Source organism: Lactuca serriola, chromosome 2, assembly GCF_051521515.1.
Source record: "Lactuca serriola cultivar US96UC23 chromosome 2, Lser_US96UC23_V15, whole genome shotgun sequence".
Lineage (NCBI taxonomy): Eukaryota > Viridiplantae > Streptophyta > Magnoliopsida > Asterales > Asteraceae > Lactuca > Lactuca serriola.
In genome coordinates this window covers 140,990,954-141,063,042 of record NC_136409.1, presented here as the reverse complement: position 1 = coordinate 141,063,042, position 72,089 = coordinate 140,990,954, and the positions used below count along the sequence as shown (strand labels likewise).

Genomic DNA, 72,089 nt, shown 5'->3' with positions numbered 1-72,089 from the left:
TATTGCTTCTTTTTTTGTCTTTGCTTTTATCATTCATCTGTGCAATATTCAAAACACTCTCATTCACATTCTTTGAAACATGCATAACATCAAAATTGTGTTTTAGGTCGAGGGAAGACCAATACTCAAGCTCAAAGAAGATTCTTCGTTTCGTCCAATTTAACTCTCTCTTTTTTCTTTCATTTTCGCGCTTTCTTTTTTTACCCCCATAATCAGGATGTTTACTTGGAATTCGATCAAAGAGACAATTTACTTGCTTTAATATAGTTGCATTATTGAATCGTCTAGGACGCGGTCTTATCTCAGGTTGACCATCAAACAATAGACTATCCCTCCAAATATGGTTTATATTTAAGAATCGTCTGTGACCAACATAAGACATCTTGTTGGTCACATAAATGGAAGATGTGTCTTCGTTACAAGTAGCGCATGCTAAATAACCTTGACCACTTCATCCAGACAGACTGCTATGTGCTGGGAAATCATTGATTGTCCATAACAACATCGCACACATATTGAATACAGTGTTGGTTGACGCATCTCTCATTTGGACTCCTTCGGCCCACAACATTTTCAACTCATCCACCAAAGGCCTCAAGTAAACATCAATGTCCTTTGCGGGTGATCTAGGGCCAAGAATCAACAAAGTTAGCATGAAAGAAGACTCTTTCATACATATCTATGGTGGTGTATTGCAGGAAGTCAATATAATCGGCCAAATACTATAATTGTTATTAAAGTTGCCGAATGGATTAAAGCCATCAACAACTAAACATTTGGCAAGCTCTAGATATCTCTTATCAAATTCTTGTCATGACTTCCCATCTACCGGATGATATATCATACCATCCGTTGATCTTCTAGTATTATGCCAAATCATATCTTTAGCCGTGAATCTGAAACTATACATCCATCAAAGTCTTGGAGTCAAAGGAAAGTACCACAACACTTTTTGTGGTACTCGCTTACCCTTTGTGGTTATGTCCACCCATCTACTCTCATTACAAATTGGGCAATTCTGCATGGAATCATTTTCCTTCCAAAACAAAGCACAATCATATTTGCAAGCATGGATGGACTCATATCCTAACCCTATCCTTCTCAAGTTTTTCTTAGCTTCATAGTGTGAAATTGGAATCTTGCTCTCCGAGAAAGCAACTCTTAGCAAGTCTACAAGTTGATCAAATGAACTATTTGTTCATTTATTGATCAATTTAATATGCAACAAATTTTCCAAAAAGTTTAAAGAAGACATCTCACAATTAGGGTATAACTCGGTATTGAGCTCTTCAAACAAAGCATCAAATTCTGGGTCCATGCCTCGTCCTTCATCATCTGTATTTTCTTCATTTGTATTTTGTTCCGCCATAACATCATCAATTACATCAAACATCTCATTAGTTTTTGGAATGTTTATTGGAGTCGAATTGTAGACTAAATTCGAAACAGGACGCTTCTCACCATGATGAATCCATATAGTATACGATTTTAGAAACCCACAGTCATGTATGTGGGCATAAACCATACTCAACAACTGTCGATACATATTCACAAACTTTATGCACGGACAACACACTTTGTCTTTAGAGTCAATATGTGTCCTAACAATCTCCATAAAGTTTTTAAGACCTTCCAAGACTTTTGGTGACGTTCGGTTTTCACGAATCCAACTCTTATCGACCGTCATTACTGTTTCATTATTAAAAATTACATTGTATACATAGTTAAATTGCATGACTTTTTGTTTGAGAAAAAACAGACGGAATGGATATAATATTCACAAGTATATAAAGAAATATCTACCTTGGAAGTAGAAATCGAACATAATTGATAGAGTATTCACAAGGGTAGGCTTCTAAACACACTTTATAGCAATGTACTTTTATTAGTTTGTTTAAAGCATTCTATTTTCACTTCTCTTTCATATTTATAGTATATATACATTTTATTTCTTTTCAATTACAGCATTGTACTTTTAATATTATTTTGTTTTTTTATTTTGTTTTATTATAGCACGTTACTTTTAATAGCAACATAGTTTTATTATTTTGTTTTATGTTATAACTATGAAATAGAAATGAAAATAAAATACATTAATACACAAGCTAAAAAAAGTATGTTTCTATTAATAACCTTTGTTGTTCAAATATTTTTTACTTAATAAACTTTATTCTCAATAAATGTACTTTATTAGTTTAAATATTTGTATACTTTGTTTTATGTTGCTATTAGTAACGTTTGTTATTACTGACAAACACTTTAACTTAAAAACTAAACACTTTATCACTTCATTCACTTAAGCTAATAAATTAAAACAAATAACACAACCATACATATTTTATATTTTATACATAAAATTTCATATCAACCTAAACAGATAACATAATCATACATATTTCACAATCATACAAAATATTTGATTTCATATAAACCTAAACAAGTAAATTAACATTGTATACATACAATTTCAATTTCATATGTACTTAAACAAATTTCAATTTCATATAATATTTTAAACACAATTTTAATTTCATACAACATTAACCAACTAAATTAACATTTTATACATATATACAACTTCAATTTCACATAAACCTAAACAAACAAACATACATATACTAAGCAAACAATACAATCATACACATACCAAACAAACAATCCCATAATCATACAAGGATTCCAATTTCATATAAACTTATACATATATACAATTTCAATTTAAAAAAAAATTAGAAATAAAAAAACTAACATGTTTCTTTCTTCTTGCTGTGATGGCCGGATTCCAATTGTCAACTTTGATGGGTATCCTCTGGTGGTGGCTGGTGATCACCAGAAATATACCAAATTAGGGAAACAACGATGAACAACAACAAAACTCCAAAAACGATGAACACTTACATGACGTAGTAGTGAAGGAGAGAAGTTGGACAGAGGTGGACTCGTCGGTGGGGAAGGCTGAAGATGGTGGAAGGCCGGTGGTGGTGAACCAAAACCGATCAACAAAAAAAAAATCCAAATTAAGGGTAAAAACCTTGACCACATAGCAATAAAGAAAGAAATCTCAATACAAGAGATGTTACCTGGTGCTAATTGTCGAAATTCGGATGCTCTAATTTGATTTTCGTCGGTGGGGAAGAGGGTATAATTTTGTGTCGTGTGCAAATGAAAGACAGATTGCAGTCTGTTAAGGTAAACCCCTATGTCGACGACAAGTTGTCGGTATAGGGTTTCAATAAACGACGCCATTTCATTTTTTGCTGAAACAAAAAAAAATTAAAAATGAAAAATTTGTGCCGACGACAAGTCGTTGGTATATGGTTTTCACTCGGATCGCCATGTGGCCTGCCGATGACATGTGTCGGTAAAGATTCAATAAAACTATGTCGTTCTGGCATACTGGACCATGGAATATAAATAAATGGAAAATAGATTTCTCGATACCTATACCGGCGACATGTGTCGGCATAATTTTTCAGAATACTGCGAAGATTTTGGTCGTTCCCGCCAGACTTGTCGCGACGACATGTCGTCAGCATAGGTAGACTTGTAGCGACGGATTTTGTCATCAGTATAGGTGTCGTCTCTATAGCTCTATTTTGTTGTAGTGTGTGGATCAATTCAACAAAATTTAAGTCGTCGTTTCGAGTTTAAATCTTGAAGACGATTTTGTTTGATGGTATTCACATTCACCATTTTCAAAAAATGGAAGAACTCAACAACCAGGGTTCATCATGGTAATGGGATGTAACATCCCAAAATTAAAGACCAAAATTTTCATTTTAAATTAAGTTATTATAAAACCAACAGTATAAGAAACCATCCATAATAACATCACATGTCAAAACCAAAGTGTCAATAATCAAACATGTTATCATAAAACAATATCATAGTGTAATCCCAAAGATCTCATGTGCGGGAAACATAGCATGATGCGCTGCGATCCATGTAACATCCTGAAATTTAGGTATATCTATTTAACCCTTTCTCTAGCAGGTTGTCAAGTTTAGTCCCTAAAAGAAAATGCATGGCTATTGAGTATGTTGGGCGTACTGAAGAGTATGATGCATGTACGTAAGCGCTTATTTTGGACACGGACTCCACTCGGTACGTTGGGCGTACCTTAAACTACGCTGGGCGTAGCGAGCCTAGACTCAAAACCCTAAATGAGACTTGTGCACTATATAAGGAATGCTATGGCCTTATCCTCAGCCACTATTTGAGAGAGTGAAACCCTAAGTGAGAGCCACCCTTCATTCTTAACCCTTGTCTATGCTTTGGAGCTTAAAAGTCCCTTGGTGTGTTAGTGAAGAAGAAGAGAGGACCATTTTGGAAGCTATTCTTGGAGTGCAAGTTTGGATCTGAGCTTTGCAAAGGTGGGAGCATCATTTGAAGGTAAAAAGCTTCAGGATTTCCTTCTTTTCTGTTTGTGTTTTGTATAGGGATGTTTTAGGGTTTTGTTCCCCAAGATGATAACTTTATGTGTTAATGAGCTCCTAGGACCCGAGATCTGTCCCATATTGGCTTATTTTGGGTTGCTATGTCATAAAAATCCAGTCTTGGTCGTTAAGAGCTGACCATGCTTGAGTTATGGGCTTCTAAAGGTTGGAAATGAAATGAATTGAGTGTTGGTGACTTCTACAGCAATGCAAAGGCTTAAAGTCACCAACTTTATGGGTTAAGTGGTTATAGAGTAGTCAAATCTAGAAGTTGGACATATGTCTTAACCGTTTAAGACCCAAAATCAAAAGGAGTATGAAACTGAGACTTATGTTGGGCGTAAATCTCAGTACGCACAGCGTAAGGGTCTGAGACCCCGATTTTGGATTGACGGTGTACGCCTCGCGTACTATTCATTGTTGACTTTTGTTGACTTTTAGGGTTTTAGTTACCATTTGGACTTTTGGGACAAGGGGGTAAAATGGTCTTTTACCCTTCTGTGGGATTGTAGGAAGGGATTTAATCAAGCCTTTGTGAGCCATTATTTATTTGAGGATATTGTTATGTGATTAGGCAGGGGCTAGATCAGTATATTCGTGTGTGAGATTATCTGAGATACCCGAGGTGAGTCTTCTCACTATACTTTACCTAGAGTGGTAATTAGAGTTATGTGATAGAGTATCTTGTATGCTTTTGCATGATGTGATTTCTGTGTGATTTATGCTATGTATGTTCAGAGTTCATAGAGTTAGGACCGGAAGGTCCACAGAGTTAGGACCAGAGGGTCCACAGAGTTATGGGATTGGAAGGTCCCACTGAGACACATTGACCAGAGGTTCATACAGAGTTATAGCCTCGAGTGGCTAATATGTATTGTATGTGGTATTTTGGGGAACTCACTAAGCATTTATGCTTACCGTGGTATGTGTTATGTGTTTTAGGTACTAGCGAAGATTGCGGGAAGGCGTCGACATGATTTGTACACAGTGGCAGAAGATTATGTTCTCTTTTTGATTCTGGGATATGTTTATTGTGATGACATTTGATAACATGAAATTTGAGAATATTATATGATTTTTATTATGTTGAAAAATGAAAAATTGTTTTGAAAACTTACGTTGTTACAATCGAGCCGACTCATTTCCTTTGAAAACGAAGTACCTGAAACCAAGAACTGTAAATTGTAAGGACGAAGCTTAGTGCTTCCCCCCATCATACCACATACCATACAATAAACATACTGTCAGGCATATCTGGGTGCCCGACCTACCCTGCTGAGCATATTTGGGTGCTCAACCTACCCTTATCAGGCATATCAGGGTACCCAACCTACCCCTGTCAAGCATATCTGGGTGCTCGACCTACCTTGCCAGGCATATCTGGGTGCCCGACCTACCCCCAAGTTTATTTCAACTAGTTACGGGGACTATTTCACCCATACCACTACCACATAATAACATAGCATAAGATACTGTCAGGCATATCTGGGTGCCCAACCTACCCTCTAGTTTATCTCAACCGGCTACGGGGTCTAACCTACCCCCTACCACTATCACATAATATCATAGCATACTATCACATAAAGCATAACAGATAGTGGCATACCAGACAATTATTACAAAGACAATCGTCTCAACTATAATGAACTACTAGTGGGCCGACATTAGTGGCTTCGACCCACTTCAACTGAAGGGTAACTCACCTCGTAAAGCTGAGTGTCGAATATCACGGAAAGGAATCTCTAACAGCTACTTCGATGACTCCCCGACTATCATTATCATAACAACACTTAGTCAAAATCCATAATACTTCAAAGGGGTAAAATGACCATTTTACCCCTTGATCTAATTTGAACCATACCTAAGGCCCAATTCCATCCTATCTTTCCTATCCCACTAAAGGCCCTCTAATGGCCCAATTTTCCAAATTGGGCCCAACTCCTCAAATGGGCCTTATCACAAGCCCAATAAAACCTCAGCCTAAAATAAATTATTTCAAGTGGCCAAATATGGCTTAAAGGCCCAATACTCTAAATGTCAGTCCTAGGCCCAATAACTATGCTCCATAGTGGGCCATGGGGTCCACTATCTAGGCCCAAACTTCTAAGGCCCAAAAGCCCAAGTTCGCCACTCTGCATGCGTACACGTAGCGTACTTGGCATGCACGCCTAACGTACGCTAGCCTTGACCAAAAGCAGGAAGTTGACCCAGTACGCGCGGTGTACCAGGGTGTACGCCTAATGTACTGGCCAACTTCCTTGGGGCTCCATTTGTGACTTAATCCATTAAGTCTTCACGTCCAGAATGTAGATCTAGGTCCTTTAAGACCTCCTAATCCATAAAGTCACAAACTTTATGTGCTTGCATGCATGGTTGGGGGTCAAAAGATGATTTTGGTTCTTAAACAAACTTTAGGACCATCAAACACTTGCATGGTTGTGACTTAACCATCAAGGTCCAATTTTTATGACTCTAAGTGCTTCTAAGAGCCCAAAAGGACAACTCTTATGGTATGAAACTATCAAGATACAAGAAACCTAAACAATGGAGTCCAAAAGTGACATAAAACACCCCAAAATCAAATCTAAGCATCCATGATCAAGTTTGAAGCTTGATACCAAAAATGAGTCAGAAATGGTGCTAATCTCCTGAATCTACAAGCTCTCTTTGAATCCTTGCTCCTTCTTCAAACTTCGTTCTCTTCCAAAACACTAAAACAACACTTAGATGCTCTCAAATGGCTTCCAAATCACAAGAGCACACAAATATGGGTTAGGGTTTTCGTGGTGGCTGACAAAAGGTGAGAGGGAGGCTGGACCAAAGGCATAAGGTCCTTTATATCAAGATCAAACCCTAAAATTTAGGGTTTTAGAATCTGCATGTGTACGATGCGCGTACTCTTGGTACGTTGGGTGTACTTGCATGGCTTCTGCATTCCAATCTATTGAGTATGCTGAGCGTACATGGCAAGGTACGCTCCACGTACGGTGCTTCCTCGGCCCAATTACAAGGCCCCAAAGGTCGAAGCCCAAACCATTAACCTTATATAGATAATAATAGTACCTTGAAAATCCAAGATGTTACATGGGAATTATCGGGCAGCAACAATGCTCACCTTACTATTGCACTTGCCACCATTTTAACAATGATCTTTGCTATTTTATGGAGGAGATGGAACTCTTTCAGCTCTTCAAGTACACCATCATTGCCACCAGGCCCCCTTTCCTTTTTGATTGTAGGCTACCTTCCATTTCTTGGTCGTGACTTACAAAAAGAGTTCCGTAACATGGCTCACATTTATTGACCCATTTTCAAGTTTCACTTGGGAAGCAAACTTCATGTCGTCTTCAATACACCTGACCTAGTAAAAGGTAGTGGTCCGTGAGCAAGATGACATATTTGCTAACTGCAATCCACCAAAATCTGCCATAGCGATCTCCTATGGAGGCCTCACTAGTAGAAAAAAAGGCTTTTCTTATTAGACAATGTCTGTCGTAAATGCTTATACAACGGATACCTTTCTTACATGCTATCAACAAGAATCGTATAATTGTTTTTACCTTTTTTTTCCTAATGAATCATAGTTTTCAATTGCCAAATCTCGTATCCTGGAACCCATTAGAATTGAAATGTCCATGGCTAAGCACAACACTACAACCCTTTTAGAGATATGATTTGACTCTTGTGAAGCGTAATCAAAACAATCATTCCAAAAATTTTGTATCTATTTACACTTAAACCGGAGACCAGGTACTATGTCAAACTATACAGCAGAACTCTAATTTCAAAAAGACCTGGTTTCAATACCTCAAACCTAGGCTCTATTAATCCAGTAAGTGAACAACTGTATATGAAAATATCGAACAATACGACTACATTACGGAGAAATCGATTGTAAATTAGAATTTTATATATAAAAAAAACTGTAGGTCAGACGAGAATGTACCTTAATTAAGATGATAGAACGGATAAACGAACTCTCTCTGCTTTTCACGCTTGCTATGTAACTGCTCTTCTTCTACTGTGAGTGTTTCGTAATATCGACGTTGTTATGAAGGTTAGGGGAATTTCTGCTACAGACAAGATGAATTTGGGAGATTTCGATTCTCAAGTAAACTTTGATTTGACAGAAATAGTGAATTGATTTTGAATGGTAGTGCGAGATTTGAGGGTATCTAAGCCTTCTAGGGAATACTTACAATAAGAATCCCCACCAGTCTTGCAATGGACGATAGTTCCCTTTTATTTCACTTTAAATCCCTTAAGATATGATAAACTAGTTGTGAAACTCGTATATTATATGGATTGATTAAAACAAAATATTAAATAGAAACGATTAAATGAGAAGTTTATTTGAATTTGAAATTTGAAATAAATAAAAATTATGAGAAAAAAAACATGCAAAAAATAAATAAATTAAAATTATTGTTTAGTTATCATACCCGTATAGTAAACAGGTTAATTATAATAAAATATTAAACACAAAGGTTTAAACTGTAAATTTATTTGAAATTGAAATTGAAATTTAAAATTTAAAATTTGAAATTAATATCATTATGATAGGTTTAATTTATGGAAACTAATTAATAATATATTAGAAATAGAAAATGAAATAAATGACAAGTGGAAAATAAATATATCTCTAACTTATGACAAAATGACATGTGGCAAATTGAATGGGAGAAGGACATGTGGCAAAATCATTTTTATTTATTAGGGTAGATTTTAAATTAAGGCAATTATTAATTAAGATGTAAATATGATGTGTTAATTAAAAAGGATAAAAAAAAATAAGAAAATGACAAATGGAAAAAAAAACATTTATTCAAAAATACCACAAAATGACAAGTGTCAAAATTCATAAAAGATTGACATGTGGCAAAAAAAACCTTCATTTATTAAAAAGGATTCATCAAAAGCAGATATATGGATTTTATTTCTCTTTCAGTCCCTTGAGATATGATAAATTCTTCAAATGAAGATATAATGTAATATGAAGTGCACACCTGAATGTCATCATGACCCAAGTTTATTCCTCTAATTTATAAGTCATATCTTTTTGTTTTTGGAGCATTTCTTTGTGTACAGTTAAATAGTTATGTGAGTTAAGTAATGGATCAATATAAGTTCGATGTAAAAATAAGATAACTTTTTATTTAGTTAACTTGGATATATATTAAAGGATTTCAAAATAATTTAGACAACTTATGGACCATCCTCCATTTTCATAGTATATTTTTTTTTTTGTTTTACCTATTTTAAATAGATAGTAATTTTATTCAGAAGATGACACTCGTAGCATTTTCCTTACCTAGTAAAGATAGTCACTGACAACCATATTTAAAATGTACAATTTTTTTTTTCTTCCTTGCATCTTTTAACAAATAACGGCTATATCGCTTGTATCAAAATTTATCACAAATACCCTATATTTAAAATTACCCATCTAAGATAATATATATATATATATATATATATATATATATATATATATATATATATATATATATATATATATATATATATATATCTTTGCATTGAATTTTAATTTTTAAAAACATTTTCTATCTTATAATTAAGTTACATTATTTATCCATAATTTCAACTTTTTCTTATAGTATTAAAGGACAAAAAACAATTTAATTTACTCTAAAATACGACATATATTTATGACAAATTTGTCATAAATCATTGATATTTTACAATATATGACATACATTTATGACAGACTTGTATGCCTGTCATAAAACTGCTATATGTCGTTATTTGTCTGTCAAGAAATGCCTTTTTCTAGTAGTGCCTAGATGTAATATTTTCTAACAACAATTCAGATTGGCATAACCTTCATAAGATATTTGCCCATGAGGTTCTAAGCAACAAGAATCTTGAGGCATGCAAATATTTTCGAAGGGTGAAGTTGGGAAAACTATAAATATATATATATATATATATATATATATATATATATATATATATATATATATATATATATATATATATAGTAAAATCGGGTCCACAATTGACATCAACAAGATTGCTTTCTCAACAGAGGCTAACGTCCTCACAAGCATGGTTTGGGAAAACACTCAGATCCAAACGCAATAGGTAGCCATTTTGGAGCAGAGTTGCAGAGGATTTCTTCAAATATCGTTGAGCTTCTGGGACAACCGAATCTCTTTGACATCTTCCTTAGTGTTGCATGACTTGAATCATTATTTATTACGAATTGATCCCCGAACTTTTTTCTAGCTTTATAGGGGCACAATGTGAGTTTTTTCGTCTAAAAGGTCACTGAACCGGTTATTAAAGGTTGAGAGGGCCTAAAAGTACAGTTCATATCCTAGTTTAGGGACCCATAAAACCCAACAAAAACTTTAGGGACTAAATAGGTAAACCTTAGAAAGTTTGTAGGGCATTTATGTCATTTCCTTTTATTTTTCGCACAAGGCCCACATTATCAACAGAACGCCCCTGATTCTTCTATTTTATTAAATTTAATTTGATAAAAGTTCTATTTTTCATCTTACTTTTGTTTAAAAAAAATGCAATTTACCTTATGAATTTTGATTTTTATATACGCAGTGTTTAAAATAGGTTTTCTTGTTGCCAAATCAGCCAAGAAAACCAAATTAAAAAAACAAGATAATATTTTTTGTAGTTGTGAAAATATTAAAGGCCTCTCTACAACTGTTTTAAATATGTACTTTTTTGTCATTTCTCATATATACGAAATTTTATTACTATTCTGTGATATATGTTCAACTAAATAGTACCATGTGTTATAAACTTGTAATCACACAACCAACAACCAACTTAGTTTCTGTAAGTATTATAATTCTCTTTTTGTATATTGATGCGCAGGAAATATTGTTTTAGCCGTATTTTAAATTTAATTTTATAAGATTAATGTAAAAGCTTCTTGTAATATTTATTTAATTAACCTTTTAGCGGTATTATGAATTTAGTTTTATAAGATTAGTGTAAAGTTTCTTGTAATATTTATATAATCAATGTTGTGGTCATGCACGTAATGTAGTCCAAGTATCCTGAAGGTATACCCTTGCTTACTTTATTTGTTCACCCGTTAACTATGGAGATACTAAATGCTGTTATGGGGGACGACATTAATACTATGTTCTTGTAATGAAACCTAATTAAAATGTTTAAACTTTTAGTCACTCATTTAATAAAACAAGTTCTTTTTCCCTTCTCCAGTTTATTTGGTAATATCTAGACATAATATATTGCACAAATAGGTTTTTGTTGAACAAATATTTTGACCAAAATTGTTTGTTATGCCTAGCTGTAAAGTCCGCGATTAAGGTCATTACTATAATTCGAATTTTGGTTCACAAGCTTGATCAAATTGACAAGGTGTAACTAAGTTTTAGTCATTGTGTTTCTTTTTTAAGCTAATAAAGCACACACTTTGGGGGACTCATATATTTTGGCACCAGATTCGTCAAATTACAACTTATGCCATATTTTTATCTAAACGCAAAAAATAGCAATGTACTTTCATTTATTTGTGTATTACAATATCCTACTCCCACTTCTTTCTGTGATATCAATGTAAGTTTTATAAATATTATAATTTCAATATTCTTTATAAATTTTCATAATTCTTGCACAAGTTTTTTTTAAAACCTTTCAATTAGGCTGAATATTTTATAAATTTTAACAGTAATAAGTTATGGATTTTGTAGGTCAAGCTTTCATCGTCGCAGAGAATTCAGTTAATTACAAAAAGGATACAAAACTATTAATTTTCGACAACATTATTTTGTCAGATTGCAACGAGTTGGTGTCTCACATAGATATGCAAAACCATCAAGTTCCAGATCTCAGAAGTCGTATTATAATATCATTCCTATCATAAATTATAAATAAATAATCCCATCCCAATAAAAATTGCCATGTCTTACGCTTTACCTTTACATGTATTATGTATTTGAATGGTTAAAAAAATGTCCAAAAGATACTATATTACAAAAATTAAATAACTTTGAACTCGGGAAATAGAAGAAGAAACAGATTAGAGTAGAATTGTAAAACTACATGTTAATACTATAAACTTTTTTAACCATTCTTTCATTCTATGCTATAAAAAAAAAACAAAGCTTATGAATAATCTGTCTTTACATTTGTATCAATAAGGTGTCTATTTCAATTTTAATCTAAATTACTTCTGTTATATATGCAGAATGAACTGATAAATGAAAGCTTCTTCTTCTTTTGCTGAAATTTGTATGAAAAAACTATAATTGAACAAAAATCCGACATCGATGTCAATCTAATGCAACATCATTGACATGTCATCTTCTCATGGTAGGATCACACGTTCATTTTTTGTTACTGTAGACATGACGCACCTTCGGTTTTACTTTCGTGGGGTTCTTTATCATTCCCATGCTCTAGTTTCTTGATATTAATTTTGAAGGTAGTCACAGGGATAATCGACTCAGTAGTGGTAGTAGCTCTTCCATTTTGTGACAGAACTGCAGTGATACATGGGAGACAAAGTGACATGCCAAACTAAAAAGCGAGACATCCTGTAAACACTGATAATAACCTGTCAAAACCGAAAAAGAAAAAGAAAAAAACTGTAAGCCAAATTAAAAGAGCAATCATATCTTAAAAATTAAGATGAAATTATAAGAAACGAGATTACATGTATAGAGTGTTGGTGATTTGTTATCATCAATGTTATTTAAGTGTAATAGGGATTACTTTGTTGACTAAAAATGATCTTGATAAATATTAAACAAGTAAGGAAGGTGTGGAGTACACACTTGATTAAGTTTGATCAAGTATTAAAGTATACTGTCATTTAGGGGCGAAGCCCCTGAATGAACGGGGGTCCGGGGGCAGCGCCCCTGAGAGCGGGGTCTAAGGGGCAGAGCCCCTGGCTTGGGTTATATTGCTGTATTAAAAATGCATCAGAAAATCCAAATTTTGAATATTTGACCCGGTTTTGACGTTGAATTAATCTTTATACAAAACCCGGATTTATGACAGTTTTTACTGTTGAGAAAAACTGTTATATGACAATTTTGACAGTTTTTTCAGATAAGGAAGGTTTATAACCAATTTTAGTCACTTTTCTGGTACTCACGAAATTACACCATCTCACTCTCTCTTTCTTTTCTCTCTGATTTTTTCTGAGTCTTATCCAATTGAGGATTTGGGAGTACCACCCCAATACTTCGATTTGAAAGTGATTATCACGATTCTCAGATTTCCAAGTGCCACTAAACCATATTTCTAACAAAAATTGAAGTAAACTGTGATCATGGCAAGTGGTGATTCTGTGAAGGAAATGACAAGTAAGTTTGAAAAACTGAACAAGTTTGAAGGGCAAGATTTTCGTAGATGGCAGAAGAAGATGAAGTTTCTCCTTACCACTCTGAAAGTGGTGTATGTTCTGAGTACACCCATGCCAATCTTACCAGAATCTGTTGAAGATGAAACTTTGGAGACAACAAGTAGAAGATCAAAGTGGGATAATGATGATTACATATGTCGTGGTCATATTCTCAATGGTATTTGTGACTCTCTTTTTGATATCTATCAAAATTTCGAATCTGCAAAAGAACTATGGGATTCTCTTGAATCCAAGTATATGGATGAAGATTCTTCTAGCAAGAAGTTTCTTGTCAGTAACTTTATGGGTTACAAGATGATTGACTCCAAGCCTGTTATGGAACAATACAATGAAATGTTAAGGATCTTGGGACAGTTTACTCAACACAATCTGAAAATGGATGAAGCCATTGTTGTGGCTGTGATCATTGACAAACTGCCCCCTTCTTGGAAAGATTTTAAACACAATCTGAAACATAACAAAGAGGAATTGACTTTAACTCAACTTGGAATCCATTTACGGATTGAATAGTCCTTAAGGACTCAAGAACTTGATAACAATCCAAAAGGAAAGAACCAAGTTGGTTCCTCTTCTGTTAACATGGTGGATGGAGAAGGATCAAAGAATCAAAAGAGGTCTAATGGAAAAAGGAAGTTTAAAGGAAAGGATGACAAGTCTTCCAACAAGAAGGCTAAAGTTGTGTGTTGGAATTGTAACAAACCGGGTCACTTCAAGAAAGATTGTCGTTTGCGTAAAGTGAACAGGGATGGTGCAGGACCAAGTGGATCCAAGGATCCAAAAAAGCAACAAGGTCAGAATTATGTTTTCATGCAGAAGTCTAACTATATTCAGAATTATATTTCTATGATTTCTGAAGCATTTTATGTGCAGGATGATAATGTTGCATGGTGGGTTGATTCGGGAGCAACAAGTCATGTTTGCAAAGATCAATATTGGTTCAAGGACTTTCAGCCAATTGACGATAGATCTGTTGTGAAAATGGGAAATGTTGTAACTGAACCAATCAAGGGCATAGGATTTGTTTTAATTACTTTTACTTCTGGGAAATGTTGGTGTTTGAACAATCACTACTAGAAAAATAGCCTTTTACGACGCGCAATTAATGACACACACTAATAGAGGACGCGCATTTGTACGTGCCCTAAATATTACTGTCAGTTTTCCAAAATTTGAAGGATAGAGGACACGCATTTTTGCGGGCCCTAAAATTCATGTCCAACAAAAAAAAATAAAAAACGGAGGGCGCTTAGTTAAAAATGGGTGTCGTGTAGAGATGTCGGTTTATATTTTTAATGAAACGCGCGTTCCCTTCTTTTGCAATTGGGGGGAAAGGAAAATCCAAAAAGTTTGAAAGGCCGCCATGTTACCCTCTACCTTATTACCCGCGTTCTTTTCTATATCTCTATCTCCCACACTCTAATACCCAAAAAAACCCTAATATCATCGCTAATCCTCTTTTCTCCTACAATAAAATCGCAATATCACCAAATCTCCGATCTTCCACAAGAAAATTTCTCCGGCCGATGTCTTTACCCACTCTCTTCCCTCACACTACTTCTCTTAGTTAAATATGAAAAACCCTTAATTGGAGAACGACGACCACTTCTACTTTTTCCTGCACCAGTCGACATAAATTGAGGATTCTCGCGCCTAACAGTCGATATTCATGCCTAGCAGTCGATATTCACACCTAGCAAAGGATTCTCCTTTCTCCCACACGGTAAAATTGTTCAATTTGGGAAACTGTTATGTGGCTTATCTTTGGTTTTGCTTTCTATCACCATTTTCACTAAGTGATCACTGTGGAATAATCAGCAACCATCTCTTCTCTCTTCATCACTTTCAGTTATTCTACATATTGTCATTGTTTCACCTTTGAACATGTTCTTATTTTTTTAATTTTAACAGAGGAGGATGGCGGTGGTTCCTACACTGAGACAAGGTAACTTTTCTTGCGAAGCTATTTTTTGTTATCTTATTTTTGTTCTTTCTTTCCGGGACTTTGACTGGTTTACAACCATACATGGAATTTTTGATGGCAAGATTTTCGTTTTGTTACTGCACATAATGTGTTCGACAAAATGCCACATTGAAGATATAGAGCTAAGCTGATTCTTCTACAACAGTCTATTGCCCTCAATCAGGTAACTTTTTTTTTAAGTCACAAGAAATCTGTCTCTAATCAAATTGAAAAGTTGGATAATCATGGTGGAATTTGTATGACAATTTATGGGTTGTGATTAGTGAAATGCATGGGAAAGGGCCAAGTAGGTTGTTACCAAAATCATCATCATCTGTAGGGCATCTTTTGGTCAAAGAGCATGTGGTTTGGTCGAGTCTCTTAACATTCCTGCTGTAGAAATGGTTGCGACTGTTGTGTCAGGAGGAATCACAAATGCATGCAGTGGGAAACCAAACAATGTAATCAATAAAGCCATGCTGCTAAGGTCTGAAAAGTGTCCAAGGATTGCTTTTCGAACATAATGAAATAGCTCCTTACTTTGAATACCAATGAAATCTTATTAAATCCAATGATTATGTGATTTTCAGGTTTTAGATGAGGTTAAATATTTAAGAAAGGGTGCTAATTCTTCCACAATTTCTTTTTATTCATCCACATAATTTTATGGTTAATTGACAAGTATGCCCTTCACTTAAAAAAAGCATATTTTAATACTTTCAGGAAATTGGATCATTTCCATTTTTATCCCATGGAGTTGGCTAAAATTCACAGTATAGACAATTTATATCTACTTTTTTTACTTTTTTCATTCATACGGTGGAGTTTTAAGCTTCAGTCCATAAATCCATTATTAAGATGAATTGTCTCTTCAAAATTAAGTTTATTCATCATGAAAAATTTCTTGGTTACCTAGGTGTTGAATATCTCTATTGCTCCAGTCTGTGTCTGATTTCTTCCTGGGGGTTGGCTGCATATCGGAATTATTAGCAATAGAGATATCTGGTTTTTATTATTTCATGTCCCATTGGGCTGGGATTGACTCAATTCTTTTCGTGTGTGTATGTGTTACCACTAATTTTATACAGATGGCTTTCATGGTATGGAATAAATTTGGAGTTCGTTGTTTGTATTCCTTGTGTGTGCAAGTGGTACAAGGCCATAAACAAATCATTAGGTTTCTCTTTCTTCAAAATCTCTTAATTTTTAATTCAGGGGCATAATTGTTAGTTAACTTTAAAATTATGTGGATAAATAAAAAACAACTGTGGAAGAATCATCAGCCTTTAAGAAATAGTTGTGTTGAGCAAACAAGTCACTACTGTAAGCTTGAAGCTTTATCTTGGTTATTCCTGCTGCCTTGTTTGCATGTGATTATGATTGCCATTTTCCAAATTCTGCCATTGACAAGTGATACATGTTATTGCAACACAGTTTTCACATGATAAACAGACTTAAGTAATGCAAATCTATTTAACATTTTTAAAATTAGGGCAATATTTTAATGTTGGTGTAGCATTGTTCTCACACAAAAGCCAAACTTGTAACAGGAAAATTGGATACACATACTTCACACTCTGATAGATGAAAGAGGTCCATGGTCAGCAAATCCATTCCCTAAAAAAATTGTTACACATTGGAAGCACCTGTGAAATATCCAAGTCAACAAAATAAACACACATTCACATAGAGATATGCATAATGGGGTTAAGTTTTAATAAATAGTTGTAGTAATGAATCCTTTTTGAGCAGGTTCTTGAATCTCATAACACAAACAAAAGGAACATATGTATGTCAACAACAAGCCCAACAAGTGTGATAAAAGCATATCGCGAGCAATTTCACAAAGATTTCCTCATTTTTCTGAATTGTCGTGCAAAGGAGATGGTGAGTGGTGGTCGTATGGGTTTGATGATACTAGGGAGAACAAGTTCTGACCCTCGTAGCAAAGAATGTTGTTACATTTGAGAGCTCTCAGCGATGGCCCTAAACGACATGGTTTTAGAGGTATAACTTGGCATTTATTCTTATGGCTATGATTTGATAAGTAGTTATTAGTAAACGGGAAAAATCATATTCTTAAATTAAGATTAGTTAATTTTAGTTATTAAAATCTCAACTTAATTGGCAAACTAAAATTATAAATGGACGTGAACATATAAAAACAAAATCTAGCAATCACAAACCAAATTAGAAACAAACAATTTAATACTGAAACATCGAAGCAATTAAATATAGCTTTATATAAGTGTATATTCTATAGTAAGTTTAAATCATAATTCTTGAAATAAGAAATGAATATATTAAGTTTCTTTGAGAAAAAAGATATAATTCTATGATATCTTTTTTTTAATTCTTTAAGAAAAAAAATCTTGTTGAGAGGTCTTCCACGCCAGTAGTTAAGACAAAATTATCATTTTAATGAAAAGCTTTGTCATCCTCCTTCAACTATTCCTACCAATGGGACTATTCCTTCTCTACCCGAAACAAAATCAGGGTTTGTAGCTCACATTACACAACAAATGAAACAATTTTTTCTTAAAGGAATTCGAAGGATTACAGATGGAAGTTTTTTGGAATCTGTAGAACTTGATGCTGAAATCAGTGAGCACAAGGCTTCTACCGGTAAGGATTTACCGGAGAGATAGAACCCAAAGGCTCCAAAAGAGGAAGTGAACAGAGGGATTTCCATGAGAGGAAAGATCATTCTTCTACTACTAGCTCAATTGAGTCAGAGGTATGTCTCCTTATATGAAAAGTTGTTAAATAAATAAATAACCAGAAGAGAGATTAGTGAGAACCCAATTTATTTTCTCAACCGCAACCGATGGCAACATAAAGGCATGGATATATGACAATTTTTATTAATAATACAATGGCTCATAACTTTTATCTGCAGGCTTCTCCTTTTATACGATTTAACAAGGAAGGAATTCTATTGGTTGTTTCAACCAGTGAAAATGGAATCAAAATTCTAGCAAATCAAGATGGGGTTAGGTTACTATGAACATTGGATAATCGTGCTTTTGATGACTCCAGAGTCGCATATGCATCTGCCATGAAGGTAAAAAGATTATACTCTTTTCCTTTTTTGCCCTTGGTTTTATAAATAATAACATATATACTAAACACTCTTATAGGGACTAACTGCAATGATGCCAACATTTGGTGCTGCTGCCAGTCCTTGAAAAATGTAAGCATCTTTCACCATTTCAGTTTTCCATATCTCAAAGGATTAAATCATCAAATGCACTTTTATGAAAAATTCTCCCATTTCATGAAACAAATAGGTTTTTAGATGAAGTATGCAACCACACTTTATTCTAGAATTAAAATATCCAACATGATAAACAAGACCATTACTATAATTTTTTCTTAATATTTAGGTTTTTGTTTAGTTATTTCCAACAAAAATGTTTCCATGATGAATCTTTTGGTAGAGACAATGTATAAGAATTACTTCATTGAGCAAATTATGATGTGATCCTTTGTTTATTTGTTTTCAAAGGTCAAGTATTGCTATCACCCAATTAAAATTTCATTCACCAATGGTGTAATTAAGGTATCAGTATCATCACTCTTACTTATTTGTCTATATCATTTTCATGAAAATGTTTATGTTGCGTATTATATATTCATATGTCAAGTTGTGCTTTCTATATAGCAAATGTTAACCTTGGTCTTTGCATTTTTTTGTTCATAGATTACAAACACCAATTTCTTTCAAACAACAGAAGATCTAGAGTTTAATTGGGTGATTGAAGGTGATGGATGTAAACTTGATTATGGAATTCTCAGTCTACCAACATTAGAGTTTAATTGGGTGATTGAAGGTGATTTTGGTTCTTGAAACGAGACTCAAAATATAATATTTTGGCATGGCTAGAAGCTTTGGAGGAAACGAGACTCAAGCAAAAGTAAACACACAGAGAGTTGTTGGCACATAGTAAGCTAGATGATGCAATTGTATATAAATGAGTTCATTTTTTTATAACATTTACTCACTTTTGGAATAATTATTTGTATTTGACATATTAGTGAAATGAATTATCTTTGTTATTTATGGTATTTTATTTTGTATTATGAGATTTTTAATGTATTATTTAATTTGAAAATTAGTAAATCTTTAAATAATATTTTTTTAACATTTAAAATTATGATACGCAAAAATGTGTGTCATCTTCATTTATGACATGGCCTTTCTTGACAGGGGCTTTCTTGATACGCATTGCATGTCATTAACACGCGCGTCGTAAGGTTATGACACGCGAATGCGTGTCATCTTCCTTTATGACAGGGCCTTCCTTGATACGCATTGCGTGTCGTAAAGGCGCGTCGTAATTGCACGTCGTAAATGCGCGTTGTCTCTCTTTATGACAGGGCCTTCCTTGACGCACATTTGCGCGTCGTCTGAGCCTTTTACGACGCGCAATGAGCGTTGTAAAAGGCTGTTTTTCTAGTAGTGAATGTTTTATATGTTCTAGGGATTCGTAAGAATCTCATGTCTGAAATTATATTAAATAATTGTGGTTACAAAAAAGTATTAGAAAGTGACAAGTATATCTTGTCAAGTCATGGTTCTTTTATGGGATTTGGCTATATATGTAATGGAATGATTAGGCTTAATATTAATTATCCTTCTAGTGATAATTCTGTTTGCAAGGCTTCTAGTAGTACTAGCAATAATTTTCATAAATCTGAATTATGGCATGCTAGACTAGGACACATTCATTACAAGAGATTAAAAGACATGTCTAAAATGAGTTTAATTTCTGCTTTTGGTATGCAAAATAATGAAAAATGTAAAACATGCATGCTAACTAAAATCACTAGACAACCTTTCAAAGATGTTATTGATGAGATTAAAACCCTAATTGAGATTTGATGAACAAGATGCGGAAAATAAGAACAAACACAAATATGAAGATTATGTCGAATGATCACTCGATTTATTCAAATATGAGGAATAAATTACACTTTCAGCATAGACTAAAGAATCTAACACTACATAAGAAACCTCACGTGGCGGCTACATTTTGCCTCACTCTTAACCCTAATTGTGAATAATACATGACTATTTATAGGGAAAAGACAAGTCTTGGGCTTTTAACCTTGAACTTATCAAAGGGGCCCATTGCTATCATCCATGGAGTGCTTTGAAACCCTACAATCTTCCCCTCAAAGTATGTAATGGATGACAATGCTTTAACTTCCAAAACAAGCATCTAGCAAATAAAAAGATCTGCAACGAGGAATATATGAAGCAATCCACGAATCTTGATTCTTCAATAGTCTTCAAACACGGGCTCTAGGATATATAAATCAAGCACTGAAGTAATGTCTTTAAACTTCATTTTCGAATGTAATCCCAAAGAATCTTCATGAAAATCAAACCCGCCATAAAAACCGATTTCAGAACAAAGAAACCGAATCACTTCTTGTCTTTGAAGAACTCTCCCTCCAAGTCACAATGATATTCAAATAAGCTAATGATATAAGCCATCAAAAAATATAATGTAACAACCCAAACTTTAAGATTCATAACGCTACTTGATCAAGAAAATACTAGAAGTCGGAGATATAACAAGTCCTTAGCAGAGCTCGATAAAGAACTTCCGCTGTAAAGGATACTTCTCTGGAAAAGCTTTAGCAGAGCTCGATGAAGAACTTCCACTGTAAAAGCTACCTTCATAATTCTACCACAAGCTTTATCAAAAATCTTCAACTTTGAAAAGTCACAAATTCAATTTCAAATGGCCATACCAAATTCTCCCCCGATTTATAATCAAAAACATGATTATAAAGCCTTCAAATGGTCATGAGAATGATCTTGAATGGATAAAAATTTACTATGCTCCCCGTGACAAAATGATATACACAATAAAGTATAAAATCCGAAAAAAGTCGTGAAAATTTGACGTTATCACGAAAAACGACTTTCCAAACCGCCAAGACTTGATGGAATCCATAATTTTCTGTTCACGAAAAAATATGAGCGTTCAAAAATCCAAAACTGTTCACCGGCCCTCAAAGTAGTAAACTTTTCTGAATATTGGGCTAAAACGGTCACTTGCTGAAAGACAGGGGGCTAAGTAAAAATTCTGCATCATTCCCCCTTCATTTGTAACAGTTTCTAGAAATGGATCAAAACTGCCAAGCTGTGAAAATAGCAAGGACGGAAACTATCAAATCGCTGAAGTTGTAGGGACCAAAAATGTAACTTGAGTCATCTTCCCCAATTAAACGGACGATTGACGAACACCAATACAATTGACGAACCCAACGATTTCCCCTCATTTACCAAAAACTCCGAATCCACCAAACAAACCTCTCGTTCCGAGCATACCAATACGAACGCGAATCCAATTTAATATCCGATGCGAGCCGACTGGAACAACAAAGCCAGGTTCGTTCCGAGTTCATTGATACAAAACCAAAACCAAGTTCGGTCCAAGATTGTTGATAGAAAAACCATGTTCGGTCTGAAAACCAAATTCATGACAAGCGAAACCTTAGCCAAACCGAATCACAGGTTCGCTTTCGGTCCTCCCCTCTTTCGTTCCAATTACTTTCGTTCCAAGGGCTGACAAACGAACCCAATCACAAGTTCGCTTCCGAATCGAACGAGTGCGAACCCAGAACTTCAATCACCGATTGTTCACAGGTGAAACATTCTCAAAAACTCAATTTTGACTTTCATGTACACTAGGAATTTTGAACAAAAATACACCCACTCAGACTTCATTCGTCCCGATTCTGATACCTTTCGCTCCTAATCGACCATAGACCATTTGTTTGACTGTAGTTCTTCCAAATTGAGTACCAATTCCGAGACCCATTACACATGAACAATATGAACAGCGAACCATGAAGTTGCGAACAGATTAGAACATCACAATTTTAATTTTGACTTTCAGGTTTGACTTGGCAATTGAGAACAAATCATCAACACATTCCAGATGATTTCGATAACATTCGTTTCAATCGTCACTCTATCGACGCGAATCCAATTCTAGGTCCGAGTCACAATAACTTTCGCTGAGAGACCGTTTGCAGGGAAACATTCGTCCATTGTTCACATTCAATTTTGACTTTTCAAACTGTGACCAATTGTTCGTCAACTATAACTTCACACGACTCCAAAAATTGCATTCGAACATCATGCAATCGCCACTTCCAAAAATCGAGATAAATCACAAAAATATCATCAGATAGTTTCCAAGATCAAAACGAGTTAATCAAATCGATCTTAAGGATATGAATTAGAAAATCGATGAAAGGTTTGATCTTGAATAAAACTACACACAGATCCATTCATCAGAATCGATGGTACAAGAAACGATTGTTAATCATGATTGATCTTGAGAGAATGAATGAATGGAAGAACTGAGCACGCAAAAGCAAATGACGCAAACGGAAAATTGAATCTAATATTAGGGAAAAAGAAATGGATCATGAACAGAACAGTAACGAATCAATGGCCCAATAACAAATGTAGCTGATCTATCGACAATACATTGGATTTGGATTAAACTGATGATAAGATCTAATCAGGCAACACTTACAAGATCTGAATCGAATTAAAAAAAATTACCCAGATGAACAGTGACAGAAAACAAAAGTTTTCATGAACGGTTCTTGAATAGAAAGCTTGATTCCATACCGCCAAAACACTAATAATCTTCAATAATTTGTGTAGAAAATCACCAAATCAAGAACCGATACTTCAAAAATCAATAGATCTTTAAAGACCCGCTCTGATACCACTTGATGAGATTAAAACCCTAATTGAGATTTGATGAACAAGATGCGGAAAATAAGAACAAACACAAATATGAAGATTATGTCGAATGATCACTCGATTTATTCAAATATGAGGAATAAATTACACTTTCAGCATAGACTAAAGAATCTAACACTACATAAGAAACCTCACGTGGCGGCTACATTTTGCCTCACTCTTAACCCTAATTGTGAATAATACATGACTATTTATAGGGAAAAGACAAGTCTTGGGCTTTTAACCTAGAATTTATCAAAGGGGCCCATTGCCATCATCCATGGAGTGCTTTGAAACCCTTGGAAACAAGAAGTATGTTATTACTTTTATTGATGATGCATCTAGATATTGTTATATCTATTTGCTACATTCTAAGGATGAAGCACTTGATAAATTTAAAATTTATAAACAACAAGTTGAGCTTCATAAAAATGAATTAATAAAAGTATTGCGTACTGATAGAGGTGGTGAGTATTATGATCCAGTTTATTTTGAATCAACTGGAATAATACATCAAACCACAGCTCCATATACACCACAACAAAATAGTGTAGCTGAAAGGAAGAATAGGACTTTGAAAGAAATGGTTAATTCCATGTTGTCATATTCTGGTTTAAGTGAAGGGTTTTGGGATGAGGCCATGTTAACTGCTTGTTACATCTTGAATAGAACTCCAAATAAAAGGAGTAAGAATACTCCTTATGAACTTTGGTATAAAAAGTACCAAGTTTGAGTTATCTCAAAGTTTGGGGTTGTAGAGCAGTTGTAAGGCTCACTGAACCCAAAATCAAAACATTAGGTGAGAGAGGTATATATTGCATCTTTATTGGATATGCTGAGCATTCCAAAGCATATAGATTCTATGTTTTAGAATCTAATGACTCTGTGTCTGTAAACACAATGATAAAGTCAAGAGATGCTATCTTTGATGAAGAAAGATTTACATCTATACCTAGACCAAGGGACATGATTCATCAATCTTCCAGCAAGAGTACTACTCAAGCTGAAGATGTTTCTGGTGGTGCAAGTTCTGTACCTGAACCTAGGAAAAGCACCAGAGCTAGAAAAGTTAAGTCTTTCGGATCTGATTTTCAACTATATTTAGTTGAAGGAATAAGGAATGAGACTATTTCTCAACATCAATATTGTTTTAATATTGAAGAGGATCCAAAGACTTTCAGTGAAGCTATGGCTTCTAGGGATGTTAATTTCTGGAAAGAGGCAATTCATGATGAGATTGATTCTATCATGCATAACAATACTTGGGTATTGGCTGATTTACCTCCTGGTTGCAAGGCATTAGGATGTAAATGGATCCTCAAAAGAAAAATGAAGGCGGATGACACAATTGATAAGTATAAAGCCAGATTGGTTATCCAAGGCTTTAGACAAAAGGAAGGCATTGATTTCTTTGATACTTATGCTCCTGTTGCTAGAATTTGTACTATTAGATTATTATTAGCTCTTGCAGCTATACATAATCTTATGATTCACCAAATGGATGTGAAAACTGCATTCTTGAATGGTGACTTGGATGAGGAAATATACATGAAACAACCTGAAGGGTTTGTGATGCCTAGAAATGAACACAAAGTGTGCAAGTTGAAGAAATCATTATATGGTTTGAAACAAGCACCAAAACAATGGCATCAAAAGTTTGATGATGTTGTCTTGTCTAATGGTTTTGCATTAAACCAAACTGACAAGTGTGTATATAGCAAAATTGATACTTCTGGTAAAGGAGTCATGATTTGCTTATATGTAGATGATATGTTGATTTTTGGTACTGATTTAGAAGAAGTTGATAAAACCAAGAAATTCTTATCATCTAGTTTTGATATGAAAGACATGGGGGAGGCTGAGGTAATTCTTGGTATAAGAATTAGAAAAGGAAACAATGGGATTTCAATTTCTCAATCTTGTTATATTGAGAAGATCTTGAAAAAGTTTAACTTTGAGAATTGTTCTCCTGTTAGCACTCCTATAGATCCTAGTCTTAAGCTTCTACCTAATAAAGGATCCCCAGTGTCTCAACTTGAATACTCATGGGCTATTGGTTGTCTAATGTATGTCATGATTAGTACTAGGCCTGATATAGCATATGCTGTGGGAAGGCTTAGTAGATATACTAGTAATCCTAGTTCACATCATTGGCAAGCTGTGAGTAGAGTATTCAAGTACTTGAAAGGGACCATTAATTATGGTTTAACTTATAGTGGATATCCTTATGTTTTGGAAGGTTATTCAGATGCCAGCTGGATTAACAACTTAGAGGATCACTCCTCTACAAGTGGTTGGGTGTTTCTTCTTGGAGGAGGTGTCATTTCTTGGGCATTTAAGAAACATACTTTTATTACTAACTCAACCATGGAGTCTGAGTTTGTTGCATTGTCTGCTGCTGGTAAAGAAGCTGAATGGCTAAGGAATTTGATTTATGAAATTCCATTATGTCCTAAACCGATATCTACCATTTCTATCAGATGTGATAGTGTTGCTACCTTGGCTAAGGCTTACAGTCAAGTGTACAATGGGAAATCTAGACATTTAGGTGTTAGACATAGCATGATTCGCGAGCTCATCATGACTGGTGTGATATCTGTGGAGTTTGTAAGAACTCAATTTAATTTAGCCGATCATCTAACAAAAGGATTAGCAAGAGATCTTGTGCACAAGGCGGCTGTAGGGATGGGTTTAAAGTCCACTTAAAATCTTTTATATTGAGATACCCAATTCCCATCTAATGTAATATTAGATGCTGAATTCAATGTGGAAAGCTTGATATTTGAAGATTGGAACACATTATTATCATCATCCCAAGGTATGTGTTCAGTACTGAAAGTTAAGGAGGTTGAATTTATATTCTTAATAGCTCTTTTGAAAAATTGCATTTGCAGGTGCAAGAATAAAAGAACTACCTATATAAGCATGAAGTTTAGATGCTTCAAGAAGTTAGGACTTGGCTTTGATATGCTTATTGAAGGATGGGACACAAGCTAGTAAAATATAGTGTCAAATTAGAACTTATGAGAATGTAAACTGTTGTGTGTATTATCTTCATGTATTCACTATGGATAGAAAGGTTTCAATCCTTAGTGATACCCTGATATTCGAATATTTGGATTATATAATATACTAATGTGAAATTCAATCGTCACGATATTTCATTTATGCATCAGTTTTGTTGGTGTTATGTTGCATTTTAAGTTAATCAAGAGTACACTTAAATGGGGGAGGTTTGTTGGTAATTTGTTATCATCAATGTTATTTAAGTGTAATAGGGATTACTTTGTTGACTAAAAATGATCTTGATTAATATTAAACAAGTAAGGAAGGTGTGGAGTACACACTTGTTTAAGTTTGATCAAGTATTAAAGTATACTGTCATTTAGGGGCGAAGCCCCTGAACGAACGGGGGTCCGGGGGCAGAGTCCCTGGCTTGGGTTGTATTGCTGTATTAAAAAGGCATCAGAAAATCCAAATTATGAATATTTGACCCGGTTTTGACTTTGAATTAATCTTTATACAAAACCCGGATTTATGACAGTTTTTACTGTTGAGAAAAACTGTTATATGACAGTTTTGACAGTTTTTTCAGATAAGGAAGGTTTATAACCAATTTTAGTCACTTTTCTGGCACTCACGAAATTACACCATCTCACTCTCTCTTTCTTTTCTCTCTGATTTTATCTGAGACTTATCCAATTGAGGATTTGGGAGTACCACCCAAATACTTCGATTTGAAAGTGATTATCACGATTCTCAGATTTCCAAGTGCCACTAAACCATATTTCTAACATAGAGTCTGACACCTGTACAAGTTAGGAGCATCAGAAGCATGAGAACGTCCTCCAAGGATCAACAAGCCCGCAAAACAAAGCCAACAAATAAAGAAGATATCCAACCAAATTTCGAATAGTTTGAGTCTGCAATAGAAACAAGATCTTTAGTTAAGGAAATAGATAACGTATATATGTTGCATTGCAATACGGAGAATTTTCACTACATACCTGTAGATGTAGACATAATCTTTGTTTGATGTTTCATTGAGACAGTAAAAACGCCAAAAAGGAACAGCAAGCTCTGCAACGCATCCAGAAACATAACAAATAAGACATGCAAGTAAAGAAGCACGAGGGTGCTCATGTCTGGAGACATAGAAGAAAACCATGGCTGCTATTAATTGGCTCATTGTCATAACCAATTCGAAAGATATCCAATAGCCAGAACTCTCTAACTCTAAGAACCTGTGACGACCATTTGTCTCATTCGAAGGTTGAAGAGCAGGATCGGTTGTTATATCAATCACATGGACACTGTCACTGTCATCATCACGGGTTTCTGATCGCTCCATTACTAGTGGTGTTGTGCTAGCTTGTTTGAGCTTTAAGCCTCACAAGAGTCTGTCGCACTCTTTCTCTTCTCGTATTTTCTTGTTGGATTCTCCCTATTATCGGTAGTATAGGCTTGTTTTTATAGGTAAATATTTGTATTCGTGTAGGATGTAGATATCAAACAAGATACAATTTCTTCGCAAGACAAACGAACAACAGGGAACAAAAAGAAACCAGAAAATAAGGGTGAAAGAAAAACGGAGGAAAGGAATAAAAATACTTAATTGCAAAGGTTCACAAAAGAAAAAAAAAGCGACGGCTTAAAGTGCAAACTATTACACCTATACATACTAATTTAAAATACTCCTTATACTAACAATTTGAAACCTAATTGGACTCAAAAACATGCTAGAATAAAACTTAAAAAGACCTATAAAAAAACTTTCCTATTTATTGCTTTTCAAGAAAAACCGATTAAACTTAAAAGACTAATAAAAAAAGGAAACTTTCCTATTACGTCTAAGGAACTAAGGATAGAAAAGATCCCGAAGGTTAAGTGCATGAAATCTACTTCAAAAACAGAATTTACCCTTTTGGTACCTTACATTTTGGCTCTTGTTATTTCAATGAAAATTTACCCCTCAACTTTATAACTTTGATAAATTAATTATATTTTTGGGTTTCCTCAATGACATTTAACCCGTATAACAATTTAAATGTCACATAAACCCCTTTTAATAAATTCAAACCTTTAGTAATTCCTTCTAACTAATTTAAATACAAAAAATAAAACCACCAAAGGAAAGAAAGAACCATGAGAAAAGAGTTTCGCATGAAGGCTGTTTTGCCGGATTAGTTTGCAAGAGTAGGGAGTGGGGGATGTGTAGAAGAGCTTGTTGTGACATGCATTGAGGTATCATTGTGGCGTCCATCTTCCCTCTCCTTTTTATCATTATTTTTCCTCCTTTACCACTGTCGATCGCCACCAAAACCACAATCATCGGCATCGCCGTGTTGTCGATGTGTGGTACCACTCTGCCACCACAGAGACTTGCAAGTGTATAGTGTAATGCTCCAAAAATTAACAAAATTTTAAAAATTAAAAATCGATCATTAACCATCATTGTTTAAAAAAGAGTCATTGTTCAAAAGTAAAGTCATATCAGAGTGTCCCAAAAATCCATATCATGAAAACAGGAAGATGTGCAGGATCAGTCTTCGCTTTCCAACGATCTTCAGAAGTACCTGAAACAATAAACAAAACTATAAACCAAAGCTTAATGAGTTTCCCCAAAGTACCAACACACTACATAACAAACAAAGCATGCAAATATAATCCTGTAGCATAACTGGACTGCCTCGTAGGGCCTATAGCCTATCCGGACCGCCCCGGGTGTCTTGGCCTTCAGCAAAAAGCAGGACCGCCTCAACCCAACCACAATATCTCAACATATGTAACAAATAAACATAAACACAATACCGGCAAATACAAATAACCATACAGATCTACTACTCAATCACATACTAGCATAACACTATCCTATAATGAGGATAAGTAATCTAGTGGCCCGACATTAATACCTTCGACTCATGAGTGCAATGAGGAAAACTCACCTCTCAGTCTAAAAAGATAAATGACATAACACAGCTCTGAATGTCAACACAAATGGTCACCTAAACACCAAATAATGACCGATCTCAAATACCACTCAAATTACCTAAAATACCCTTAGGTCAAACTTGGTCAAAGGTTAAAGTCAACAAACCAGTCGAGTTAACCCAGCCGAGTATGCTGGGCATACTCATCTGTACGCGGGGCATACTCTGCTTGATCTAGAAGTCGAGACTTTGACTGCGTATGCACAGCGTACCATTTGGTATGCCCAACGTATGCACCGGGTCAGCCCTATCTCTCATTAAGAGCTTAATACATCAGGTCCTTACATCCAAAGTCAGATTCAAAGCCCCAAATGTTGTCTTTGACCTTAAAGTTTCCAACTTTATGGTCTTGCATGGCCAATAAGTGCTTAACACTTAAAACCTTAACTACTTAACCCATTAAGGCCTTGTAACTTATGCATGAAAGGTAAGAAATGATCAAGACCACATTTTTATACTTATCAACACCTCAAAACATCTGAAAGGAAAACTTAAATGGATTGAAGTAGCTCATACTTAAAATACCAAACTAATGGGACCAAAAGTACAAACTTCATTGCTAACTTATATATATGCATAATTTTATCAAGTTTAAATCTTTTTACCTCCAAGTGATTCCAAATGGTGATGAGATTCTGGATCCAAAGATTCCTAACCCCTCCAAGATGATCTTCTCTTCTTCTTCTCTCCTTCAAAGTATCCAAAACACACACACAAAACTCAAGAGTGCTCAAAAGTGGATTAGGGTTTGATTGGGGACGAAGGTGGGTTCGAGGTTGATGAAAGAAGGTAGGTTGGGGACTTAAGGATGTTTAAATAGGGTCCAAACCCTAAAAATTAGTGTCTGGGAATCATGCATGTATGCCCTGCGTATTCTAGGTACGCCCAGAGTACATGACTTCGTGCCAATTTTTACCAAAATGCCACTACTGGACATTTTGCAACATTTCTACACAAGGGCTAAATACAATAAATCTTATTATTTAGGGTTTAATTTGGAAATACCTCATTACCGGGATGTTACAGTTCTCCCCCACTTGAACTAGACTTCATCCTCGAAGTCCGATACTGTGAACAACTCCAGGTAATGCTCCCGTATCTCAGACTTGGGTTCCCAATTCCATTTGGAACCCTTCCGATGTCGCCACTGAACCTTAACTGATGTTACCACCTTTTGCGCACAACCTTCGTCTTCCGATCCAAGATCGCCACCGACCTCTCAATGTAATTCAGATGATCATCAAACTAAACATCCTCCAAAGGAACAACTGTTGAATCATCAGCAAGACTTCCGAAGCTGAGACACATGGAAGGTGTTGTGGATCTGGCTAAAATACTCAGACAAATCAAATATGTACGCTACCTAGCTAATCATGGCTGTCACTCGAAATGGCCCAATATCTCGGGGCCCCAACTTGCCCCTCTTCCTGAAGCGTATTACACCATCCCAGGGTGATACCTTCAGTAAAACCATGTCTAAGACCTGGAACTCCAACTCAAGTTGTGATATGACCATATTTATACATATTTTTAGGCAAAATGGCCCCAACTTGCCCCTCTTCCTGAAGCGTATTACGTATATGTTTGGTTATTTGCATAGAAAAATGGTACTTATAAGGTTATATTATATTTTGCAGCAAAAAAAGACATTTTGAAGAAAATAGACTAAAAGTGATAAATAATGGAACTTTAGACGATAAGAGCTTGAAAGATAAGAAATCCAGGAAAATACGTACTCACGAGTTGAGTATTAATGAACTCACGGCCTGAGTTAAGCCTTCTAGAAGATAAACATCGCGGATCAGGAATCCGTGTTGAATACGGGTATTTACAGATTCACGAGGTGAACCTTGAAAATTCACGAGGTGAATTGAGCAAAATCCAAAACTATATATATCCTTGATCCTTACGACTTGAAGAAGGTTGGCTGGCTTTGAGAGGTTTCAGAAGTCGAAAATAGAAAGAAAGAAGGCCTGGAAGTTGGTTTTAACACTAAGGAAGAAGAAGTTCATAATTTGATTCATAGTTTGGTACTTTTAAACATGCTCTTAAATATGACTTGTGCTTATTTATTTGCTAGGATGTCCAGCTAAATCTAGCTGCTTTTGTTAGCTAGATGAAGCTGGAGCTCATGGTTTTAATACTTTAGTTTTGATTTACTTATTGGTTATGACTTGTGTTTGATTGATTGAATCTAGCATGTTTGATTTAATATTTGATGGCTTTAAATTATTGTTCTGTGTAGTTAGTGAATACAAATCTGCATGAATTTGAATACCTAATAATTCAGTGAACACTAGTTTATTAGAGCTAAGATCAAACCAATGTTAGATAAGTAATTGAACCATTGAATTAAGTTGTGCTAGAGAACTCATATTATGACCGTAAGTGTGTTTTTTCAAATCAATCTTACATGGCTCCAATCCTATTCGGTAATTGATTATGTGTTAACTATTATGTGACCATACATAAACTTACATGGATTAATTAATGTTAGCAAATTTAGAGTTGAATTGCTAATATTATCTTAATTGGTAACCAACAGTAATTGTCATAACTAATTTATAAACCATTAAGGAAAAGTGGATTGGAACTAACAGAAGTGTTTTGTTTATTAATTGAATTTGTGTTAAAGAATTAAGTTTTTCTAAACTTGCAAAATTAGATAAAACCCCTTTCTTCATTAGAAATTAAGCTAATTTAATAGTCGGTAGATTAATTACTTAAAACCGCTCTCTGTGATCGACACCCGACTTACTCAAACTATTGTATAATTTGACTAGGTACACTGCCTAGGTACATTTTAGTTAGTTAAGTAGTTAGGTTCTAAATTTAAAGTTAGGTATATCTAACTGCACGCATCAAGTTTTTGGCGCTGTTGCCAGGGAACGACTTAGTTAATTGTTGATTTATTTGCTTTAAATTAATCGATCCTTTTTTGGGGTAAAACCTGCAAAAAGTTATTTTTCAGTTTAGTTTATTTTTCTTCCATTACTGAACTCACGACGTGAGCTTTTATTGCTCACGACGTGAATCCAGTCACTTTCTAGTTTTCTTTGTTTTTCTATTCTAGTTCAGTTTTACGTTTTTTTTTGCCGAAGTTCATGACCAGAGGTTCAAACACATCTTTGGTGCCCCCATTTGAAGATTCAATCTTTGGAAAGAAGTCGGGAAAGAAAGTGGGAGAGTTGAGTACATCATCAAAGGACAAAAGCAAGATAGAAACCTTTAAGCAAGATCCAAACCCAAAAGAATCCGAGTATGAATCCGAGCCTGAATTTGCATTAGAAAAAAGTGACAACAAAGACGAGCCAGAAAACGAGATGGCGAATATTGTTGATATGTCCATGGGAGCTTACAAGAAGCGAATTAGATATGTTGTCGGTCCGGTTCTAGTACAACTTGCAATTCCTGCCACTGCCACATTCGAGTTGAAAGGACAGATCCTTACTGCACTTAAGGATATACCATTTTAAGGAAAGGATCATGAGGATGCTTTTAAGCATCTAGATGAAGTCAATGACATTGCGGATTATTTCAATGTCCCTAATGTTCCTAGAGAGGCAGCTTTGTTGAGGATGCTTCCAGTCACCTTTAAAGGAGCTGCAAAAGACTCGCTAAAGGCATTACCACCTGGTGCAATCACTACATGGGCCCAAATGCACGAGAAGTTTCTAGAACAATTCTGCCCGCCATCCAAGATATCAAAACTCAAGAAGGCAATAGCCAATTTTGAACAAAATCTGGGTAAGTCACTCTACGAGGCATGGGAACTCTATAAAGGGTTGTTAAGAAATTGTCCTCAACATGACCTCAATATACAAAAAGAAGTGTCTTTATTCTATGATGGGGTGAATGTCATGACGAGGCAACTCCTTGATTCTCAAGGACCACTTACAAAGAAAAATCCAGGCGAAGTCAAGGACTTGATTGAAGAATTCTCAAAGCATTCTTGAGAGTACCACAATCCAAGAAATGAGGGAACAAAGGGGATTGGTAGTGGAGCATCAGAATAAATGGCTTCTGTGATGGCAATGCTAAATAATATGGACCGGAGGTTGACCCAAAGGGATCAGTCAATTCATGCCATTCGAGTTGGATGTGAAAGATGCAATGGTCCACACTTGACAAAGGACTGCCACTTAGATGATAATGGGAACAAAAAGGCTCATGTTTGCTACTCGAGTGGGGATAAATACGATGAGGATTGGAGAAAACCAAAGAAGGAGTGGTTGCCATACGATGAATACAAGAAGCAAAAAGAAGAAAAATATAGGTAGACAGGCCGAGGCTTCTACCAAAAGGAATAACCACCACTAGGTGAGAAGACAGTTGACTTAGAGAACATGCTTACTCGTTTTATGGTGGCTTCAGAAAAGAAACACGATGAGACAAATGCAGCTATGAGAGATCAAATAGTGATGATGAAAGAACAACAAATCATGATGAAGTAACAGCAAGCCGCATTGAGAAATCAGCAAGCCTCGATCCAAAATCTCGAAGTTCAACTTGGTCAACTAGTGCATTTGGTAAACGAAAAATTATCTCTGTAAAATTCCCGAAAAGAAGGCTCAATCCCAGGTTATGATGATTGAAACTGAAGAAGAGGCCATTTCTGAGTTCTTAGAAGCATTAGATGAGGAGCCGAAGACGTCCGAACCAAAGTTGAAAAAGTCAAAGCTCGAAAATGAAAATTCTGTTGAACAACAAAATTCACGACGTGAGTCTTATAAGCTCATGACATGAGACCAGTCTGAATAGAATAATTCAGCACCAATCTCGACTTATCGTCCTCCCTTTCCGTTTCCATCTCGAGCTAATCTTAGTACACAAGAAAGGGAGCATTTGGAGTTCATGAAGCACGTTAAGGGTATTCCTATAAATACTCCTTTTGTTGAGACGTTAGCTAAAATTCCCTAGTATGCAAGGTTCCTACAAGATTTGATGGACACTCGTCAACAATTGAAGAAAAATTCCAAGGTGGTTTTTAGTGAGCAAAGTTCAAGGGTAGTGTTGGGAGAGTTACCTAAGAAGATGCGAGATACTGGACGCCTCACTCTTCCATGTGAGTTTGGGAATAATATGAAGCTTTATGCTTTAGCCGATTCTAGGGCTAGCATAAATTTGATACCTTATTCATTTTATCAGAAGTTGAATATTTAGAAGTTGAAGGCTACAAAATTGACTATTCACATGGCAAATTGCTCTGTGACACAACCTCGGGGCATTGTGGAAGATATTCTAGTAAAAATTGGGAAGTTCATTTTTCCAATAGACTTTGTGGTTTTGGATATGAAAGAAGATCCTGATGTTCCAATTATTCTTGATCGCCCATTACTTAATACTGCTGGAGCCTTGGTTGATATACGCGAATCCAAGCTCACTTTAAGAGTTGGAGATGTGAAGGAAATTTTTGGGATAGAAGAAGATTTCATGGGAAATGGTGTTCTAAATCAGGTTTGTAACATTAATGAAGATGATGAACTTGGGGAATTAGAGAAGTTGATGGAAGAAGAGATGAAAAAGATTCCACAAATCAAACAAACAAAACCGAGAGCATCCATCCCATTTTTAGTTGAAATCATTGCCTATACAAATCCAGCTTCATGGGTAAGTAAGGAAAGTGATGAGGATGAAGACGGGGTAACTTCTAAGGAGACGAGTCCAGTAGTGGAAGAAGGGAAGATTACATTAGAGCTTAAAAGGAATAAAGAGAACTTGGAGAATAAAGGGACCAAAAGAAAGCTCGATGAAAATGAGATAAAGGCTAAAAAGGAGAATTGAAAAAAGCATACATTAGACGAGTCCAAGCATACAAAAGCGATGGAAAGAGCAAAAGGTTCAAATGGTGATGGACTCTTCAGAAAACTCAACATCAGGCAGCACGGAGTCCGGCTCATGACTCCAAGAAAAAGAAGCGCTTCTCGAGGACAACCCGAGTTTGGTTTGAATTTTCTTTTTGCTTATGACTTTAGTTTAGTTTTTGCATATTTAGTTTTTTTAGGATGTTCAATCATCTAATCATCCAAATTACGTGGTAAAAAGTTAAGTGTGGGGTCACTAAATTAAGTGATAAATAAAAAGAATTGTTAATTAGGCTTGTATTTTTTTCGATCAGACAAAACTCACGAGGTGAGTTCGATAATATTCACCTCGTGATCCCATAATACATACAGGGTGGGACATTTAACCAAAAAATTCTATTAGCCCATTATTGTTTAATTAAATGGCCCAATCACGTTAGCCCACAAAAAACTCACGAGGTGAATCCGGAATTAACACGGGACCACAGCTTAAACAATTCAGAATCCTTTTGACCAAACCACTTTCTCAACCTCACGAAGTGAAGATTATTCTTTGGTCCCCCACCCAATTTTGGCCTAGATTTACTTAATTTAATCCTTTTGCTTACGTAATCTTCAGACAAAGGTAAACATCTCTTATTTCTTTTGGTTAATTTTCACTAATTTGTTGATTTAGGGGCTAGGGTTTTTCATATGCTTAAATGTCGAAATTTTACCCAAAATGTGTTATTCATCCATTGCATGTTACTTGATTGTGCCTAGAAATGGTTTATGAGTAAACCCTAACAAGAATTAAGTCCCGGTTTTCTGATTTTTAAGACCAATTTTCGCTGTGAATAGCGAACTTACGAGGTGAGTTTGATAAGACTCATGACGTGAGTCCGGTGCATCAAAAAAATTGTTCTGTGGATTATCTAAAATATTGGATATTTGGTTTTGTATTTGTTGTTTAATTGTTTTTAAAGAAAAATGGCACCTAGACGCGAGGTTAATAACGACCAAGGTGGGGTTACCAATTTGCACCCATTTTACGTATTCCCGATGAATATATCTAGGGATGTGCTCTCCCGATACAACACTAGATTGGGATGGTTACATAAAAGAGATTTTACGGTTGCTCCAACGATCAATTGGCAAAAACTTTGGGAAGTTGGACTTGTTGAAAGACTAAACCCGTTTCTTACCAAAACCTTTATGGAAAATTGATATTCGTTTACATGCAAAGGATTGAGTAATTTATTAGCCATCCAAGAATGAGTATATAAAGAGTTGTGTGTTGAGTTCTTTTCTACTTTGGCATTTCAAGAAAATGTCCAAGACCCTAACTACTCACTAGCATTGGTCTTTCGTTTGGGTGGGGAATATAGGGAGTGCAGCTTGGTAGAATTTTCATGGAGGATGGGTTTATACGAGGCCCACGAGACCATGACCCCTGAGTTTTCTATGTTCTTATGGGAGGCTACCCGTACTTATTCCGGGGGAATGTAGGGATATGAATTTTGGAGCCATATTGCTTTTGGTGTTTTTAACTCCGGGGTGTCACTAGAAAGCAGTATCAAATCACCAATCCACCATTTGATCCACAGACTCATCACTTTCTCCATCCACCATAAAAAATGGAGATAAGGTCACCAATATTAATTTATTCTTATTGTGGTCTATTTTACAACCGGGGTTTTGTTGCAATCTTCCCTACTTCTTGGCTCGTTAGTTGGTAGAATATGTAGTGAGTTCCCGACCCAGGTGCCCAACTTGTGGTGCATTTTGTCACCCGCTTAGCCAAGTCTTATGGTGTGCTCATTCCTACGATTACACGGACACTTACATGTAAACAAGGGAATGAATTTTCTATGGGATACCTTGAGACCATACAAGTTGTGGTCAATTATGGGACGCATTGAGGGATACCGCACAACGATAACAAGGGTGAGGACCAATAAACCGAAGAGCCCGAGCAACATGAAAGGCCTCAAAGAAGGAACATGAGAGCCTGGGGGAGATGGGCAGATACCAACCATACGAGGGTGGAGTACCCACCGACCTATTCCAAAGTCGGGTGGGTTTTTATTTGGATAATCTACATTGTGAGGTGATTTATAACACCGAAATTCTTGAAGCCATGTTCTCTCATATGAATGTGGTAAGACCACCCTCCGTGTCAGCTCAATGCCTTTATATTCATACGTGGGAAGAATCATGGTTGCCAAGAGGAGACAGAGCCGAGACTAGCGGAGTAAACGAAGATGAAGATGATGATTGATATCTTAGTTTATTTTTAGTTTGATTGGTTTGTATTTGGTGTGTTTTTGGATTGTAAAACTATTGAGATATTATGTTATTTTCTCCTCTTTGGTTGTTATTTTTCAGATTTGCTAGGAGCCGCATGAAAAGGATGTCGAGATATGAGTGTGTATATGTTTATCCAGGAGTATTTAAAGTCGAGAGTCGATACTCACAATTTAAAAAAGTGTGGGGTGAGTCAAGAGCGAATATAGAGTTAGAGAGAAGAGTCCAAAATAGTAGGGTTTGAAGAGTCTTAATCCATTAAGACATGTGGTTGAATACAAGAATTGAAAGAAGAGTAGGGGCAAATTATTTATTGGATTCCAGTTTTTGCGCCGTGAATCTGTAAATATTCACCTCGTGAATCAGCAAATGATGACTTTCCAGAATCCGTTTCACCCCGATTTCACCTCGTGAATTTTATAAACCCACGGCGTGAATCTAGATTTTTCATAAAAATGAAGATCATTGTTCCATATTCATTATGTGTTTCTCGACAATTCTTTTTGGGATTAATATTAGAATAAGAATCGTTCATTTTCTCTACCATGCAATGTGGCGTATGCTTTTCCACATTCTTCATTACGCTTTGGAGTTTTACATTGCATTTGTTGAAGATTAAAGTTTCAATTCTATATTTTGTCGGCATATTTTCATATGTCACGTGTTCAGGATCCAAGTTCCTTACAAGAAGAGTTCGTATTCAAGATGCACAACTTATCCATACAATTGGAGTTCGATCATGCCACCGCTATCCCATGGGAGTCTTTTCCTTTTTCTCACTTTTATTACTTTTAATTTATTTTATGCATACAATGAGGGCATTGTATGTAATAAGTGTGAGGTAGGAGGGTCGAAAATGTAAATTGCTAGAAAAGTAGTAAATTTAAAATTTTAATAGATTTGAAATAATAATCTAATAATTAATCTAGTAATGATAATTTGAACTTAAGTTGCTAGTGTTATATGGGATGATCCGATGAGAGCTCAAATGTTTAACCGAGCCAATACATGTTATAGTATATTTGTGGCTTCTCAAGTCTTAGTGAAAGGCCATGGGATATGAAACGTAATCTTGTAGTTTATATGGCATAATATGTTTTGCAGCCTAAACCTAAAATCTATCCAGGAAGAGCTTTGTAGTCATTGTACTTAGACTAATACCTTTAGCCAATAAAGGTTGAAGTTAAGCACCCTTGCTTAAGCATGTAGGATATGAGTGCAAAAAAAGAGTGAGATACATGTTGAAAAAAGAGAGAAATTACCAAAAGTTGAAGAATTCTTGGAGCTATCAAAGTATGAAGATCAAAGATCAAAAAATTCCAAAGAATAAAAAAATTGAAGATACCAAAAATCACACAAAAAAGTGGTGAATTCAAAGAAATCAAAGATCAAATATAAAAAAAAATGAAGTATTCCAAGAGTTCCATTGTGGTATCAAAAGTTGTAATTTCTAGATTATGTATTCTTGGGTTGCTTAACCAAAAATACATTGAGGTTAAGAAAGATTTCTGAGGATCGATTCGGAGGGTTGCAGAAATGAGTATCGTATAAGCTAAGGGGTGAAAGCTCATAAGGATTGTGAGTAGATAGGGTTGGGAGGTTGTTAGGATTATAGACACAAATATATGCATTGAGGTCTTGGTATAATGGCTGAAATCGAAATGGATTGTTCTATCTTATGCTAGTGATTAAGGTTTGAATTTAAAAATAATTACTTTTGCTTGAGGGCAAGCAAATGATAAATGTTGGGTAATTTGATATGGCCATATTTATACATATTTTTAGGCAATATTTACATACCTTATATATATATATATATATATATATATATATATATATATATGTGTATATATATATATATATCTATATGTATATATATATATGGTTATTTGCATGGAATAATGGTACTTATAAGGTTAAATTATATTTTGCAGCAAAAAAGAAGACATTTTGAAGAAAAGGGACTAAAAGCGTTAAAGAATGGAACTTTGGAGGATAAGAGATTGAAAGATAATAAATCCAGGAAAGTACGTACTCATGAGGTGAGTATTAAAGAACTCATGACATGAGTTAAGCCTTTTAAAAGATAAACATCGCGGATCAGGAATCCGTGTTGAATGCGGATATTTACGGATTCACGAGGTGAACCTTGAAAATTCAGGAAGTGAATCGGGCAAAATCTAAAACTATATATATCCTTGATCCCTACAACTTGAAGAAAGTTGGCTGGCTTAAAGAGGTTCCAAAAGTCGAAAATCAGAGAGAAAGAAGGCTTGGATGTTGGTTTTAACACTAAGGAAGAAGAAGTTCATAATCTGATTCATAGTTCGGTACTTTTAAACATGCTCTTAAATATGACTTGTGCTTGTTTATTTGCTAGGATGTCAAGCTAAATCTAGCTGCTTTTGTTAGCTAGATGAAGCTGGAACTCATGGTTTTAATACTGTAGTTTTGATTTACTTGTTGGTTATGACTTGTGTTTGATTGATTGAACCTAGCATGTTTGATTTAATATTTGATTGCTTTAAATTCTTGTTCTATGTAGTTAGTGAATACGAATCTGCATGAATTTGAATACCTAATAATTCAGTGAACACTAGTTTATTAGAGCTAAGATCAAACCAATCTTAGATAAGTAATTGAACTATTGAATTAAGTTGTGCTAGAGAACTCATATTATGACCGTAAGTGGGTTTTTTCAAATCAATCTTACATGGCTCCGTTCCTATTCGATAATTGATTCTGTGTTAATTATTGTGTGACCGTACATAGACTTACATGAATTAATTAATGTTAGTAAATTTAGAACCGAATTGCTAATACTATCTTAATTGGTAACCAACAGTAATTGTCATAACTAATTTATAAACCATTGAGGGAAAGTGGATTCGAACTAACATAAGTGTTTTGTTTATTAATTGAATTTGTGTTAAAGAATTAAGTTTTTTTCTAAGCTTGAAAAATTAGATAAAACCCCTTTCTTCATTAGAAATTAGGTTAATTAAATAGTAGGTAAATTAATTAGTTAAAACCGTTCCCTGTGTTCGACACCCGACTTACTCAAACTATTCTATAATTTGACTAGGTACACTGCCTAGGTGAATTTTAGTTAGTTAAGTAGTTAGGTTATGAATTTAAAATTAGGTATAGCTAATTGAACGCATCGGGTTGCCGCTTGTCGGCATCAATCTAATACCGAATCTAAGTTGTCTGAAGTCTCTGTCTAATCTATTGGATGATCTCTATCTTCTAAAGAACTACCTCAGTTCTTCCCATGACTCTATGACCAACCTCTTCCCAACACATTGAGGTGCAACATTGACTCCCATAGAGGAGCATGAAAGGTGGCACACCTATACTGGAGTAATAGCTATTGTTATACGAGAAATCGGCTAAAGGAAGGTAGGAGTACCAAATTCCACCAAAATCAATGACACAATCTCTCAATATGTCCTCAGGTGTCTGAATGGCCCGCTCTACGTTTGCAGATGATAAGCAGTGCTGAGATGCAATATCATACCCAGTTCCACATGGAACTTCTGCCAGAAACATGATCTGCACCTAACATATTGATTAGATACAATGGAGACCGAAGTACTGTGTCGAGCAACAATCTTGTGTACGTACAAGTTAACCAATTTCTTGGTCGATGAGCTCTCACGGATGGCTAAGAAATGGGTACTCTTGGTCAACCGATCTACTATCACCCAATTTGCATCGTTCCCCTTAGCCATCTGAGGTAACTTGGTGATGAAATCCATAGTAATATGTTCCCATTTCCACATGGGAACCTCCAGTGGCTGCAACTTGCCATGTGGTCTCTGGTGTTCGGCCTTGACCATCCTAAAGGTCAAGCATCTCTCAACATACCATGTTATCTCCCTCTTCATGCACGGCCACCAGTAGCTAAGTCTTAAATCCCGGTACATCTTGGTGGCTCTGGGGTGTATCGAAAACATGGACTTGTGTGCCTCCTCCATCACAATCTGTCCAACCCCACCAAAATCTGGCACCTAAACACATCCATATCGGGTCAATAACCCCCGACTGTCAGTAGCAAACTTGCCAATCTCACCCCTGACTCTCTCATGTTTCCAATTTTCCTTCTTGACTCCCTTGGTCCGAGTCTCTCTAATCAAATAGAGAAGCAGAGAGTTAATAGATATCCTCATACATAGAATCCCAGTAGCAGAACTAGTCGTCTTGCAGCTCAAAGTATCAGCGACCACATTCGCTTTCCCGGTGTGATACAAAATCTCGCAGTCATAATCCTTGACCATGTCAAGCCACCTATGTCGTCTGATATTCAATTTCGGCTGGTCCATAAGATACCTCAAAATATTGTGATCCGTGTAGATAGTACACCGAAACACATACAAGTAGTGCCACAAAATCTTGTGAGCAAACACTATTGCCCCTAACTCCCAATCATGAGTAGGATAGCATACCTCAAGCGGCTTCAGCTGCCGAGAAACATAAGCAATAACTCTCCCACACTGCATATGCATTGCGCCCAAACCCATTATGGATGCATCACAAAACACCACAAAATCCTCAACACCCTCGAGGAAGGTCAATAATGGGGCCTCACACAATCTCTGTATTAGAGTCTAAAATATCACTTATTGCTTAGGGAACCTTCAGAAATCGATGCCCTTCCTCGTTAGAAGAGTGAGGGATACTTCAATCTTGGATAAATCCTGAATAAATCTCCGATAATATCCTGCTAAACCCAAGAAACTCTTGATCTCCGAGGGAGACATTGGAACCTCCCACTGCATCACGACCTCAATCTTGGCCGGATCGACCAAAATATCATTTTGGTTAACGAGATGTCCAAAAAAATAGACATCTCGTAACCAAAACTCACACTTCGAGAACTTGAAATATAGCCGTTCTCGCCTCAACACTCCAAGAAGCTCTCGAAGGTGCTCCTCATGCTACTCCTTGGTCTTGGAATACACAAAAATATCATCAATGAAAATAATGTCTAATTGATCGAGCATCAGCCTGAATACCGGATTTACCAAATCCATAAAATTCACAGGCGCATTGGTGAGTACAAATGGCATCATAATGAACTCGTAATGACCATAACGAATCTGGAATGTGGTCTTCTCCACATCCTCTTCTCTGATCCTCATCTAATAATATCCTGACCCCAATTCGATCCTAGAGAAACAAGACGCACGCTGCAACTGATTGAAGAGCTCATCAATCCGCAGAAGGGGATAACGGTTCTTCACCGTCAACTTGTTCAACTCCAGGTAATCAATGCACATCTGATGTGTACCATCCTTCTTCTCGAAGAAAAAAAGTTGTGCTCACCATGGTGAACTACTCAGTCTAATAAAATGCTAGCCCAACAGCTCTTAAAGCTGAAAGGATAACTCATGCATCTCCGGTGGTGCCAAACGGTACGACACCTTAGCAATAGGGGCAACACACAAAACCAAATCAATCCTGAACTCGACCTGCCTTTCAGGAGGCACACCAGACAACTCATCCGGGAACACATCATCAAAGTATCTAACCACTGGCACCTCTGAAATTGAAACCTACTTCCCAACTCTAGCATCAACCATATAAGCAAGATAACCCATGCACCCATGTTGGATATACTATGGAGCTCTAGTAGTAGAACAAAAGGTTGATCCCAATCTGGTACCGTCTCTATAAAAAACCAGTTCTCCCCTACTTAGGGTCCGAACTACCACCCACTGACCCTTACAATAGATCATAACCCCGAATCTACTCAACCAACTCATCCCTACAATCACACAAATGTCTCCCTTGGGAATAGGGATCAGATCAATCAAGTAAGGCACCCCAAACATCTCCAAAACACTATCCTAGAAAACACTCAATGTAGAAATCCTGTGTTCGTTGGCAATAGAAACTCTCAACGGACACTCCAGCTCTCCAAGGGTCATATCGAAACCCCTACTAAAGGAATGAGATATAAAGGACTAACTCGCAGCCGAATCAGTTAACACAAGAGCAGGAAAAGAATTCACTAATTAGGTACTTATCAGAAGCATAAACATAAGCATAACATATAATAATTGATAGAATAATAAATTGAAACGTAACAATAACTGAAGTGGTGTTGATTATGATGACATGAGCGGAATAAGAAAAGATTTAGTGAATCATCATACACACTTAAGAACACAAGGAGTAAATAAATCTTTTAAGCTCTCATTAGTTGAATTAGAAAGAATACAAATGGGTTTGTATGTTTCTCTCTTTAAACTAATGCTCTTTAATGGTTCATTCTAAATATGAGTGTCACTCACTTCCTATTTATAGGAAAGGCAACTCATTTACACATTAATAAGGGTAAAGCACAAATACATACAAGCGTGACTTTGCACCCTAACATTCTCCCCTCAAAGTTAGGATTGGATGTTCGACTTCAATATCCAACGAGTTCGCGTGATCAAGACTAAACTCCCCCTCGAATTAACATTGGTCTTCAAAATCCGCAATAAATACCTAAAAACCCGCTTCAAATACCCATCTTTCTCCTCCTTTTTATAATCAAAATAATGATTATGAAACCCATTAAGGGTAAGAAGTGCCCGAGGAATGAACTTTACAATACTCCCCCTTGATGGGTGGCAAAAATGAATCACCGAAAAACTTGCACATAAAAAAATCATGAAAAAGCCACGAAAAAATTTCCAATTTATTAAAATTTTCGACTTTTGGGTGAGAATTGCAAGATTTTCCAAAATCTGGGTAAAAACCAATAATAACAAAATTTTGCAGGGACTTGTTGCGCCAAAAACAACTAAATATGCGAAACACTCCTCCATTCGCGAAACTAGGCATAAAGTATAAGTACGCACCAACTGCAGGGACCAGAAATGAATATTCTTCAATTTCTCAGCTTTGGAACACTATTTTCGAAGTTGGGTATAAACTGCCAAACTTTCGAAACTTTAGATACTACTTTCGAAACTACTTCACACTTCTTCAAACTTTCAAAAGTTTAGTACTTATTTCGAAAATTGATTTAAAGTGCCATGTCTTCGAAAGTTCAGGGACTAATTTCGAAACTTGTTTGCTTTCTTCCCAATTCGTTAATTTTAGTCGCAACCGTCAACAACACAAAAACCTTCAAAATTAACTCCACAAAACCTTCATTATCAAAACCTTCAAAACTTATCAACCCAAAATTTTCGCTTTTTAAACAAAAATCTTCGCTATTTTATTCACAAATCTTCGTTTTTCGTACCTTTGTTTTTCAATCACCAACCCAAAACGAAAGTCCAAATCGTTGTGCTTTACTTTCAAAATCGACATCAACTGGAAAGCCTTCATTTTTAACACCAAAAACTTCGAAAGCTATATCATCAATAGGGACCTTTCGTTGTTAGTCCTCAACAACTATTCACAAAACGAATTCAGTATACAGCCTTCTCATCTAGTTATCAAAACCACTTCTTCACTTTTCAATCAACCAAACATGACTTTGATATATCGACTCCTAATCGAGTTCGATTCCCAAACGAAAATCAAATACGTTCAACTCAATCATCCTATAGCGAACCATTACATAACACTCCTTCCCATTCGATTCCAAATTTTATCCTGTTGATGTTGATTTTACATAAGTACCTTCAAAATCAAAATCACCATTCGATCACTAATCTTTGCATACGATCCCAAAGCAAATTCAATTCCCAACTCTTCAATCATTCAAAATCGAACCAACATAAGGAACCATCTGTTCATCCCAAATCGATGACCGTTGACAACGAAATTAACAAACCTTTGAAATCTTTACCCAAAATCGATTTCGATTTTGACTTTAATAGAGGGAGTTTCGTTCTCAAATCAGATTATCATTCGATTTTCTAGTACAACAACATCAGATTATTCAAAATCGATACTATGCATCTCTTGAAAATCGACAACGAATATTCGAAAGTCAGCTTTGAATTCTAATCAAGAACGATTTTGAGATGACTCAACAACAAAGTCGATTTGTATACAATCGATGCTTCATTGGTTTTAAAACCTTAGCATCATCATTTATAATGCACAATGAAATCAACTTGAAATCGACTCCAGTCAATGTAATTTGGGTATGATGACTTCAAGGATCAATATTTAAACAAGCTTTTGATTTCAAGTGACAATCAGTCGAAGTTTAATTCCAAAATACCAAAGTCAAAATCGATTTTGACAATAAAGAAGGAATAAGCAGATTTGTTAATACATTGGGCTCAAACTGATTACACATGAATAGTATTAGACATTTGAGTTTGGCAAGGCTTTATCAAATGATGTGATTTGGCTTCGAATAAGAAATTGAATGATGAACAGTAAAAAATTCTTGTTTGGGTTTGGGCTTCGAACTATACATCATATGAACACTGTTCAACTTGTTTTAATTTGGAATGATCATTAACTTTTTGAAATTAAAAAAATATTAGAATATGATATTGATTTTGAGGATTTTGATGTAAACAAAAATAATTGGATCAATCAATGGGGTTTGAAACGGATTAGATCCAATGAGATACCTTTTTGATGAATCAAGTTCCGTTTTAAACGAACAAATCGAATTTAGAAGATCTTGGCTCTTTTGTTGGAACGAGAAAATCTCCAATTTGAACATTGTACCACCCATGATGCGTGATGTACAACTCGTTCTTCGTGTTCTTTGTCAATCCAAGAACATCTTCAAAAGAACTACCAACACTTAAGAGTTTTGACTTTAAATTCAATGCAATCTTTGGAGATTGTTGCTTTGGAACCCAAATTTGTTTCACAGATTTCGACTTCACACCAACATTTGAATAAACCTGCTTTTTTTTTTCCGTTTAATCTTCTTCTTCTTTATCTTTCTCATCTTTTTGCATCCTGAAAATTTGATTTCATGAACAAACTCACTTTCCACAACTTCAATTTTTTGAGTTTGAATCAAATCTTTTGGATTTTGATACTTGTGAAATTCTTGGATCTCCGTCTTTCGATAAGGAATCATTCCTTCAAACGAATCACAAGAACACAAAATATCATCGGTTTGAACTCCAATCGAGCAAAAAACTTTTTCATCTTCATGAGAATCAACTTAAATCTTCTTATCATGAACTTCAAGAACATCACACTGAACTCCATAGTCTTGAACTTCAACAAACTTAAGAGCAAGAAGATCATTCGGGTTTTCAATTAGAGAAATGTATTTCTTATTCAACAAATCTCTTTCTTCTCCTTCTTTTTGATCTCTACTAAGAGCTAATATGGACAAAACAAATTTAGCCAACCAGTCAATCTTAAAAAGTGGTTGAAAAATCAAGCTTTCACGATCATCTTTCAAACCTCTATAAGAAACCTTATTACACCATGAAACCAAATTGCCTAACACCAACCCATAAAATTGATCTTCATTGACTTTGTATTTAATATCTTCAATGATCACAATCCAAGAATCATACGGCAAATCCCCCATGATCACAAGAACTAGAAAATTTCTAGAGAGAGAAAGTGATTTTGATGGTAAAAACAAGTATTCTGGAGAGAGAAAGTCGAATTATGGATCAAATCAAGGAAAAATTCGACTTCTAGAACACCCAACACTTTCTAATCACAAAGATCAATAAGAACATAAAGAATCACCAAATCCAGATTACCACCATAGATCAATTCTTGATCAAATAAAGAACGCCCGCTCTGATACCAATTGATGTGGTGTTGATTATGATGGCATATGCGGAATAAAAAAAGATCTAGTGAATCATCATACAAACTCAAGAACACAAGGAGTAAATAAATATTTTAAGCTCTCATTAGTTGAATAAGAAAGAGTACAAATGGGTTTGTATGTTTCTCTATCAAAGCTAATGCTCTCTAATGGTTCATTCTAAATATGAGTGTCACTCACTTCCTATTTATAAGAAGGAAAACTCATTTACACATCAATAAGGGCAAAGAATAAATACATCCAAGCGTGACTTTGCACCCTAAGAATAACGACGCCCGACGCCACCCTGGCCTCCTCTGTTGTGAGTTGAAAAGTGAGACCTCGATCCCTTGGGGGCTCCACCCTACCCTAGCGTCCATTTGTGATCCTCAATGTAGCTGGTGTTGGAGCCTGCGCCAGTTCAGCAGTGATCAAAGGAGATATGGACTAATATGGCTAACCTGCTCACAGTGATAACAGATCCTGATGCTCAGTGCAGGGACCTACTGGCGACAATCCTTACATTAATGCCCCGCCTTTCCATATTTGTGGCACCCAAAAGAAGATCGACAAGAACCATCATGAACCTTGCCACACTTAACACAAGTGCAACTCCTCTAACCCCTAGATCTCACATTAGCGGCCTTGAACTGCTTTGCTGCAGGTTGCATCTGCACCGGAGCCTGCCTCTGTTCCCTCGCCTGGAGCTCCATATTAATATCCCACCTCCCCAAGGCCTCCTATAGCTTTACAAGTGTACCATAATGATGAGTGGACACAAATTGGCGGATGTCCGTCTTGAGCATGCTCAAGTACCGGTTCATCTGAGCTTGCTTAGATGTAGCAAAGTCAGGACAAAACAGATCCCTCTTAGTAAACATCTTCCTGATTTCAGTCACCAACTCAGTCCTCTGCCTCATATCCAAATACTCATGAGCCAACCTCTCCCTCTCCACTAATGGAACATATGTCATGTGAAACATCTCAGAGAACACAACAACCCTCTGCTTAGGATAGTACGAGCTAGTCACTAATCTCCACCAGTCCTTCGCCCCTGACCAAAGAAGGCTCAGGGAGCACTTGACCTTCTAGTCAGTAGGGAATGAGCATGTGAAGAAACACCCATCAATATCAGATAACCACCTCATCACAATGATCAGATCCTGAACTCCATCGAACACCAAAGGTTTCATATTATTGAAGTCCTGATACTAGAAGTCTCTCTCTCTCTCTCTCTCTCTCTCTCTCCACGAACCCCAGTGGCTACAACAACCATGGTAGCTGCAACAACAGCAGCCTTATAAAGTGTAGCATAACATCTTCAAAAGCTCAATCATGGCGGCCTTGATAGACCCAAACAACTCCGTTATCGATCCATGGTTACTTTTGAAAACTAGATAAAAAAACTTTTATAGTTCCCTAGCTTGAGACTGGATTCACACGAATGTTCATCCAATTCTCTCAAACCAATGCTTTGATACTAACTTGTAATGCTCCAAAAATCAAAAAAATTTTAAAATTTTAAAATCAAACATTAACCATCATTGTTTACAAAAAGAGTCATTATTCAAAAGTCAAGTCATACCAGAGTGTCCTAAAAATCCATATCATGAAAATAGGAAGATGTACATGATCAGGCCTTCTCTTTCCTTTGATCCTCAAAAGTACCTGAAACAATAAGCTAAAATTGTAAGCCAAAGCTTACTGAGTTTCCCCCAAAGTACCAACACACTACATAACAAACAAAGCATGCTAGTATGAGCCTTCAGCCTGACTGGACCGCCTCGCAGGGCCTACAACCTATCTGGACCGCTCTACGGGCCTTCGGCCTGTCTGGACCACCTCACAGGGCCTACAACATATCCGGACCACCCTGGGTGTCTTGACTCTGATCTTAAGTGGGTCTTTTGTCCCGTTTTATACAATGTTGTCATGAGATTGTTCCACACGTTGCTGCAATCTATTCATATCTTCAAAAACAATTATGTTAGATCATTTGAATGTCCAAATTTTGTAACGTATAGTTTACTAGTAAGGTTAGGCAGACTATTTTTCCTAAACATTGGACTAGTTAACCTAATTCTAACTCTCTATGGGGTTTATGTTGCCATCTTTGCAGCTGTTCGAAAACATAACAACTTTATGCAGTTAAATTGTAAATTTTGTATAAAATCGACCAAACATCATTAGAGAGTGTACTTTATATCCTATAAAATTTAAAAGAGTGAACGTTAAGAATATGTAATCATATCACTTAAATAATGGTTCTAAGGGTTGTAAATCAGTTCGCTAACACATAGTTCTAATGATGGTTAAATTAAAAGCAAATTATAAAATAAGTGTCATCTAGTAATGCTTTGAAATATGATCAAAGTAGGGGTTATAGGTATGGTATATAGGTGCTCAGAGAGGTGGAAGTCTAGTAGCTCATGTTATTAGTGTTGCTCGATCCACTTTTGTTTCAATTGAGTTTCACTAACTTATTTATTATATTGACTATGTTTATGGATTAGAATATGTTGATCATGACCGACCCTTCGGTTGAAATGATAAATTCCTAGAGTTTCAGTGTTTGAGATAGACTCTTCGAGGAATCAATATGATAGTATATGGTTGACACCAACAATATGTGTATAAGTGATTTGAGATATGTGTTAAGTGCTTAGTGTATGCATATGATCAATATAATAGATGAGTATTGTGTGTGTGTTCACTAAGCTTTAAGCTTACACATTGTTATTTAAACTTTTTCAGGATCATCTAATATATATTAGTGCAAGAAATCAGTGTGGCTACAAGCGACATTCTCAAAGTTATCACCATTTCATTTACGAACTTTTTAATTTCAGAATGGGTTATGTTTTGTTTCCTTTTATGGTTTAGAATAAATTTTATTTATAAAGCTCCGATATTTTTTTAATGTTAAATAAATAAAAATTTGTATCTACTTTATAAAAGTTATTTAAATGATAATAAATACAAAAAATAGGATGCTATATGTGCTAACCAGAGTTTCAGGTGCCACGAAGTAGAGAGACATAAATCGGTAATATAAGGCTAAACGGTTAATCTATAGGGTTGTAAAAGGAAGAAGGAGGTAGAGGAGATGATCGATATTGAAGGTAGATGAAGTGGGATTAGAAGGCCATGGCAGTGAGGATGGTGAAGGAAGACGATCAAGGATGCATATAAAATTAGCGCTCTTACTTTGTATTTTCAATTAAGCTCCTATTTTAAAGTATTTACTCATTTGGCTAGTGTAACTTACATTTGTAATTAATATAGGAGAGCATTAAAAGACTACAATGTCCCTCATGTGAGGGTCATTAATGGATCCAATGAAATAGTGTCAAATACATGGAGGAAATGTGTAATCGAAAATTGCTCTAGGGGCCACATTTGACTAGGGGTAGAATTGGTATTGAAACATTCGAAAAATCAAGGTAAAATTTTTATTTTTAAAAACCAAACCAAAAACCATAATGTTTACAAAACATAGTTTCCATAAGTTAAAATCATAAATCAGAGTATCTCAAATCTCATTAAATCTGAAGGATGTGCACGATCAAGCCTTCACCTTGCCCCGGTCATCTGAAGTACCTAAAACATAACAATTAAACTACAAGCCAAAACTTAATGAGTTCCCCCAAAGTACCATGCACAACCATACAGATAACAACATGCATATATGAGCTTTCAGCCTGACTGGACTGCTGTGCAGGGTCTATAGTCTATCTGGACTGCTCTCTAGGCCATCAGTCTATCCAGACAACCCCACGTATCTTGGCCTTCAACATAAAACATGACCTCCTCAACCTAACAAACCATAACATGTCAACATATAGAATATCAATCAATAACCAATAAGTACAGGTAACTCTAAAGATCTATTAGTTTAACACATACTCAGTGAACTCATGTAATCATACAGATCAACCAGACTAGCACATAACTAGTATACATCAATCCAAAATACAATAATACATAATCCATTGGGCTGACATTGGTACCTTCGACCCACAATTACAGTGACGAAAACTCACCTCACAGTCTGAAATGATAGTTGAACAAATCACTGCTCTGGATACTGCCTTTACTGATCACCTACACAATAACATGGACTCAAGCTTTAATCTACTACTCAAAATAACCAAAATGACCTAACATCAAACTTAGTCAAAGTGAACAGTCAACTGTCAACATCAAGGTCAACTCCAGCTGGTCGCCATACCGTGGCCATCCTTGGACTTGTTGTGGCCACTAAATGATAAAGTAGACGAGTCTTAGCCTAGTCACCACACTGTGGTAGCCTAGGCCATGCCGTGGGCATTGGACTCCCAACATATTAATAGATTAAATTGTTTCCTTTGATCCTAAGGGCTCCAAACCTTAGATCTACTTCATTCTAAGGTCTAAGTGGATAAAGTTTCAACATTTATCTCTTTAGACCATCTAATAGATAAATATCTCACTTCTAGGTCTAGATAGAGCAAAAATATAACTTGGGTTAACTCATCAAGCACTTTCTCTTAAACACTACTTAATCCCCATTCCCTGAAACGTTTCTTTCATCATACAACAACATAAAATCCCTTACTTTCCAAACATGCATGTCGTAGACTCTTATTAGGTCAAAATAATAGTTTATGACCAAGATTACATGTATGACACCAAAGCTCACTTAAAAAGCCGATCCAAGGCACCTAATACTCTAAGTGACATGGAGATTCATAAAGTTGCAAGGTTTATGAAATCTCAACACTCAAATCAATCAGGACACGAAGAAAAGGGAAAAAATCGAGAGATCTAACAACTTAGCAAGGAAAATCTTGGATATTAGACACTCACTAAAGTCCAGAAGATGTGCTATCTGATGTATATGATGCTTCTAAGGTAAACTAACACACTAAGGGCTTCCTTCTCATTCTAAGGTCACCAAAAACACTATGAATGAGTTAACAACTTCAACGGAGGCTAGGGTTAGCATTTTTAGGCTTGAGAAGGTGATGGAGGCTGAATGATCATGAAACCCTAGTCTTAATGTTCTTTAAATAGGGCCCAAAGCCCAAAGATTAGGGTTTTCTCTAAAAACACCTATCACGTCATGGCACTTATGGCTACATCGTGGCGGGTCATTTAAATCTTCGATCCCAAAACATTACCGCCACACCATAGTGAAGCTCCATCACACTGTGGCCTCCCAAAAATAAAAGTTAATATTTAGTAATTGACTCATACTTGGAACAAGTATTACAATTTTCCCCCACTTAAATTTGATTTTGACCTCAAAATTGGACTTGGTTAAAATTCCTGAAAAATGTACTAGCACTATTTCACCTACTCCCTCCCATCTTTGCAAGAAATTACACATCCAACTTGGAAGCCCGGGATACCCTACAGAGCCCAAATGGTGCCATAAACAATCCAACCACTTGAAAACGTCCAAGTACAACACCCATCTCTCTTTTCCCTAATGGTTCAACCCTACTCCTAGCAAACTACTTAAACCGGTTAAATCATGACGCTGCGATTGCACCTACTCTCACTTCACAGAATCGGAAAGTCACTGTTCTAAACTTCCATTGACAAACGCGTTGGATGCCGACCATCCACCCGCCACACCTACCCTAAGTCTCTAACAAAAAACAAAACCAAACCTAGTATAACAATACTCAAAATATTCTATTCAGAAATTACAGTCCAACCCAAACTCAGAAATTGTCCTATAGTTGTCAAATACATACTTGGCTTCCTGTCAATTTATCACCATCCCATCACTCCCATGAGCATATCAGTGGTCAATTTGGAAGAAAATCTTGGGTGGCTTTCATACTCCCATGCGCTCATGGGTGCCAACTGACTAACAATCTATCCAAGATTTCTACAACGAACACCACCATTGGCTAGCCAACCCACTCGAAAATTGATCTTGCAACAAAGAATAAAGATTCACTAAGAAAATCCTTGAGGAATTGCCGATAAACTATTGGGTTAAGTGTCGAAGCCAATAACTAAAATTGGTATATAAACTTGAATTGATAGAAGCACAGTCTTTTTGGGTTGCACTAGAACCAAGCGATTGAACATGATGGCTTTTAGAGAGTGAGATTAATTTATTATGTGATTAATAAATTCAAATAATAGGTTATTATTGTATTTTGGAAATTATAATTTAATTAGAAAACGTATTATTTAATTAATAATTAATCAGAAATTAACTGGAGTTAAATTTCAGATTAATTGTATTAATTAAATATATAGGGACTATTTGGTTATTTATTGAAAGTTGAAGAAGGAAGGCTCTAGAACCTCATGGGATGTGGTGAACAAAAATCCTCTAGGGCAAGCCTAGAATATTTTGTCTAATGATCCTTGGATAAGGGGATTAGGTTTCTTGGTCACCAAGAAAATCAATATGTGGCTTATCCCTTAAACCCAAGCTCTGGCCTCAAGATTCCTCAACTATATAAGGCCATCCATAGCCCCATATTTGGTCCACTCCTCTCTTCCCTAAAGCTTGGACGAAAATTTTTACTCTTGCATATCCTCTCTTTTAAGTCATCCTCTTGCTAGCTTGGATGTGAACCATAAGAGGCACGACACTTATGGTGCTTGCTTCCAAGAGATCTACAAGAAGGAATCATTGTTATTTACTGCAATAATAATATGGGTATGTAATCCTAAACCCTAATTTGCATTTTTCAAAAGTTACCTAGGGTTCTTAGGGTTTCTTATTTGATGTTCTTAGTTGTAGGTTCAATAGAGAAATCATAGATCCTATTTAGGTTGAATGCAAACTTAGGCTGTGTTTGGCGCTCCACAGCTAGCTAATAAGCTAGCTTATTTTTTGAGCTTTTTTAAGTTGTCACGTTTGACATTCCAAAAAGTAGCTTATAAGCTAGCTTTTTAAAAAACTACTTAGACTAGCTTTTTAGGAGCTTTTTTAAAAATTTCCATGTATAACCCTTAATTAATTATAGAAAAACATTCTTTTAAATGTCCTTTTAATTTATTTTATACTTTTAGCTAGCTTTTCAGCTAGGTTTACCAAACTATATTTTATCAACTAGCTTTTCAGCTATCAGTTAGGTTTTTATTTAATAGCTAGCTTTTCAGCTAACAACTACCTTTTCAGCTCGTATGCCAAACATAGCCTTAAGGGTTTTAAGTTTATTTGTTTTACGTAAATCCTATCATTGGTATCAGAACATTTGGTTTGTTTTCAAGTGAATAATTATAATTGTTAAATTAGATCAATTAGGGTTTATAGAAAGCAAACCCTAAAAGGCCAAGAATTTTGACTATGGTTAGGGTTTTTCGAAGCCCTGGCCCATTCCCCCTGGATTTCGAATTTAGGGTTATTGTTTTGAAACCCTAACCATGTAACACCCATATAAATCATGTCATCTTTAAAATTAAAAAAACATTTCAAATCTATTAACCATTACTAAACTCGTTTTCAAAATGTATCATATCAGAGTATCCCAGAAACATAGTCATAAAAGTGAGGAGATGTACGATCACGCCTTTGCCTTCCCACGATCCACTGATGTACCTGAAACAATAAACTGAAACAGTAAGCCTGAAAGCTTAGTGAGTTCCCCCAAAAAACCGATACACTGAACATATCATATATAAACAACAACATGTATTGGGTCCACAACTTTACAGATTGGTTTATCTCTAGGCCCACAGTGTGAGTCTGGATTGCCTTCCGGGCCCATAGATCACATCTGGCTACCGTCGAGCCAACAGTACAAGTCTCCCTCAGCTCGTATTTGGAATGCTCCCGGGTTTTTTGGTTACCGCACAAAGCAGTATCACCTCAACCCATCCCATATAACATATCATCATATAACATAACCACTGAGAATGCAGATTATCATATAGTAACAAAGGTAGTCCTACAGATCTACCTAATTGGTATAACCACTAGCATGCAACACTAACTCATACTCAACATACTAACACTGCTAGGATACATATCCAATGGGCTGGCCTTGGTGCCTTAGACCCCTTAGTATAGTGAGGATAACTCACCTCGCGAGTAACTCGTAAGATAGTGTCAAACTCCTCTAAATATAGCTCCAACTCCAACACCTGTATTCACTAATGTCCTTTTCCATAAATATCCAATTACCAAACTACCCTTAGAAGTCAAATTGGTCAAATTCAAAGTCAACGGTCGAGGTCAATAGTCCATGTTGACCCGACTCGTCGAGTGAAATCAGCCACTCGTCGAGTTCCTTGTATATCTTGCCGAGTCGTCGAGTCATCCTAGTAATTTGTCGAGTTCCTATCATTCACTGCCGAAAACTCCTTGGCCAACTCGTCGAGTTTCCCTGCAACCCACCGAGTTTAGTGTGTCCAAGTTGGGGAAAACCTTAGCTGACTCGCCAAGTTACTCTACGGACTCGCCGAGCCCACCACAATCATCATCGGACTCGCCGAGTTGACCATGCAACTCGCCGAGTCCCTTCAATCCTTCACCCAAATAGATGCTTTTAAAGCCATGCTAAGGTTCCAAATTGCAGATCCAAATCCCCAAGGCATGTTTCTCTCATAAAGTTGCAAACTTTACGTGTATGCAAGGCTCTAGAGGCTCTAAATGACAAATCCAAGCTACAATGGAGTTCAAATCATAAGGAAGGTTTCATACATGAAAAAGCTAAAAGCTTTATTAACCTAGAACCCATGGAGAGTTCAGATATGAAGTTGCAACTTCAGATCTAGCTCATACACAACAATAGCTTCATAACCAAGCCAAAAAGGCCTAAACTTCACCCATATGAGATCTAGAAAGAAATAAGTCCAAGATCATGACTTGATACCTCAAATGAAGCTATCTAAGGTTGATTTTGAGGATCCACATGAGTCCCTTGCTGCTATCTACTTGACCTTCAAGCTCCCTTCCCAGTATCCACCCTCCAAAGATAAAAAAAACACACACAAATGAATCTCTCGCACGAAAAAGGGTCTTCTGGACTCTCAAGAGGATGCAAGGGGCTAAAGGTGTTTTATGATCCTTTAAATAGGGTGCAAAACCCTGGCAATTAGGGTTTCATCCTCCAGCTCCTACTCGTCGATTCCCTTCTTGGACTTGGCGAGTAGGTCACTTAAACGCGTGAACCAACCTGCTGCTACTCAACGAGTCTGGGCAACCAACTCGTTGAGTAGATGTTGAAATCATGAAGAATCAAAGCCATAAATTAATATATGAGAATCAGGGTGTTACAATTCTCCCCCACTTAAATTGGATTTCATCCTCGAAATCATATCTGGCCATCCTTGGCATGCCCGACATCCTGAAGGGTATCTTCACTACTCGGACTCACAACGACTTCCCAAGATGAGCAATCCAACATAAATCTCTACCTTGAAGATACTTAATTCATAATTCGACACAACAACCAATCCCACTTCCACTGAAATTTGAAGCCTGGGATCTCAAAACCGATCCGACTTCTGACTAACTTCACATACTAAACCATCTGTCTTTTCCCATTTCACTTATCCCTTAACCTGCCTATCTAACTTTTAACAATTTAAGGTTCCTACCAGAGAGCGGAATTATAAATTACATATTGCGGAAATTCGACACTCCCTTTAGCTCCCAAACCAATATTGTAAGTCCCCAAAATGCTTGAGTATCAATTAGATCCGTTTGATGGTGTAGAATCCCGATCAAACCAATGATGCCAGATCAAAAGAAGAAGAGAAGGAGAAGAAGAAGATGATGAATCTTGTATTATTTGATGATTAGAATGTAGATCCAAATACAAAATTCACACACAACACACACTCTTATGTCTGTCTCTATAACACCTTTGATTTCACACACTTTAGCTCCTTGGCCGTACACTCCTCTACCAATTACATCTATTTATATGGACCTCTAGCCGTACACGTGTGTACAGCCGCACACCGTGTGTACGGCCGTACACAGGGTGTGCGGCCGTACACCGCCACAAAATTACAGACAATATATTTTCCTAGAAAAGCAAAGTATAAAACAAATTTATAGACCTAACGATCTCCCCCTTGGTTTATAGCTTTCATTTCTAATAGACCAAAAAATCTCCCCCTTAAAAGTAGCTGGCTTTTCTTGTAAATCTTCAATAGGAGCTTTGGCTTCAACTTTAATCTTTGATTGCTTTACAGCTTCAAGATGAACATATGAATCTTCTATGAATGATTTCATCTTGAGCTGTTGGGCATTTCTTCAAGAATTGACTCTGAACGCACATTGGGTGAGGAGGCTTGATGTACTGATTCTTGAAAGATAGCGCTTTCAGTTTGAGAATCTTTAGAGAGAACTTCAGAGAGAACCAATCTTTTGGATCAATTCAGCAGGTTCTGTGACAACCCGAATATTTCATATATATATATATATATATATATATATATATATATATATATATATATATATATATATATATATATATATATATAATTTCTACAGTTAAACGCTTCATTTGAAAGTCAAATTCATTTTCGCCATCTTTTAGCAAATTTAAAATCCGTTTTAGTATTCCAATGTAACATCCCAAAATATCAAGAGTAGAGTTGAAGGGCTAAACGAGTAAATTGGGAAAGAGCGACTCGGCGAGTCCATGGGTGGACTCGGCGAGTAGAGTCGCGACTTGGTCGCGTGTTAAGTAGCCGACTCGGCGAGTCAGTGAGATGGACTCGGCGAGTAGGCGCTGAGTGGAGAAAACCCTAATTCTCGGGGTTGAGCCCTATATAAAGAACATTATGTTTCCTCCCCAGACTCCTTATCACCCATTGAGTCCCAGAAACCCTAATTTCGTGGAGAAACCCCATTGTTGAGCAAATTGGAGCTTGGAGAGGTGGTTGTTGAAGAGATCTTAAAGAAGAAGAGGCTTGGATCAGAGGGCTTTGCAAGGATTCGGGATAATCTTCTCTTGGAGCTTCCTTTTGAGGTATCTTTCCATTGTTTGAGCTGCTATTGTCTAGATTCTTCATTTTGGGTTTGTGGGGAGCTTATCTTGGTATGTTTTGGAGTTTAGGTTAGATCTGAGGTTGCTACCTCAGATCTGGAATGGAGAAGGGTTGGAATGCCTGAAAGTCCCTGTGTTTGAGTGTGTAGTGAAGCTATCATGTCCCAAACCTTAGCCCTAATGTTCAAAATGCATAGATCTCTTTGGATTCACATAAAGTTTGCCACTTTACGTGATGGATGAGTTGTAGGAGGCTAGATCTATGTTTTGGATCAATTGCATGGCCTGGAATGCTTCTGTATCGATTCAGACCGGTGGTACTCGGCGAGTCACACGGGTGGACTCGACGAGTTGCTTGAAGATGAACTGGAACTCGACGAGTTGGAAGAACAACTCGGCGAGTTGGATGAAGATGGCCTGGAACTCGGCGAGTAGGTTGAAGATAGCCTTAGACTCGGCGAGTCTGTTCTTGGACTCGGCGAGTCTTGTTAAAGAGTCCCCATATTTTCTGGTTGAGTTGAGAATCGGCGAGTCAAGGGATGACTCGGTGAGTTGTGGGCAAGTGGACTCAGAGTTGTTGGACTCGACGAGTCTCGGGGTGACTCGGCGAGTTAGGTCGCGGATTGGGTGAAGTTCTGAGTATGGGGACTCGGCGAGTCATCGGGTTGACTCGGTGAGTAGAGTCAGTCAGGGGTTGACGTTTACCTTGTCCAAAGGTTGACCAGTTGTCCTTCAGGGGTATTTTGGTAATTAAGGGTATTTATTGAGTTGAGTGTGTTGGTGTTCAGTGGAGGAGTTCGTGTCGGAGCTTGGAGCAGCGGGATCTTATCCTTTCAGCCGGCAGTTTCGAGGTGAGTTATCCTCACTATATCAACAGGGTCTAAGGCACCAAGTCCGGCCCTTATCGGATTGAGATCCGGGTAGTTGTTGTTATGTTGTTGCTGTGATATGTTTGCATCCTGAGAGCTAGGATGGTATATGTTAGAGGCCTGATTGAGATCGGTATCCTGAGAGATAGGGAGATGCTATGCTAGTGACCTGTTAGGTCGGTATCCTGGTAGGATGATGACATGTTATGTGATCTGTTTGATCTGCTTGTTGGCTGTGAATTGTTATATGATTGTATGTATATGTGCACATGGTTGTTTGGACTGGAGTTGGGTTGAGGCGAGTCCTGCTGTGTGCTGTAGGCCAAGATACCCAGGGCGGACCGGTTGTTCCGAAGGCCCAGCGAGCGGTCCGGATAGGCTGTAGGCCCCAAGAGGGCGGACCAGACGTGCCGAAGGCTCGGAGAGTGGACCAGACAGACTGAAGGCCCGGTGCGGGTGAACCAGTCATACTGTAGACTCAGAGAGTGGACCAGGTGGATTGAAGGCCCGGGAGCGGGCGGACCAATCACACTGCAGACTCGATGTATGTGGATAGACTTAGAAGGTGGACCAGGTGGACTGTAGGCCGGTGCGGCGGACCAGTCACATAGTAGACCCGAAGTGCATGGCTGTTCTGTGATTAGATATGTTGTAGCATGTTATGCGTGTATGGTATTTGTGGTTGGTATTTTGGAGATATCTCACTAAGCTTTCGGGCTTACAGTTGTGGTTTTATGTTTTTCAGGTTGTTCAGGAGATCATGGCAAGGCGAAGGCGTGATCGTACCGCTCCTCATGATTTTGTAGTAATGTGATTCTGGGAACACGTTAAATGTTTTGTATTGAAAACCTTTTTGTAAAGATTTAATGGAATCAAGATGTTTTTGAAAACAATTTAAAATTGGTTGTATTTTTCGGTCGTTACAAGTTGGTATCAGAGCCTTGGTTTGAGTGAATTGGAGGAACCTTCGTGTGACTCCAGTCTCAAATCAAGGAGAGTTTTCAAAAAGAGTATTTAAAATGGTTTTCAAAATGAGTAAGGGAGGACGCGGAGGTACGATCAGTCGGAGCCAGTAAGTAACCCCAAAATACCATGCATGTTATTTGTTTTTGAGCTTTGATAGAACAGTATGCTAGTGATAGGCTAGGGATCTTCAGGATTTCATGATATGTTGCCTGATTTGTGATGCCTGTAGCCTAGGGTTCCTTATGGGAGATTTTCAGTGTTCCTCTAGTGGTGAGGGTTGAGCGTTGTTATGCATGTTTCTCTAGGGTGTTGTGGTAGTACTTCATACAAATATGGGTAGGTGTGGAAGGTAGTATGGGCCCGTACTACTGAAAGCACAGGACCCATACGCGTATAAGGGAAACCATGATCTCTAGGGTTGAGTTGAGAGAGTTGGATCCCAGGATAGTAGGAAGAGTCTGAGATTTTGTGTGGTGTTTTTCAGTATGGAGATTCCGAGGCATGATGAGAGTGGATCCGAATTAGGATCGGGAGCTGGAGAGAGAGTTCCGGGCGGATCGGTGCCGCCCGAGGTTATCGGTCAGATGAGCACGAGCGAGTTGGATGCGAGGATTCGTGAGATCCTGCGTGATGAGATTGCTGAGTTGTTCTGGGCTGAGTTGCCGGAGTTGTTTGGGTCGATCAAGACCGCCATGGTTGAGTATTTTGATGAGCGCTGTGCGGCTCTCGCAGAGACGGCTACCGCGGCGGCTACATCGGCTGTAGCGGCGGCAGGGGGAGGAGCTGGTCGGGGTTTTCAGTATCGGGACTTCGCTAATACGAAGCCTCCCACCTTCGATGGAGTTCAGGACCTGATCGTCGCTATGAGATGGTTATCAGACGTGGAGGGGTGTTTCTTCACGTGTTCATGCCCTGCTGATCAGAGGGTGAGGTGTGCTCTGAACCTGTTGAGGCTCGGGGCGAAGGATTGGTGGAGATTGACCACGGGGTCATATTCAGATGCGCAGAGGGCTGCAGTATCATGGGATCAGTTCAGAGAGATGTTCAGCACTCGTTATGTTCTGCAAGTGGAGAGGGAGAGATTGGCTCAGGAGTTCCTTGAGCTGAAGCAGGATTCGGAGTTGGTGACTGAGATCACGAGGATGTTCACTGAGAGGGCGATGTTTTGCCCTGAGTTCGCTTCGGAGCAGACTCAGATGTCCCGATATCTGAGTATGCTCAAGAGGGACATCAGGCAGTTTGTGTCTGCGCAGAGGTGTGGGACATTGTTGGAGTTGCAGGAGGCCGCCAGGCAACGTGAGTTAGAGATTGAGTTGCAGTTGCGTGAGCTGAGTCAGGCTCCGGTGCAGTCGCAGCCGGCACCGAAACGGTCCAAGACCGTTGATGTTAGAGTGGGGGATCTGAGCAGCCACACTTGTGGGAAGTGTGGGAGGAGTCACAACGGAGTTTGTAGGTCCGGTGGTGCATGCCGCAAGTGCGGAAAAGAGGGGCACTATGCGAGCGATTGTAGGCAATCAGCGCCAGTTCGGGATTTGAGGATTTGCTATCATTGTCATTAGGTTGGACATTTGAGGGTCAACTGTCCACAGCTTGCTGCAGGACCGATGCAGGCTCCAGCACGGGCCACTTTGAGGATTACAGGTGGATGTTAGGGTGGAGCGGAGCCCCCAAGGGCTCAGGGTCGTGCATTTCAGCTTGTAGCAGAAGAGGTCAGGGCAGTGCCGGATGCAGCTGCGGGTATGTTTCTTTCTTGATATCTTGTTATCTTGTGATTATTGTGGTGTATTGTTTATGTGCTGGTATCTTTTTGTGGTTTTTGATGCGGTATTCGTCGTTTTGCGGGTTGTGGTTTGGTTATGGGTTATTGTTCTGGGAATTTCGTTGGTTATCATCCATGAGGGTTATTAGTGGGAACCTGGCATTGGTTTGAAGGCCGGGTAGCATCTGCTTTATGAGGAGTGGTTAGATGCAGATTGAGTTTCTTTCGAGCGGGTTAATCGGTGTTGATGTGAGATCTCATTAAGGTTGTTTATGCTTGTGGGAAGCAGTCCGCGTGTAAGTGTTTTCTTTGTGCAGAGTTGTTCTGGGAGGTCGGTGATGGCGACCGGTGGTTGTTAATCAGTGTTACAAGTGGGGGAGAATTGGAGAATTCTCCGGGAGACCGATGTGTATTTGAGGGTGCTTATGTAACACTCAATGTTTGGAAAGCCAAGAAAAGAAAGAAAACCCCAATTTTGAGGGGAGACTCGGCGAGTCCAAGGAGGGACTCGGCGAGTCCGAGCGGGATCCGGGTTGAGGTGTAAGCGACCAACTCGGCGAGTCGGCCAAGGTGACTCGGCGAGTCTGGTCTGAGCAAGGAAAACCCTAAATCCGGGACTTGGAGCTTATTTAAACGTCTCATTCTCTCCCCTAGGGTTCCTTTACTGCCTCTCTAGCACATATCACTAAACCCTAGCCACCATAATCATTTTGGAGTAAGATCTACCCTTAGTGAAGCTTTTGAAGCTTGGAGAAGGAAGGAAGACCTTGGAGGTGCAAGAAGGGACTGTAGATCCGGGATTGAGCAGATGTTTCAGACCAATTGGAGGTAATAAGCTGTTGCTTGGACTCCCTTTGCACCTAGATCTATTCTTATGTGTGAGTTTTGGACATTTTTGGTATGATATGTAACCATTTCGAGTTAGAAGTCCAGATCTGAGGTTGCTACCTCAGATCCATGCTTATGTTGGTCTAGAATCCCCTAAAGTATCAACCCTTGGTATGTTGAAGAAGTATGTTTTCCATAAACCCTAGTTTAATGTGTTTTGAGCCTAGATCTCTTAATCTACACGTAAAGTTTGCCACTTTACGTAGGGGATAGGCCTTAGAAGTATGGATCTATAAGTTGGAAGCCCTGTTAGGCTCGAAAAGTCACTGCATGGATTAAGGACTGAATAGACTCGGCGGGTCCTTCGAGTGGACTCGGCGAGTAGCTTGAAGATGAGGAGGAACTCGACGAGTGGGATGAACAACTCGTCGAGTCGGATGAAGTTGGGCATGAACTCAGCGAGTCGGATGAAGTTAGGCATGAACTCGGCGAGTCGGAAGAACAACTCAACGAGTTGGTTGAAGATTGTCTTGGACTCGGCGAGTCTATTCTTGGACTCGGCGAGTCAGGTCGCGAAACCCCAAACCCTTCGAGTTGAAACTCGAATCAGTGAGTCGGGTGGAGACTCAGCGAGTGGGACAGGACAGGACTCAGAAATAGTTGGACTCGGCGAGTCATGGACTGACTCGGCGAGTCGAGTCGCGAATAGAAAGACCCTGAGCATATGAACTCGGCGAGTCATTAAGAGGACTCGGCGAGTAAGGTTGACCTTGACCAGGATTTTGACCTTGACTACAGTTGACCTAGTAGACCCTTGGAGGTCAGTTGGACTAAGTGTGATATGGTCGTTGGTAGATCGAGGAGCTAGTGGAGCAGCAGTTCGGAGTCAGAGGTCAAGTAGCAGTCAGAAGGATTAGCAGCATCAGTTCAGCAGACTCAGGTGAGTTTCCTTCCAGTAGGAACGGGTCTAAGGCCACAATGCCGGCCCGTTCAGTTAGCAGTAGTTTCAGGACTTCGGTCCAATGCAGTAGTTAGTATGTTTGACGCCTCCGTGGCTCAGACAGGATTTATGTGTTATGTGTTCCGGGCTACGGCCCGATGTAGTATGCAGTATATGTGAGTTTATGCCAGTTGATATGTTATGATATGCTGTGTTCAGTTAGCTTCGGACTTCGGTCCGATGGAGGGGACAAGGTCCCAGTCAGTTAGCTTCGGACTTCGGTCCGATGGAGGGGACAAGGTCCCAGTCAGTAGCTTCGGACTTCGGTCCGATGGAGGGGACAAGGTCCCAGTCAGTTAGCTTCGGACTTCGGTCCGATGGAGGGGACAAGGTCCTAGACAGTCAGCTTCGGACTTCGGTCCGATGTAGGGGACAAGGTCCCAGTCAGTCAGCTTCGGACTTCGGTCTGATGGAGGGGGCAAGGCCCAGTATGTGCTTTATATGTTATTGCATGGTATGTGGTAGTTTGGGGGAGCTCACTAAGCTTCGTGCTTACGGTTTTCAGTTTTGGTTTCAGGTACTCAGTTTTTCAAAGGAGGAGCTCGGGAAGATTGCAGTGCACACACCATAGATAGTTAGCCTGGGAATGTTTGACTCTGATAATGATATTATGTTTTGAATCAATACTCGAGAAATTATGTTATGACTTATGATACAGTTTTTATAAATATGATTTTAGTAATGTTTTTAAAGAAATTTTCGGGTTGTATTTTTGGGTCGTTACAGCTTAGCTGTTGGGATTCAGCATGTGTTCTGTCAGCCCAGAGTATAGGCTGATAGGAGTAAGTGTCCGGCATGCGGGGCGGGATAGAGACCTAGGGCATTTGATTGTGGAGGGCGTGGGAGCAGGCCGGGATCGAGCATGTGCGATTGAGACAGAGTTCGGAACTCTTAAAGGGCTAGAAAAATACGCATAGGAGGATTTCCGGGAGTGATAGCTTGGAATGGCGAATGCTAGTTGAGCGGTCCGGATAGACTGAAGGCCAGTAGGCGTACCAGTTAGGCCGAAGGCTCGGAGAACGGTCCAGCCAAATTGAAGGCACTGAGAGGGGTCCAGATTGGCTGAAGGTTCTGAGAGTGGTCCAGATTGGCTGAAGGCCTGGTGAGGCGGTCCAATCATGCTAAAGACTCTGCAGGTATTGTTGGATCGGTTCGAGGATATGGATTGTGTATGTTGTGGTGTGATTGCATTAGAAGGTCTGGCCCCTGGTAGTGAACATGATTGGTTGAGATAGTGCATGGGCTTGAGAGTCCCTGTGATGAGAGTCAGAGTATGTGTGTTGGATGGATAGCGGATGCGCTATAAAAGGGTGGCGTAGCGTTGGGCGAGCACCGTGACACTTGTCGGAGTGACAATGTGGCCAAGTGGATTCCTTGGTAAAGGAAAAGAGAGAGGTGTGTAACTCCGAGAGGGAGTGCAAGTTCACGGAAGTGAAAGTGGCAGAGCAGAGTTATGATTAGAGTAATTCGAGTATGGTTTTGAGCAGCGTGTTTGCGACAGTGGAATAAAAGCTCATCCGGTTTGGGATGTCTGTTGAGGTCGCGGAGGGATTTCCGCAGGTGTAGAGCCAAGAGGCTCAAAAGGAATGCAGGGAGAGAGTCTTGGGCTCTCAGTGTGATTCTGATCAGGGTATTGGATATGTATTAGTGGTTTATCCTGGGGGATGTTGAGGATAACATCAGTGTATCGGGTTTTCCCAACCTGAGGGTGCTAGAGCTAGTTCAGCATGTGTATGTGATTGCAAGAGGAGAACTCGTGGGAGTTGCTCTGAGATTGAAAAATGGGTCTTTCCGTCGTCATGGGATGGATAGAGTGGGATTCGGATCGGGGATCTGATGGTTCATGGTTTTCTAGCCCATATGAGTCGAGTGATGGTTGTGATTTGGAGCAGTGTTGCATCATGAGTAGTGCTCAGTTGTTAAGTGGAGTTATCAGAGGGTGAAACCGGTGCCCGGTTTGAGACAGTGGTCAGGACACCGCAAGGAAAGAGAAAGTGAGTTCGAGTTTCGATGGGTATGCCTTGAGGGACCTGGTGCGGTTAAGGCCAGGTGGCGCGTTGTGGGAGTATTTTTGGAGTTGAGTTGCCGTAGGCTTCGAGGATGAAGCCTAATTTAAGTGGGGGAGAATTGTAACATCCCGAAATATCAAGAGTAGAGTTGAAGGGCTAAACGAGTAAATTGGGAAAGAGCGACTCGGCGAGTCCATGGGTGGACTCGGCGAGTAGAGTCGCGACTTGGTCGCGTGTTAAGTAGCCGACTCGGCGAGTTAGTGAGATGGACTCGGTGAGTAGGCGCTGAGTGGAGAAAACCCTAATTCTCAGGGTTGAGCCCTATATAAAGAACATTATGTTTCCTCCCCAGCCTCCTTATCACCCCTTGAGTCCCAGAAACCCTAATTTCGTGGAGAAACCCCATTGTTGAGCAAATTGGAGCTTGGAGAGGTGGTTGTTGAAGAGATCTTAAAGAAGAAGAGGCTTGGATCAGAGGGCTTTGCAAGGATTCGGGATAATCTTCTCTTGGAGCTTCCTTTTGAGGTATCTTTCCATTGTTTGAGCTGCTATTGTCTAGATTCTTCATTTTGGGGTTTGTGGGGTGCTTATCTTGGTATGTTTTGGAGTTTAGAGGTTAGATCTGAGGTTGCTACCTCAGATCTGGAATGGAGAAGGGTTAGAATGCCTGAAAGTCCCTGTGTTTGAGTGTGTAGTGAAGCTATCATGTCCCAAACCTTAGCCCTAATGTGCAAAATGCATAGATCTCTTTGGATTCACGTAAAGTTTGCCACTTTACGTGATGGATGAGTTGTAGGAGGCTAGATCTATGTTTTGGATCAATTGCATGGCCTGGAATGCTTCTGTATGGATTCAGACCGGTGGTACTCGGCGAGTCACACGGGTGGACTCGACGAGTTGCTTGAAGATGAACTGGAACTCGACGAGTTGGAAGAACAACTCGGCGAGTTGGATGAAGATGGCCTGGAACTCGGCGAGTTGTATGAACAACTCAGCGAGTAGGTTGAAGATAGCCTTAGACTCGGCGAGTCTGTTCTTGGACTCAGCGAGTCTTGTCAAAGAGTCCCGATATTTTCTGGTTGAGTCGAGAATCGGCGAGTCAAGGGATGACTCGGTGAGTTGTGGGCAAGTGGACTCAGAGTTGTTGGACTCGACGAGTCTCGGGGTGACTCGGCAAGTTAGGTCGCGGATTGGGTGAAGTTCTGAGTATGGGGACTCGGCGAGTCATCGGGTTGACTCGGTGAGTAGAGTCAGTCAGGGGTTGACGTTTACCTTGTCCAAAGGTTGACCAGTTGTCCTTTAGGGGTATTTTGGTTATTAAGGGTATTTATTGAGTTGAGTGTGTTGGTGTTCAGTGGAGGAGTTCGTGTCGGAGCTTGGAGCAGCGGGATCTTATCCTTTCAGCCGGCAGTTTCGAGGTGAGTTATCCTCACTATATCAACAGGGTCTAAGGCACCAAGTCCGGCCCTTATCGGATTGAGATCCGGGTAGTTGTTGTTATGTTGTTGTTGTGATATGTTTGCATCCTGAGAGCTAGGATGGTATATGTTAGAGGCCTGATTGAGATCGGTATCCTGAGAGATAGGGAGATGCTATGCTAGTGACCTATTAGGTCGGTATCCTGGTAGGGTGATGACATGTTATGTGATCTGTTTGATCTGCTTGTTGGCTGTGAATTGCTATATGATTGTATGTATATGTGCACATGGTTGTTTGGACTGGAGTTGGGTTGAGGCGGGTCCTGCTGTGTGCTGTAGGCCAAGATACCCAGGGCAGACCGGTTGTTCCGAAGGCCCCGCGAGCAGTCCGGATAGGCTGTAGGCCCCAAGAGGGCGGACCAGACGTGCCGAAGGCTCGGAGAGTGGACCAGACAGACTGAAGGCCCGGTGCGGGTGGACCAGTCATACTGTAGACTCAGAGAGTGGACCAGGTGGATTGAAGGCCCGGGAGCGGGCAGACCAATCACACTGCAGACTCGATGTATGTGGATAGACTTAGAAGGTGGACCAGGTGGACTGTAGGCCGGTGCGGCGGACCAGTCACACAGTAGACCCGAAGTGCATGGCTGTTCTGTGATTAGATATCTTGTAGCATGTTATGCGTGTATGGTATTTGTGGTTGGTATTTTGGGGATATCTCACTAAGCTTTCGGGCTTACAGTTGTGGTTTTATGTTTTTCAGGTTCGTCAGGAGATCGTGGCAAGGCGAAGGAGTGATCGTACCGCTCCTCATGATTTTGTAGTAATGTGATTCTGGGAACACGTTAAATGTTTTGTATTGAAAACCTTTTTGTAAAGATTTAATGGAATCGAGATGTTTTTGAAAAAAATTTAAAATTGGTTGTATTTTTCGGTTGTTACATCCAAGCTTTTCCCACTTAACGATCAAGTCTTAGAAAGTAACCACTTATGCCCGAACACCAAAAATCATGTTATAAGCCTCACAAGATAGAGTTGTCGGGTGGTAAACTCGGGCGGTAAACTCAGGGCGGTAAACTCCGGGGCAGCAAACTCACCCTATATAAGGGATGAGTGCACCTCATTCATACTCTTTCCACACTCTCTCTACCCTCTCTCTTTTCAAGGCCCGAATTCTCCCAAAAATCTTCAAGTTTTCATCCCCAAACGGTAAGTACTTCTACCCTAGAGTGTATTAAAGCTTATTAGATGTCCATATCTCATGAAAATCACCCAGAAATGACATGAACAAGGTGTTTACGGCCTAAGAACTTCTTAGGCCGTAAACCCTTAAAAAGGGTGCAAAAATGCCCCTAACTCCTTCCTTGTTCTTAGAGACTAGCTTAGATCATACCCTTGAAGTGTTATGGACATTAAACATTAGGTTTTGGAGGGTTGAATGAGGGTTTACGGCCCAAGAACCTTCTTAGGCCGTAAACTCCCTCAAATGGTGCAAATGTGCCCTAATCACCTCACCTAGCCTTGGACATTAACCTAGAATTATACCTAAATGAACTAGGGACTTGAATCAACGATTTGGCACTTCATGCCATGAGTTTACGGCTGTAAACTCATGGGGAAGTGGTCCCCAGGCCGTAAATTCCACACAAGACCATTTTTGGACTTTAAACTCACCCAATCTCTTGTTTAGGCCTTGGAGCACTTAACCACTTAAGTTGTAGTAGTTTTAAGACTTGTTTGGAGACCCAATTGAGAGTTTACGGCCAGGAGTAAACTCCCTGGGCCGTAAACTCCAACAAACATGGTCATTTGACCAAACACTTCCGTATAAAGCCATACACTCCTTTATTGCAACCCAATAGCCTCCTAGCACTTGACCAAAGTGTTTTTCTTCGCATTAGGGTGCTTATACGTGTTTAATTAGTGTTATAATCACTAATTATATCTAAACATATGTCTTCATGTGTTACTAGGTCATTAAGTGTGTTCAAGTCTTCACTTGACACTGAGCACTCAACCGACACTTCCATCCGATCAACTCGCAGCAGGTGAGTTCATACCCCTGAATTAACCTTTTAAATGTTTTTAAATGATTTTATGGGGGGGGGGGGATACAAGTTGAAACATACTAGTTATCATATCAAATATAGGTGATTAATAACCCGCATGCAAAAGGATTTACTACACTTTCATCTGTTTTACCAATTATATTACTTCAAATGGTTTTCCAAAGCATTACTACTTGTTTATATCTTTCTCAAACTACCCTTCGTGCTGTATGTTTTCCTTCAAAACCTGTTACAGCAGTGTTATAAACAAAGGTTTTCTTTACTTAAACTGTTTCATCAAATCATTTTCAAAGCTTGTTTATGAAAGGTTTTGCAAAGGTTTTCAAAGCTTGTTTTACAAAATGACATTAAGTCGTAAATTCTTATTTGTAAAGATTTTCCAAGGGTTTTTCCAAAATTTTCTTCTATGCTTTTATTTCGTTAAAATGCATGCCTATATTTGTATAGTTATATAAATAATGTTTAAAGGACTTAGAACGGCTAGTTCGCCCTATTTCCTTTTCCTCGTTGGGATGTGGTCTGGTGGGTATCGGTTATCTGTCCGAAGGTCGTCTAAATTTTAGTTATATATCATGTATACATGTATAGACATAAAGGTTTCCATTAACCAGTTCATTCCTTGAGTAGTACAAGCATCCTTCTATTATTCATGTTTCTAGAACCCTAGTAACTATTATAGGAATAGTTAGGAGATTCTCTCTCTCTCTCTCTCTCTCTATATATATATATATATATATATATATATCTTTATCTCTCTTTCTCTCTCTCTCTCTCTCTCTCTCTCTCTCTTTCTCTCTCTCTCTCTCTCTTTCTCTAGTAAAAAGATTTACTCAGGAGTCAGTTCATTTGCGAGTATATATTATTACTATAATACTTTAGAATGTGACACACTATTTCCCTCTACGACGCCTCATAGCACCATCGCCGTGTAACTAGAGTCTCCGGGAAGGAGAGCAAACATTGTATAGATCTATACGGGACTGACACTCCCACACCTAGACTACTAGCTACAGTCCGCGCCGGTAAGGCCCATGGGTGACATAATGCCACTACCTCTACGCGTGACCTGGAGGGTCATCGGATACTCTATTGTCGATCAGCATGGTTACATACGAGTTCACATTCACCCCTTGTTTTAGACTTTGCTAGCTGTATCGTTCATTCGATACTTTCTGGAGTCTGTGCTTCCTTGTGTTAGACTGAGCCAGGCGTATCATTCATATGATACTCTCCTGGAGTCTATGTTTTCATTTGCTTTAGTCAGCAGTATTACTGCTGAGGTATATATTATTTTCCCTTAGTATTTTTACCTGTGTTTTTCTCATAATTCCTTTAAAAGTCAATATTGTATTTTGGTAATGATAGTATTTTGGGGAAAATTACTCTTTAAAACATAAATCTATCGGGTCTTGGTAGAAGAGTGCTTTTATTTAGAAAATATAGGATTTTCTGGAAAAGAACGCTAATACACGGTAGATTCTAGTTTACTATCTTTCATAAAGTTATTTTGAATAAAAATGTGTATTTATACAAATGACACTAAATACTTATGGACTCACCAGCATTATAAAAATGCTGATACTCGCTTTCAAAATAACTTGTATTCTCAGGTCATCGATAGACAGGTACATCCCGGGAGCTTTTGCGGAGACAGACTAGTACCGAGCTGCATCTATGTTATGTTCTGTATTTACTTTGATATTGCTATGAAATGTAACCTATGTAAAATTATTACTATTAATGCAATGGTTGTTGTACTTTGATTACTATACTGCATATGTTGTGATACTTGACATGACGTCATCTACCCCAGAACGTTTCCGTTGTTCCGGTTTTGGGGTGTGATAGGTTCATAGATAGCAACAAACGGATTGAGGAGGCTTCAGTGCAATCCGTCACATAATCTTCAAGAATAACTTCACCTTGCTTCTAGGATTGAAAGATTGAATGTCGAAAGAATAATCTTCATTTCTTGTTCCTTCAAATGGAAATTATTCAATGATCACGGTTGAAGCCTTGGCTCAGAAAATCTCGACACAGTCTCTATGAGTCTCATCTACATTTGAATTCACTTTTCAAGACAAAACAAAACTAAAAGAAAACTTTAGCATGCAATATTTTTAGGTTTTTCATATTTTCTGAAAAAAATAAAACATAAATAACACTATTTTTGGATTTTTAATTTTCTGATTTTTGTTTGATTTTTGATTTTTTCTGATTTTTGTTTGATTTTTGATTTTTTTTAATTCTCCCCCTAAATTTGTGCATAGAGGAAAACTATGAACAAATTTAACAACAAAAAAATTTTAGGATCAAAGTTGTGAGACAGCCTGAACTTGTTTATCAGTACCTTCACCTTCATAAATAGATCTGGTCAATTGCCTATATTGTGGTCCACTTAAACACGAAGAATATTGACAAACTTTTCTAAATAAACCATTTAGCTGACGACGACCACGAGTATTGTTGTCCACTTAAATTAAGCAGCAAGATCTACAGTCAACCTCTAAATGGTTCAATTCTAGTTGCACTAGAACGTGTTCCCCACTTCCCGATATACCCTGGTTATCAAGCACTTCCATAAAACTCCTTACTTTAGGTGAGTAAACAATTATTAAGAAGGAAGTCAGATTTAGAGATAGATGCATATATTGTGTCCCAGGTCAGATATATCTCAATCACGTAGAGGGGACAACATATGGCTAACTAGAATAGAGGGCTTGAGAGGTAGAAAGTTGCATATGCTGTGTTCCAGGTCGGATCATTTCAATCATACAGATGAGACAACATATGGCTAACAGATAGGAAGAATTGCACAGATAATGAAGAAGCATAGAAATAGAGTTGCATATGTTGCAGTCCAGGTGGGATA

The 72,089-nt window shown here is 37.8% G+C and overlaps 1 protein-coding gene and 1 non-coding gene across 2 annotated transcripts; both read right to left on the bottom strand.

Moving 5' to 3' along the window:
- Positions 1 to 27,351: 27,351 nt before the first annotated feature.
- On the bottom strand, positions 27,352 to 27,912 carry LOC145089618 (uncharacterized). Its single transcript, XM_079028034.1, has 2 exons — positions 27,569 to 27,912; positions 27,352 to 27,484 (listed from the first exon to the last, which is right to left on the bottom strand). The coding sequence occupies exons 1-2, from the start codon at positions 27,910 to 27,912 to the stop codon at positions 27,352 to 27,354; spliced, it is 477 nt and encodes a 158-aa protein (XP_078884160.1).
- A 5,346-nt stretch (positions 27,913 to 33,258) lies between these two features.
- Positions 33,259 to 33,365, bottom strand: LOC145091143 (small nucleolar RNA R71). Its single transcript, XR_013702031.1, has one exon. It is a non-coding gene; the product is annotated as a small nucleolar RNA R71 (small nucleolar RNA).
- Positions 33,366 to 72,089: the final 38,724 nt, after the last annotated feature.

Bases quoted from the DNA above. Each gene is read 5' to 3' on its own strand.
- LOC145089618 (XM_079028034.1), bottom strand. From the start codon at position 27,912: ATGGAGCGATCAGAAACCCGTGATGATGACAGTGACAGTGTCCATGTG. The intron at 27,485-27,568 runs GTATGTAGTGAA...TTTCTATTGCAG, and splicing joins GATTATGTCTACATCTACAG to ACTCAAACTATTCGAAATTT.